This window comes from Zeus faber (assembly GCF_960531495.2).
Source record: "Zeus faber genome assembly, chromosome: 11".
Lineage (NCBI taxonomy): Eukaryota > Metazoa > Chordata > Actinopteri > Zeiformes > Zeidae > Zeus > Zeus faber.
This window is the reverse complement of record NC_137205.1, coordinates 5,726,630-5,798,718: the sequence shown is the minus strand read 5'-3', so window position 1 is coordinate 5,798,718 and position 72,089 is coordinate 5,726,630. Positions and strand designations below refer to the sequence as shown.

Here is a 72,089-nt window from a genome sequence, read left to right as displayed (position 1 = left end):
TGGTGTAACAGGAGCCCAGCATCAGTCTGAGCATCAGGCCTCTGGGTGGGTTGTCTAAGAAGGCGTGCAGTAAACATCCATCTCAAGAAGACGGGGCACTATACTAAACAGTGGTAGGCAGGACGGGTGGATGTGTGTACACGGTGTGTTATGAGTCCTGGGGCCAAATTGAAAGAGAGGGTTAACCAAAGCGATGAAGAGATTCAGACTCACATTTACACAGAGAAACCATGTATACAGCGACTGACAGACAGACACACACATGTTTGCAGATGTTGGTGGTAGGACAGACCCCCTAGTCTGGCCACATATGGCTGCAATTGACCAGTGAGGGTAGGTGGATGGATGGCGGTCCACCAACCGATGGTATAATTATCTGACCAGCCTCTTCATGTCGTCTTAAATAGCTGCCTTGTTTGCACTAAAAATAAACTGTCGTTTCAGTTTGTTGACCTTTGAACCACCTGACACCTGACCTCCGGGGGTGTAAGCACAAGGGTCGGCCATCTTGGAAAACGGCGCTAAAAATAGAGACAGGCTTCTCACCCTTGAACCTGAGCAAAATGAAGTTTGTTTCTGCTTCTTTTATTTGTGAGATATTTAAAAAGCAAAGACCTGTTATTAGAAAATTCATGAAGGAGTACTTCTAAAAGTGTGGTAGTCATGGTAACTAGCAAGGCTTGGTTGCTAAAATGACTTACAAATATACAGTATATAAAAAAAAAGCTTCTCCCATTGTATTTCAAAAATAAAGGTAAGCTCATAGTTTTAAGCTCATAGCACTTTTTTTTTTTTTTCATTTTGAATACTGGACACATCCATGACCAGTCCAGTGCATGTATTTTCACATTTGCCTCAAAGCAACACTCTTTATACTGGTTCATGCAGTAAACCAGGGACAAAATCAACAGTTACTAACTAACTATTAATGACCAACAAAGGCAAGAAAAATTGTGTGCTTTATCCATTAAATTGGAAAATCTGTACGATTATTTTTGTGGAAAAAATCCCACCCACCATATGTATATGTATGTTGTATGTATCTGCTCTGTCTACATGCTGTTTTACCATTTTTGGTGGCGGGGTTTGCCTATTCCGCAAGAATGTATATTCTTGCATATGTAAAAAATTAACAAATAAATTGATTCAAAGAAGGCTTCGCCTACTTCTGAGAAAATAGAACCTTAAAACAAAAGGCTTCATGGATTGGCACTTAAAATATTCCTCATCCCCACCGAAACTATACTTTAGCTTGCAGACGTCATCATGCATTATGTTAAAGCTTTGGGTGACAGTGTTGTTTTCTACAGCATCTGGGGATACCCTCCTTTCCACTGGTAACTTTTACTGTCTTTTCTAGAAAATATGCCTTTTGCTGATCAATTGATTTTCTTTTCTTTGTCATTCGAGCTGGTAGGGATATTTTTTCAGTTACTTTTGTGCATGTTCATCCATATCGACTGTTCACCTACCACAACCAACTGCTGGTTTATGAAATTCACCACAACTGCTTTTTACTTATTAAGCTAAGCTTAGGCACTTATTGTGCCTAAGTCCAATGATAATAACATGTGTGCTCTGTGTCGAACTACTTTCACTACCTTTATTCTCCGTGGTTGGTGTCTCTCTGTCAACCCAAGTCATCACCTGCTCACTCTCAACACACACACACACACACATACAAGCACACACACACACACACACACACACACACACACACACACACACACACACACACACACGCAAAGAAAAACAACACAGACACATTGAACAGGGAGTTAATGACCCTGACCTTTAATTGTGGTAGCCTGTGGCGTTCACCTGCAGCCTCTGCTGCACACACACACACACACACACACACACACACACACACACACACACACACACACACACGCACACGCACACAAAAGCACACACTTGACACACACACAGACTTTTCATTCATATTTCACTTTTAAAATTTTTTTCCACAAAATCTAACCAAACCAAATCCTTTTAAAACTGGTGACAGCAATAACAAATATATTTTTAACATTATTATAGGCTACGAGGTAAATATCGATGAATTTTACGAGACATTTGCGTGAGCTAGAAAAGCTGAGACCAGGACAGAAAAGCCTCTCTCTTTTTAAGTTATTTATATGGTCAAAAAACGTTGAAAAGTTGGTCGTTTAGAGAGATTTGGATATTGAGAGAAGAGAAGGACTTGGGACTGGTCCCTTTAAAATGATGATTTGCCGTTTTAGCCATTTTTCGTCATGATTGGTCTGACTTTTTTTGCTTTCTCTGATAATTGACAAGGAAAAGACAAGAACAGTTGTTGTAGAGTAACACACACACACACACAGACACACACACACACACACTTGGACATACAGACCTTTAAAAACACAATAGGCAAGTGCACATGTGTACATGCCTTTACAGACTCAAAAAACACACATGCAGGGGAAGTAGAGTAACTATAGGAAGCTATGGTGACAATCCATTTCCTCTTTGAACAATTACCATACATCCAAATTCGTACAGAACAGAACCCCCGCCCCCATTACAACCCCGCCTGGAATGACATTTGGAAACAGTTGAAAAGTGGATCTGTGGGAGGCTGTTGTTGTTGGTAGCTTTCGGCGGCGGTGAAACCGGGGGCCATTAACACATGCTGCTCCCCTCTCCACCCCCGTCCTCCCCCTCCTCCTCCAGCACCTGTGCTCTTCTGGGAGAAGGTCTGCCACCTATCTGCACTTTGCTCTTAAATTGAATTGAAGCTTTTGACATCCGCGCCGTGCAACGACCCCCCCCTCCTTGAAAGGAACATTCCGGGTTAATGGCGTCTTGATTAAGGATGCTGTTTGAGGTAAAAACATGTGCCGAATTATATGAGGCGGAGCTAGTTCTGTCAGACAACTTGACGGCACCACATGCTTCCGTGGCCTTAATGGGCCAATCAATTTAAGCAGCCAATTTCTCCTCTTCTACCTGCTTTCCTGCTGCGTTGCTGCGCTCCCTCCACCTCCCCTGCATCCACCTGTTGGCTCTACTTTTCTATCCAATGGGGATATTCAAGCTCATCACTCCTATATTTCTAGCTCATTAAATATGCCTATGTTTGCTGTACACCTCGCAGAGAGCGATGAGCAGCGCCCAGATGGCAACCTCAGAACTGCCTTTACAGTATTCCCCTTTAGTACAATGATGATGATGACGATGACGTTTAGTGTTTATCGTTTTTCGCATACGTTTACACCTAAACGGCAACACACACATAAACAAACACTCACACACACTCACGCAGACACACACACACACACACACACACACACACACACACACACACACACACACACACACACAAACACACACACACACACACACACTGGTTTTATCGCAAGTTTCATGTTGGAATCAAGGGGCATATCCAGCAGTGGGTGTCAACAATCTCTCAAGCCCGTGTCCATAGTTGCCAGGTCTGTGGGTTTCCTGTGGAATTGGGCAACGTTTAAAGTGTTGAAGCGGGTTGTTGTTTTTCTTTGTCCAGGTTTGGTGGATGGCTGGGTTTGTCATGGAGACCAGGCAATCCCGCCTGTGTTCACCTTCATTGTGGTGGTATTGCTGCTGAACAAGCACAGGCATGTCCCAGAGAGCCACAACGAGAGGAACGTGTTGAAGAACGACGGCGAAGGCCCACAGCGATGGCCTCCTCCGACTGTGATGCTGCCCCACTTGCACCTGCACCTGTACCTGTACCTGCTACGACTAATGGAGACACCGCTGCCAGATTGTACCACATAGTAGGGCGACACAAAGCGGGGGGGGCTCCTTTAAGTGAGCGATGGGAGCCGCCTCCCGTCTGAGAACTGCTTTATTTTTTTCTTTCTTTTTTTTGTAAATCAATTCAAGACAGAATAATAGGATGATCCTATAATTTATTTTGTATTTGTGAAATACGATCCAGAAACGTCTCACTATGGTAATAACATTGAAAGCTAGGCGTGGTGAGACCTTCGTATGTTGCGCTGGTCGCCCACATTCTTTCCTTGGAGCGCAAATTTAAATCGTGGAATAATTACATTTACATTTAGTCATTTAGCAGACGCTTTTATCCAAAGCGACTTACAAGGGAGAATAACATTCAGCTACATTGCGACAGAGATTGGTGTAACAACAACATTCGTGTAACAATAAATACTGCAAGGTGGTGCTATTGTAGGTTAGGACAGGAGGTACTCACTGAAGAGCTGGGTCTTAATTACATGTAATAGCATGCGAATAAATGCATGACGAATAACCAATAACATTTTTGAACAGAGAATAAATACTTTTTGTTTCACATTATATCATACAAATTCAATTGATACATACTGTATGTGTCTGTATAGAGTTGTGTAATTATATATTAACCATACTATTTCATTAGTAGTGTGTTCTTTTTGTTGTACAACTCAGATAGCCATTCTTTAACCATCACTATGACGAAAAATGTTGCTATACATTGTTTAGGTTTTTATACCAAACATAATGTAAAATTATGGTATTCTGGGATTTCTAATGTTTAGTGTAATTACGTTGAACAATATAAGTGATGTATGTGCACACATACCAATCATAGGTCAAAACATTACTAAATTTGGCTGAAGTATAAAAGTTGTACTAAATGAAGAGTCATTTGGCAGCTGAAAGAGCCCATCACAAGCGGAGACAGCGGCCGCGAATTGGCGAAGGCGCAGGCGGAGATGAGTGAACAACACAACACTTTGTGTGGCCCAAATGGTCAATTACCGTAATACCTGGCATAAACGTTCTCGTGTAAAAAACTTTTTACATGATACCTGAAAGTGGGGGGAAAAAAATCCCACTGTCCTCCCTATTCTGCCGCCCATGGATGGCCCAACACCCGTGGCAATGTTTAAAACAAATGTTTTCGGTTGGAACACTGCTTTGGAGCAGCACTGAATCTTGCTCTTTATTCTGCTAAATAAATATCTTGAAAAAAAAAAGGACATAAAAAATAAAATAAAATAAAAAAATAATAAAAATGTTTTCTTATGTCAGAGTTAAAGATGAATCTTACTGAATGAAAAAAATATTGAATATTGAAATATTGGCTTTCACTTTTACTAGAGAAGACTTTTAGTAAGGTATCTCTACTTTTACTCAAGTCTCGCTTTCGAGTACTTTTTTCACCACTGACTGTCGCAAACAGCCTGCAATTTACTGTTTATGCCTACAAAGACTATGCACAGCCTACGCAGCATGGTGTCATACAGAACACTTACTGTATGTACACTACATGGCTTGTCACCAGATGGTGCCAAGCACAACATTGTCTTGAAAGTGGGAAACTCATGTCGTCGTCCATCTTCCGCATCCTTCAAATCAAAAGCAAGTTTGTTTTGTGCTGTAGTCACGTAGTCACAGCGCAGAAAATACAGAGACAAACAATTACAATGTTAGTTTGCAAACGGATATATTGATGCAGCTGCAGGAGATCATCTACGCCATGCGTATGCGACAGTTGTTATAATTTCCGTAGATATAAGGACCTGCACTCTTGTCCACGCACTATTTCCCAATAGAGGATTTTGATTTGTTTGAGTTTCTCCGATTTTTTTCTTGCTGCTCTCTTCATTCATTCATTTAAGCTCTCATACGTTGGATGTAAACATAAAACACATACATGACTGGATGTAACGTCACTGCATGCGATGAGAAAACGATCATCAAACACTTAGGTCATTCAGCCCTCCCTCCAGTGTACACATTCAATGTGGTTTATGACACCCGGGCCGAAAATCAAGGATTGGGAACACTTTGCACCACTCTACGCCAAACTGTACACAGTGGAAATGCCACGTTAACCCCTACCAACCTGGCTGAGAACGGTTCAGCTTGACTGTGGAAAAACGCCCTAAGTTTAGAGGGGAGGCCTGACCCCAGCATTGTGGCTGTAGTTTTGTGTTTTTCCCACTTCTGTAGGCTGGACTGCACTGAGCTCAGAGGTACTGTTGATGTTCTGTGCTTTCAGATGGTCTTGTACCATTCCCCACATCCATGCTTCTCTATAATTATATCCCGGACTTGTATTGGATGCTTTTTGGTCTTCATTTTGGTTTATCTCGAGGAAAAATCTCTCCATTACTGTTACATTATACACAGATATGTTAAAGAATGTAGAATGCTTTCCTTCTTTGAGAATAATTGCAAAGGTAATATAATAAAGTTGGTCCAATTAAGAACAACTACAATTTTTATTTTCATTCTTTATTTTAACAATATTAGCTATTTACTTTTTACTTTGTAGTTAATTCTTGAAATATTATGGAAATCAAATTTTCATTGGACATATTATAATGTAATTATATATATATATATATATATATATATACACACACACACACACACAGAGTTAACTACATTACACACTTAGTGGGTATCAGTATCAGCACGCCACATCATATCAGAAGTAAAATAAGGTCACAGCAAGATCTCATCAAACTCTGCACTATAGTTCTGGTCTACTGACTCTATGGCCAGGAGCAACGCGCATGAGTGCGTGCGTGCGTGGGCGTGCATCTGTGTGTGTGTGTGTGTGTGTGTGTTTCGTATTATTCTGTCTGGGTGGTCAGCGAATAGATTAGACAGCCCACATGCACACAACAATCAGTTAATGAAGCCCGGTAGCCAAAAGGCTGATAGTGTTTATTTTGACGCCGATGCATTGGACGTAGCCGGATCCGGATTTCGAACTGCAGAGGAGAGGACGGACGGGAAGGTCTGGAAATCATAACAAAGTGGGAATTTTTCCATCTACGAGGAATTCAACTTTGCATGTATTTGTGCGTGAAGGTCATTGATAAAAAATTTGAGATGGGGACCTTTATATTCTCACAAAATGTGTCGTTAAACTGATTTAATTGCGCAAAATAACGAGATAGTAAAATAAAGGTGTTGGGTAAGTGTTATATGGAACAAAATTAGGGTCAAATGTATTGTAGCTGTGTACCTACCTGCATGTGTAAAAAAACATTTTGGATGAATACATTTAAATGTGTGGATGTGTATAATTTTGAATGTGTAAAAAACATCTGAACAAATGGATTTAATTGTTTTAGATTTACACAAAGGTTTGCAGTTACAACAAAAGCCTTGCAGTTACTCATCAGGTTTGCAGTTACACATCTATCTGTTTGTGGGTGAAAAAAGTTCACAATTGTATGTGTAAAGTTTGCAGCTACAAATCAAATCTTCGAGTACAAATCAAACAGACAGGAGCTCGACCCCAATGACTTTGCATTGGTTTGTGGCTAACTAGCCCACCTACTCTATCAACATCATCATTGTTAAATAATAGGGCGAGGGTTCCAAATCAGAACTATCCCTTTAAATTAACTCTTATTTGTGCTCTTATTTCTTAATTTACTTTTTCAAGCATCTGCAGAGACTTGCAAAAACCTGATAAAGTTTTGGATGGGTTGGAAGCTGCCCGCCAGCAATCTCAAAATGGGTGTCGTGCAGCCGGATCTTCCACGATCCCAAACATGCTTCCTGTGTCTCCGGCTGCCTGGCCACTTCTTCACATTACCAGGAGTCTGATGATGCCCTCCAAATTTGCATTGGCATCAATGAAACGGGATTTGGAATTATTTAATTCAGTCAGACAGACAGAACCACAGACAGGAGTGATTGCAAATTTCAAAATTCATCAAAGTTCACCAAAGTTTATGAAAGTTAAAGTTTTTACTTTTAATGTTTTAATTGTTTCTTAAAGTTAAACACAAGTGGCAATTAAGCATTTTTGTATCAAGGCAAAAATTACTTGGAACACACATGTCATGAAGACGGAGCAATGTAAATCCTAATTTCTGGGGAGCAGAATAACAATTTCTTTCCAACTTATTAAAAGTAACCAATTATGGGGAGGGAGAGGGGAGCTGCCGGTTGCACCTTTTTATAAATTTTTGCAGTTTAACATTCTATCTGTGGGCAGGACAACACAGGTCAAAAGGAATATTCTACTAATTTGTTTGTAGAAGACAGGGAAACTTAAGGTTTTGGATGTACATGGTCAAGACAAGTTTATATAGCCAATTTATATAGCCCTTAATCACAATACAGTCTTAAGGGCTTCATAAACCCACATTTGACATAGAAATCAACAGCATCCCTTAGTCTGAACATTCCGGGCAAGGAAACACTCCCAGAAAATCCTTTGGGGAACAAAGCAAGAAACCTTGAGAAGGGGCCACAGAAGGAGAAATCCCCTTCAAGGATGATCAGGCTGCAGTGGATACCAAGTGGGCAACCGGCCTGGCGGACAGGACTGTGGCATGCCGCTTCCCCGCCTGTCTGGGCTTCCCTCTACTCCCCTTCTCCCCTCTTACCTAGAGATAGCGGGGGAGCTTGGTGCCTAGGTAGCTTACAGATATTTAGAACAACCCTGTTATGTACCAGTGCTAAGGGGTGAAGGCAGGTCGAGAGGCAAGTTAACAGGACGGGTGAGGTTAACCAAATACAAGATTGTAAAAATGAGTCTTAAGTCTTGATTTAAACAAAACAACAGAAGAGTTCCAGAGTACTGGGACCTGGAGAGAGAATGCTTTGGAAGTGTGTGGTGCAAGGTGGCCAATATAGGGGTAATACTGTCAAACTTTCTAGTCCTTGTCAAGATTCTTACCGCAGCATTTTGTATTAACTGGAAGCGTTTAATACTAGACATCCGAAAGCCAGAGAGCAACAGATTACAGTAATCTAAGCGGGAACTTACAAAGACATGTACTTGGTCCGTGCATTACACATGGATAGAATGGACTGTATCTTAACAATATCGCAAAGATGAAAAAACGCAATTCTGGAAAAGTTCTTGATATGCAGTTGAAAAGAGAGAGTGGGGACAAATACAACTTCTAAATTCTTTGCTGAGTTACTTTGGGTAATAGTGCAGTTTTTAAAGTTCAGTGGCAACATATAGAAGCTAAACAGTAAAGGACTCCGGCGGACAAAGGGGCATGGTCAAGCACCAGCTGTGGATGACAGCACGGTTCCCTTTCCATGTGACCAAGCTGCCACGAATCGGCCCAATCAGCGTCCGCCGCCGTTTGGTCCTACTTGAGGCAGGGAATTTTCTTAATGTTTGTCTGTCTTGCAGAAGGGATTGGCGCACGGACTCGTCAGCAACCCAGCAGCGGAACGCCCTTCCCTGTGCCCGAGATGGTTATTATCCACCTCATTATTATAATAATCATAATTTCGTTATTTATTCTTGTGACCAGCATACCTTATTGTTTTAAGTGACAATAAAGACTCTTGCCATGTTGGTGCACCACGGCCAGAAAGACGTCTACCTCCGCAAACTCTTACCTGTGAGGTGAGACCCCCACAAGTGGCGCCTGAACGGGGGGCAGGGCGCCGAGTGAAAGGGGCCCCGGAGCCGATCCGCTGGCTGCAGAAACGCCTAGTGTACCTGGAGGAGGAGTGGGACTACCTCCGCTGCCAGCTGGGGCGCGTCCTCGCCAGTGTGAGGACCCACACTGATTCACCAGGTCTGCAGCCCATTGTGGTGCCTCGGAGGAGAATGTCCGGGGGGGCGCTAAATCCGACCCCAGGACCCATGCGGGACTCACCGGGTCCACAGCCCGTCCCGATGCCCTGGAGGACAAGGTCTAGGGGGGTTACAAGCTACAAGGGGGTAGACATCAGGCTTTGCTGGACTTGGACTGTTCGCAGACCTTGGTCCAGCAACGCCTGGTTCGACCTAGGGCTTTGGTGGAGGCTTCACAGGTGAAGGTTCGTTGTGTGCATGGGGGTATTCCCACGTATCCGATGGTCCGGCTCGAAATTCGTTACAAGGGAAAAAAGCATAGGGTACAGGTTGCGGTTAGTTCCCGCCTGTCGCACTTCCTGATTTTCGTCACAGATTAGAGTTTGACGCGTTGATGAGAGAGCTTGGGGTAGTGCATTCACGTTCGGTAAGGAAATGTGAGTGTTGTGTGGCGCACGGTGACGCAGAGGGGTTGGTGGCGGGCACAACAGGTGCAGGGGTGGCGGGATCCCAAGTAGGATCTCCCCTGGTCCTTTTAACCTTCCTTATCGACGATTTTCCGCTGGAGCAGTCGCCAAGTGGGGCCTTTGAGGGGGTAGTTAAAACCGATGGCGTAGTGATGCGCCCAGATGCCAACACCAGTCCTGTTAGCTTGCCTCTCACACTGGCTTAGCACTGGTACATGATGTCTGAATATTAGCACATTGTGTTCTACCCCCCCCCCCCCCTCCCGCCCCCCCCCCGCCCTTTTTTTTTCCTCTGAGAGGGGTAGCTTATATGGAATAATAAAGTTATTCATTTCTATCCTATATCCCATCTCCAGGAGAGCTTGGGGAATTGGATTTGGCCTTCTTCTGGCTATTGTCACCGCTAGACAGGAAGACAGGCTGGGTCTTGCCTTCTCTGGTTCCCCTCCCTTCACTTTTGGGCTTCCAATACATTTTCACACAGCCACACGGAGGAACGCTCCTGCGCACACACGCACACAAACGCGCACACACGCACACACACGCACACACACGCACACACACGCCCACACACACACACACGTAAACTGATCGATCGCCATGACAACAAAAGGGTTCAGAACATTGTCTCTGTGTGTGTTGACTGTACAACTGTAAACTGTGAATGAGCCTGTTCTTAAGTGCCTGTATATATGTTACACACACACGCGCACACACACATAAACTGATCGATCGCCATGACAACAAAAGAGTTCCGAACATTGTCTGTGTGTGTTCAATGTACAACTGTAAACTGTCAACGATTCAAGATTCAAGATTTAGAGGTTTATTCGTCACACACATATACATACTTTCACACATATATGCAGTGAAATGTAATGCAGTGAATTGTAATAAAACGATCCTGTTCTTAAGTGCCTGTCTGTATGTTCACACACACACACACACACACACACACACACACACACACACACACACACACACACACACACACACACCAGACATTTAAATCTCAAACCTTGTTACCCACCCTCAAACCCACCACTCAACCACTCGCTTGCTCATTCTCCATGTTCACTAATTACTAATTACCAGTTACTAATTACACACAAGCAACACCTCTCACTGCCTACCTACGCACCAACATTTATTACGGTGCATATTACGGTGGTGACAATTTGCACTCAATTCAGTTTGTTTCAATGCAGTCATTGGGACCTGTACATTTTCTCTTGGAACGAACAGAATTCAATGACCTCGATGACTTCTCGTAGGCTTCCACTTTGGTAAACTTTGAACTTTAGCAAATTTGTGACATCAGCCAACAGAAACACTGCTTTGGTTCATGGCTGAGTCAAAACCTCTGAAGGGTTGATGCGTTGGAGAAACCAAAAAAGAGGTAGCCATCATTTTAGCTGCGTCACTTCACTACTCTGGAGCCTTCACACTTATACCCCTTTCCCAGTGCACCAAAAACCCGGTAACACAATTCCGGGTCAAATGACCCTGCAACAGACACAGGTTTTAATCGGCTCCACCCTTCGATTGGCTGTGATGTGAACATGACACCCGGGTCGACCGGCTAATTTTGGCCACTCTACCTGGGGAATGCGACGCGCGTTGGAGTTCCGGACGTTGGCGCATAAATCGACTGTGTGTCAATTGATGATTTCATATCCCAATTACAATCCAAAATCAAAAAATCTAAAAATCTGAATCTATTTTTTTCCTGCATCGGGGGCCACGAAATGTTGTGAGTGTGGGGATTGCCCAGCGGAAAACCCCCACACCCCTCACTGAGCTCGGAGCCACTCAGCCACCGCCTCAAGCCGGTCTCCGAACCGGAGGAGCGACTCTGCACCCCGCCACCGAAGGACCAGTATCCATGCCGACTCTACCGGTATCCATGCCGGTATCCTTGCTGCCGGTGCGCCATGCTGCTGAGCGCTGCTTCTACTGCAGTATTGGATCATTCAGGAGCTATCCGATTCTTTTGAAAGGCTCAAAGTACATTTTTCCCAAATTTAACAGTTTTACGATGTTGTTTGTTTAAGTTGCTGACTCCTGTACTGTTTTGTTCCCAAATACACTGGAACCATGACATGCCCCTTTTCCGGCATGTTTGTGGCGTAGAGTGTGAAACACTGGAAAGAAAAGAAAAAAACATTATTTCTCCTGCCAATGGGAAAGGTTTCAATCACCTTAAATTTGTGGGTTTACCTGGGTTTATAAAACCTAGATAAACCCGCCAATTATGGTGTTAAATAAACACACTAACACATTCTCCTGCAAACGTACTTACTAGCGATGCAAGACCCACGATTCATTCGTCGTGAATGACTCTTTTGAATGATTCGGGAGTCGGGAGTGACTCTGGTGAAAGAGTCAATTCACAACTCAGAGCCAAACCAACTCTTCTGACTCGTTTCACTGACTGAATCACGCTCGAACGAAGAGTCCGAAAATTGAACAAATCTTTTTGCTGATGTCACTCGTGAAGAGGCGGATCTCCAAAAAGAGCAAAACTTTTCACCATGGTTACTTACTAGTTTATGGGCCTTTAATCAATACCAAGAACCCAAAGAACTGATCAGATGGTCCCCGTTTCATCTTTCCCGACACCGTAGTGTCATAACGAAATGAATGCTGGGATGTGTGGGGCAAAGAAAGCCAAGTCACCTATGGCATTGTAGCATAACATGTAGTACGCCAAATTTTTCATGTGGACGTTTTTAGTGTGTCCGAAACGATAATATGCATAATTTGACTAACCAACTGAGAAACAAAGTAGTTTACTTTGTTTATTTAAGGGGGGGTTATTTAGGGGGTTGGTGGTCTTATTTCTAGCTACTCAACTCTCGTTCAACTGTAGCCAGCCTGACAAATGACGGCAATTATGTGCTTTCTCATTAATGTAATTTAGAATTCAGACCATCCACAAAGGGTATTCATCAAGTATGTGTGTGTGTGTGTGTGTGTGTGTGCGTGTGTGTGTGTGTGTGTGTGTGTGTGTGTGTGTGTGTGTGTGTGTGTGTGTGTGTGTGTGTGTGTGTGTGTGTGTGTGTGTGTGTAAAGATGGGAAAAATGTACACAGTGCACAGTAAAGACAGGAAGCAAAGGTAAGAAAGATGTGTAAAAAAATCACAAGTAGTGGAAATGGAGCAACACGGTTGAAGAGAAAGCAAGGGAGTGAGAAAGAGAGAGAGCGAGAGCGAGAGAGAGAGAGAGAGAGAGAGAGAGAGAACTTATAAAAGAACACCATCATCTGTCTAAGTCTTTGGTCTGTTTCTTTTGGCCTGATGTGTGTTACATGAGTGGAGTGGGAACACAGGAGGCAAGTGTGTGTGTGTGTGTGTGTGTGTGTGTGTGTGTGTGTGTGTGTGTGTGTGTGTGTGTGTGTGTAGGGGGGGGGGGGATGGGAAATCAGTCAGTTTGTACAGACACACACTAAGTGCTGGAAGCTGAGCAGATGGTTTATTTATTCTGCCTTTTTCTCCACAAAAGGTAGCTTTATTATTATTATTATTATTATTATTATTATTATTATTATTATTATTATTATTATTATTATTATGCATTATAATCCAAATAAGACATTTGCTTATATTAGATATTAAATATTTAAGTGAGTTAAATTGAATTGAATTGAATTGAATTGAATTGAATTGAATTGAATTGAATTGAATTGAATTGAATTGAAATTAAAATTGTGAATCTAAATGAATGATTTTAAATGGTTTCTGGTCATGTAATTTCAATTTTTTTTTATCAGTTTATCAGTTTGCCTTTTGTTGTCAATAACCATGAGAGACACCGACCATTCAAAAATGACTTTTCCTGCCCCATCTCCTGGTCCGGGGTTACACGACAGAAACGTAAACTTATTATCGTGACAAGCAAGAAGGTGACGGAGTACAACAGCGGGGAAGACGCTTGGCAGGGCTTCACGCCCAGTAGGGTGCCACCCTGAACAACACCTGAACGATCCCACATCAAAGTCACAGCGATGAGTGTAACAGCGCCTCGTTCTGATGTGCAGCTCAATTGTGTCGCATGAACAACAGAAACCAATAGAAAAGAAGAAACTTTCCGTCTGACAGGGAGTGTAATTTACGCACTTCTACTTTGTACATTTGAAAGCACTAAACACCGCGGAATGTCCACCTTCTCATCGCCTCCTCGCAGCCAATTAGTCAGAATCATGCCGAACAGCACAGGAACACCTACCGCTTCCATTGCACTAATATTGGCCTGGAGGAGGAAAGGGCGTGGGAGCTTTATGTACACACTGCGTGCTACAGAAATGCTTTGGAACGTGTTCTGGTCAAGCATGGGTCTGGTTTTAGACGGGGATGGTCCTGTCCGTCCACCCGCTCACCCTTGAGTCCAGCGCTTGTTCTGCATCTTTATGCCCTGTGACGAGGTTGGGGGTCATTTCGAACGTTTTCGAAACGTTTCCGCAAAAACTGTCCTCCTTCTTTGGGGTTTCAGGGAATGCAACTTGGTCACTGTTCATTCACCATCATCTTTTGTGTTCCATTCACTTCAAGGATGTTTTGGGGAGTCTTAAGTCTTAATGGGGTTTTTTTTATAATTTTGCTGAGTCAACGTCGCACTTCAAATTTCTACAACGAAATGTGTTCAACCTGAAAAGCTGAATGGAATAGAATGAATTCTAGTTTACTCCTTCTTGTTGTGTCAGAGCCAAGGCTGCTTCTAGTGTTTTGGCCCTATGCAAAATATTGTTTGGGGGCCCCTATTTTGCGAGACTATGGCAGGGCGGGGGGGGATTCAAAACCATCTCAGGTGATCGGGGCATGGATTTAACATTTAAATACATCATCTGGTGCACTTTAAGAGGAAAGGAGGCTATATCCGTGAAAAACTCGTAACGTCGTTTTTCTCTCAAATTCAAATCAAACATCTTAAGTTGACCCCAGCAATTTAAACCTACAGAAACTGATAATAAATGGGAAGCACTGGGGCTCACCAACATCAAGACACTCCTGAATGCTTAAAAGATTTTCAGAGTCTGCATCACAACATCTCCCAAATCCGCATAAATGAGACGGATGCTGCATTTTCCTTCAAATGTTTACTTCAAATGTTAGGACCAAATATTTCAGGAATCAAAACTAAGGCAAACAAATTAGGCCACCACACAAAATAAGAGGGCGCTTGGCTACCAAGAGGTCATTTTAATATAAAAAATAAAAATAAATTAAAAAAGGCTGTAACGGCCCCCTGGTGGCTTCAGGGGCACAATGCAACTGCATAGTCCACATACATGCCCTGGTCAGAGCAGATGTTCTCCATCTTTTATTACTAGATATTACAATTAGCAACCTGCCAATTGTAACATATCATTGTGACATAAGAGCTACAATTATCAATACATTGTACATCAGTAATGATTTTATTAGGGGTTGTTTCTCCGCGGGGTTCGGTGTTTAAAAACGTTGCTGTACTTTATGGAGGCAGAACCCCACTACATCCATCTTCGTTAGTATGTCGCTAAAATTTGATAAAATCACATGCTACACTTCTCCATATTAAAGGATTATGGGATTTACAGTCACTGTGTCCTTTACCCCAGCCTTGCCTTAGATCAACAAGGTACGGCTTAAGTCAGTATAACTGGTGAACAGCCATTCATCATCAGCGAATATCACATTCAATAGACCCAAGCTACCTGTGGAGAAGCTAGCTGGCGATGCGGTGTTCATGGGTGGAGGCTCCTGTATACTTCATGCTAGATCAAATTGGTGGACCCGCCATGCCAATATGGCAGTTTGTGACTAAAAAGAATGCCGGTGAAGTGAATAGCCAATCGCCGTGTTTGAGGATACCTCTGTCAGAAATAGTTGAAACTCAATGGCCGCGTAGTAAATTATTTTCCTACATTTTTTCCTACTCTTTCCATTTTTCTCAAAACTGTGGACACCCGAAGAAAGCCTTCCATTATCGCCACCGTCACCAACCACCTTTGTTTTGGTTTCCTTTCCGTTACACGGCGTCGTTTCCCTTTCTCCCTCTCGTCCCCTCCCAGCTCGACCGAGCGCAAACCCATGGGCTCCTCCTTCTGGCGTGGAGCCGTTCGCACTGCGTACGCTGGCCTCTGGGCGCAACGCCTCCGATACCTGCAGTCGCACAGTTGTTCGTTTTCGATTTCGTGGGTGAAGTATACTGGAACCTTAACGCTGAACAGCAACTACATCTGACCTCTTAATCGATGTCTTTCCCACACTCGCGGCACCGTGGCCACTGTGAAAAAGGCTCCAAACAGACAGAATTCCACTTATCCAGACGCACCGCATCTGGCCCCAGCCGTGTCAGCTGTGCACCGGGCAATTAAGATATACATTAACATTATGGTTTCTCCCCAGACATCGTTTTTTTTTCTTCTTCTTTTTCCCTTCCCCAACTGTGAGTTTAATTGAGATGATAAATACCCGCAGTTCAACCAGAGGGTAAGTGGACCCTCTGAGCGCACAGCTGGCAAAGCGACTTGCTCACTTGTTCTTTCCTTCTTTCTTTCCTTCTTTCTTTCTTTCTTTCATTCTTTCTTTCTCTCTCCCTGGAATAGAGGGGGCTGATTAAACCGGCACTGGCAGTCATGACCTTACTGCCCATTCAGAACTGCTGTCATTTCTGAACTTGGCCGACTTCTTTCACATGAGGACAAACAGCGGATGAACAAACTTCAAAGCAAGAACATAAACTGCTCACATCAAAGCCAGGTTTGTGATGACAAATTCAGCTCTTTTTGGAGATTCGGCTCTTTACGCGCGACCCGCTGACAAAAATTTGTTCGATTTTCCCCACTCTTCGTCCGTTGGATTTAGTTAGTGCAACGAGCCAGAAGAGTTGATCCGGCTCAGAGTTGTGAAGAGAACTTTCACAAGCATCATTTCATTCTGTCAAAAGTATCTATTTAGGTGGAATGCAAAGTGTAAATCAGTCACGTTCAACGTGAATTATGCCAAATGCCTTCACATTTCTGACATTAATTTGACCCTCGCGATTAGAGGATTCGCTGCAGGGCTTGGGGCGCATTCCTGGCTCTCGACTAAGGGCTCTCGGCTCTTGTCATTCAAGAGCCAAGAATCGGGTGAACGTCTGTGTTCCTGGCTGTGAACAAACAACTCCATTGCGTGAGTGACCCCTGAGTAACTCAAAAGATTTGTTCGCTACAAATGAATCGTTCACAAGTCTTGCATCACTAGGCAAGGATTGAGTGTGCTCAGGGTATTGTAGGATTCCTCTGGTAAAGGCTCAAACCACTCGAAGGAGGGATCCTCCAGCGCCAACGCGGCTGGATGGCCCGGGCTCCATTTCAAGGATGAATATCACTGTAGAGAGTTCAGGGCGAATACGGCGGCGAAATTTCCATCCGTTTGAATGCAGTTGCGGATTCCGAGTAGTGAAGTGAAGACACACCATCGCCTAGAGTTATACATTGGGGAACTTTTGGGGGAATGTGAGGCGCTGAGTGATGGCTAAGGGCTCAGTTACACGCGTCGTTTGAATGCAACGTTTGTGATCGGATACACCAGATCCCATCACAGACCTGGCATCCTGACATGAGCGCCAGCTCTGTGGCTGGATCTGGGATGGGATCTCATGTTCCCGCGTAGTATTAAAATGACTCAGCTAAGCCTCTGTCAGGCTAATTAATGTTCCCCAGTCAGCTGATGCACTCCACTCTTTGCGTGGTTGTTACATCCGATTTCCAAAAGGTTGAGGCTGTGGAAGGATTTGACGAGAGAGGGTGGCATGGAGGGTGGGGCGTGGTTTGCTGACGTAGCCAAGTAATCTGCCCTGTCCACATTGTGGCCGGATGGCTCTCCACACTTTCTATGAAATCCGATCACAATGCGAGCCAGGCCACCTCGGGGTGTGGTCCGGCTGATCGGAGGTCAGATGATGCCAGATCCAATCTGGCACCGTCCAGACCTGACAGGAAACTATTGAGACGTCAGACATTTTCACATTGCTTGTGGAGCAGTCGGTGGTAGCGGCATGTATTTGTTATTTTTCAACCTTATTTATATTTTTAATTTTACCGTCAATTCCAGACTGTATTACACAGAGATGGACAGAGTTCTGACCGTGGTTGTTTTAGTAAGAGGACAGCCAGGGAGAATTCATGCTTGCAATAAATGTAGAGGCACTGAAAAAGGACATGACTCCACGATAGGATAACTTAGATATGCTCTGGGAATTGCTTTCCAAATCAAATGACAAGAATGAACAAAAATATGAGTTTGCTTCCGGTAACCCAACACAGTGGCTACAATAATTGAGAAACAGACATAGGTCATAGGTTAGACATGTTCATTTTAATTCAAAATATACCCACAGCTTGACCAAACGAGTGTGGAGTCTTGGAGCTAGTAATCAATTATAGTGAAGTGAAATTGAATGAAGCGGAACCATACTGGTGTAAAACCGGAAGTGATGGAATTTGTTTTTATTCAGTGTTGTAATAGGAGAATATACTGTACGCACTGGAGTTTTACAAGCGATTACTAATTTACAATTGTATTAAGTAACTTTGCAACTTTCATCTTACCTTTGAAGACTGTTTTGCACAATCAGCTCTGCCTTACTTGTTCAGTCTCAATTTATTTTCCCTGTCATTGACACACACCATCTTGCCTTCACTTGCTGTCTGTCTCTCTCTCTCTCTCTCTCTCTCTCACCCACACATCCATATCAGAGTCACTCTCACGCTGACACACACGCCCTCTCTCAGACACAGACACACACCAGCACACGCTCGAAGGTAACACGTGAGAGGGTTGACGCCGCACTGTCTGCAGCATGTCGAGGAGCATTGTTATTAACTGTGCTGTGAATAAAAAGAAGGCAGAGGAGATGGGGCACATCCCTTCTCTCTCTCTCTCTCTCTCCTTCTCTCTCTCTCTCTCTCTCTCTCTCTCTCTCTCTCTCTCTCTCTCTCTCTCTCTCTCTCTCTCTGCTGCTATGGGGCCGCAGGGCCCGGCCCAGGCTTACAGCTTTGTTCTGCGCTCCATAATGGCACGCCATAATTACAGCCTTAACAAGGGGGGGGGGGGGCTCATCGTCTCCCCTCTTCTCTTCTCCTCACCTAGTAACAGAAGGTAAACAAATGGCACACACCTTTCGCCGTCCCTCTTTGTCATAGTTCCACTGGTTTTCTGTTTTCTTATAAACAGTTTGAAAAATAAACAAAACATATAATAATAATAATAATAATAATAATAATAATAATAAATAAACAAATACAATTGAGTCGGAAAAATATTATCATAATATCATATCATATCATATTGTGTCGTATAATCAATAAAATAAAATAAAAGTAAATAAATAAATAGATAGACAAACAAATAAACAAATAAATAAATAAATAGATCAATAAAAAAATAAATGTCTTATCCGGGTCAGTTAATGTAAAACAACGACATGTTTCAGTTTCCTCTCGAACAACACTTATTCATATGTCAGTACTTTATCTAAATATGAAATGTAATTTTGAGATGCTGTGACAGAACTTTGGATATAGACAACTGCCCATTCAAATATATGGCGTTATCAAGATGGATCAGATGCAGTTACTTAAACTCGCGAGTAAAATCGGTAGTGGTCAAAGTCAAAATAATTTTATGCCTGACATGGAATGATTGGAACAATATTTGACTTCTGTTTCCATTTTCTCTTTGTCACATCTGTCACCATCAGTTCTAGGTTGTTTTGTGTCAGATTGCAAAATTGGCCTTTTGGGTCTTCCCTTCAAAGGTAAAAGGTTGCGTATGTTTTCTGTCTGGTAACTTACCACCACAATCATGCGGGTGACTGATTGACTAATCGTGTTGCGCAATATGCCTGGTTGGGTAGTCTATCAATATTACCATCTCCACCATTTAATGGTTTTGAGCCGGGGAATTCAACTTATTGGAGTTGTAGCAAAAAACGACTAGGTTCTCCTGAAATTCCTCACGATTTTCACTAATGAGCTCAATCAAGTTGAAATTTCTTGGTTGTGGAAACTGTTGGGGGCAAGAAAGAAAGAAAGCATGAAAGCAAGTAAGAAAGAAAGAAGATATACGTACCTTTCAGGATGGAAACCCATGCCAGTGGAATGGTTGACCTTTAGGAAAACGACGACTTGGCACCGCTCGACGCTAAATGATAGCGTTAGTGCACGGAGAGGGCGTGGTCGGTGGGGGCGTGGCTTGTGGGGCGTGGTCGGTGGATGGAGGAATGCTGGCTCCAGATGAAAGCACTTGGGGCTGGGAGGAATAAGAAACTATGGACGCATCTCTCTCGGTATAATAACCCAACGGCAGGAGATTAGAGGCAACTGCTCTGCTGTGAATCTGTCAAAGTCTCTCTCTCTCTCTCTCTCTCTCTCTCCCTCTCTCACCCCCCTCTCTCTATGTGGAAATAAACGATTTCCCAATACATCGATGACAAACACAAACAATCAAAAATACTTTTTTAATATTACAATTATGAAGAGTTTAACCATATGAAAAGCAACAGGCCTAATATTTACTGTAAATGTCAATATGGATTGTAATGGTAATTGTGATAATACATAATAATACAGAGGGACAATACATTTCTCTTTGCATTGACATACCACGTTTGATAATATTCAATCACCAATTTTGGTAGTGATTGGTGATCTCTTTTTTCTTAAGGATGTTTTCATTAGTTTGTCAAATTCACCACCCGGTTTAGAATGCACGGTCCATCAATATAACATTTAAAAAGTCGAATGTTTGTGTACCGGGGGACATTAAACTGCTGTAATAATAACTGCTAAATAAAATATAGACACGTATTTAATCAGTAACACCGGGCATTTTGGCCCGTGCTGGATATAAAAAAAATATAGCCTATATCTTATAAAATAGGCTCGAATTGTATGGCCCATTTTTAAACATATATTAGAAACACACACTATGACTAGACAATAAGACACATTTTTGTAATAGACATGTTCACTCACTGTTTAATTGTAACAATAACGATTTGTCACGTTCAATATTTCATAATATGTCATGAGACAATTTGCACAAGATACATTTTTTTATGTATGTCTGTTTCTTTAGAGTTTCGCAGAGTTTCTTCTGCGATTTAATGCATCTTATCAAATAATAGACCAATACGGTGTATTTGGAGTGAAATCGCGGGATGAAGGTCGTTGGTCCATATTAAGAGCGTCACACATAAGAATAAATCCAGTATTTGTAGTGTGTATGTGTGAGAAACGTAAAATTCCATTGTATCCCTAAACTGCTGTGTGTACAGTTCTTGGGACAAATATAGGGCATAGTCTGGGCCCCTCCAAGACATCAGTGCTTTGAATTGTTTCAAATTATTTGTTGTGTGTATCTTTCGGAGTTATGTGTCTCTGACCACTGATCCGAACGCTTTGTAGTGGACTTAATGTTGCCTGATCCCTTTTTAGTGGAGTTGATTTGGAACAACCTGATTGTATTTACACGGACCGAAGCGAAAGAAACCGAATCTGAATTCACGCGGTTAGAGCGCTACTCTACATCGGAGCCTCCGCGTATACATTCGTACTGGACGGGTGTGACGGTGTGACGGTGGGCCAGACTGGGAGAGTGGAGAGGGTGGGAGAGTCTTTTTCCAAAGAGAAGGAAAATGAAACGTTCGAGGGATTTAATTTCATGAGTGAGAAAACACCTCCGAGGTCTAAGGTCTGTGTGGATTTGGTCGTGGCAGAGCCAAGAGACGAACTCGTCGTTGTGATGAACTTGAATATTGTGTGTTTTTTTGCCTTCATGGAGACCCTGGAGTGAGTGACACGGTAAACCAGTGCACCCAGTGGGCGGCTCCCCCACTCAGTGCCAAGTTGCGTTTGCGCGAAGTTCCTTTAGGCACAGCGCGCCGTGGACTGGAGGAGAACAGGATCACTCCAGGATCACTCCTCTTTGTTTGCAGGCTCTCTTCCCTGCTGAAAAGTTTTATTATATATAATATATATGTATATATGTATATTTATACATATATATATATATATACATATATATCTATATATATAGATATATATATAAGAGTGGCTGTGGTCGTAAAACCAAACGGTTAGACAATATTGGGTGTTTTTCTTTTTTACGCGCGGACTCCCGGTTCGACTGAGCCAAACGTCTGGATACAATGCGTCGGTTCTGTCTCTAGAGGACCCCAGGGCACCATGGACCCCTGACCCAATGATGACGATGAGCTCCATGTCGGACAGCCTGGTCGCGGCCGACCCTTCCAAGTCGGCGTTCCTGGAGTTCGGCGGGCACGGCTATCCGGGCCACCCAGCGCACCAGCAGCAACCCTCTCCCGGTTTGGCGCATAGCCACTACCCGGTCCACGGTGTGCACGCAATGGGGCCGCAGCACCACGACACCCACCACTACCCCACCGGGGCCCCTTCGTACGGCCGCCCGCTGGGATACCCCTACCACAGCACCGTGAGCGCGCATCACCCCGGCACCTATCTACCTTACCAGCAAGGTAGTCACGGCGGCGCGCTTGGGCAAACCAGGCTGGAGAGCACGGGTAAGGGTGTGTGTTGTGTGAATGGGAGTAGCTGTTTGTGGAATATGATTATTTTTTTAAATATATCATCTCTAATTGTGGTCTTTCCTTTTATGCACTGACTCCTGAAGCCCCAGGCAGACTAAACAATGTAGATTTAAGTCTCTGAATGGATCCCCCTTGAGCTTCGATTTTCTGTTAGTTCTAACAATTTGATTATTGGATTATTCCTGGCCCGTCATTCATTCAGTCATTCGATTTTTTTTTGTACACACAAGACTCATCAATAACTGTGGATGTAAAAATAAAGCCCTCCCTCTTCTACAAATGACACTATATGTATTGAAACTATTTATGTATTTGGATTCTTTTTAATGCATTCATATTTGTTTATCATTGGGCAGCGACAGCATGCGCATATGACTTCACTTTTAAAAACCATGCAACCGTTGCAACCATTGCAACCATCACCCTACACCGATCCTGCGGTCTCCCGCAAGCGCACGGCCGGGTCCAAACATGCAATCTCAAAACCATATTTTTCCTGTCGTCTGCGCGCCCGCTTTACTGCTGTCGGTGTTCCATCGTTTTGCATTAGTTGTCTATGGAAGAAAAAATGTAAGAACATGCTCGTATCCTTGGTTAACTCAATAATCAATCAAGAATTGGATTAAATCTAATTGAATTGGTTCATTATTTAATCCATCAAGGATTAAACGAGCATATATATCCTTTTTTGTATTTTTTTCCCCCCCTTTCAATTATTGTGCAATTAAGAGACGAATTGGTTTTTCTTTCCACCCTCGCGCCCACAAAACCATTCGACAAGGCCTTTCTCGCTGCAACGTCGGTCGAGATACGGGGGTAGGGGTGGATACTTTTTCACACGCTGGTCACAGCAGTGCAGGGCCCACAGACACCCTGAAATAGATGAAAAAACATACTCATTCTCCATCCTACAGGGACACAGTTTTGATTATATTGATTTAATTACAATTATAATAGTTACATTATATGACGTTGTATTATTAATAGTACTAGCAGTAGTAGTAGCAGGAGTGGTAGCAGTAGTAGTAGTAGGAGTAGTAGTAGTAGTAGTAGGAGTAGTCGCCGTCGTAGTAATAGTATCTTTCATTAATTATAAATGATATTGTAGTGTCTTTCATTATCAATGTCCTGGTTCTTGGTTTTAATTCGCCCCGTCCTACTCCCTTTCCTGATATATAGGAAACATTATTATGCCGCTAAGGCCGTATCTCCATGTCAGATGTCGGCATGGAGCGGTTTGGTGGAGGGTCTGGTGGTCTAAACGTCTTGGGGGGTTCCTGGCCCGTCCACAGCTGTTCCCTCATGCCACGGAGGGCTATGAACTAATGTCATAACACAGATCTGGATGGATGGTCACATCGCAGTTGTTTCAGATATGAAGCTCCTGCTCAGCGGAGGGACAGGACAGTCCGGGGTCTGGACCGACCCCGTCTCACATACAAAAAAAAGAAGAACATTTTAAAAAGAAAATTCACATTAGATCACATTTGGGTGATTTTTACATGAGATAAGGAAGAATAAAAAATGTAAAAAATAAGAACATATACCAATAAAACGAATAAATAAACAATACATCATCAAAAACATTAAAACAATAGATTGATTTCTCATTTTTTTCGCTGAATTGTTTAGTCGTTATTTTTAAGCCAATTGTTCATTGTATATTGACATTTATTTAATTTCAAACTTGAAATCATTTTGCATAGGGACTTTTTTTTACATTTTCCATTGTTATTCCTTTATTGCGGTCGCCTATTTGTTCGACACGTGCAGATCAGAATCAGAATAAAGTGTCGAATCTAATGTTATGTAGTTTAATGACAACAAAAAAGGTCATGTGTGGATGTTCGGGTATCACGCTAGTGGGCCTATTTATCGTAGTGAAGGTTGGAAATGGATTGTATTGAATTGGATTGAATTGAATTTCATAAAACCCAGATCTCAATTTAACCTCCGTCGCCTCACCCCGTCTCCGCATGTCCTCCAAGAACACGACAAGTCCTCCTCGGCGGTGGTGGAGAACGGGGAGGTCCGGCTCAACGGGAAGGGGAAGAAGATCCGCAAGCCCCGGACCATCTACTCCAGCCTGCAGCTCCAGGCGCTCAACCAGCGCTTCCAGCAGACTCAGTACCTGGCCCTGCCCGAGAGGGCCGACCTGGCGGCCAAGCTGGGCCTGACGCAGACGCAGGTAGGGCTGGGGGTTCATAAGAATCTCTTAATTTTTTTTCCCATCTTTTTGTTTGTTTTGTTGCTTTCGTGTTGCTCCCCACCTGCCCCATGTGTTTATGGGAGCGTGGCTCTCCCGCCGCACTCTGATTGCTTTGTTTCATGTGGCGTGTAATGAAAGCTTGGCCACCGTTTTCTGGGAGCGCGAACACGTATTTCTATAATGTCATTTCTTTTCACGCAGCATTTGCCATGTAAATGTTATTTAAGAAAGAGGGGGGGAAAAAAAAAAGAGAAAGTCGTCAGGTCAAGTTGTGTGTGATGCGCAGCATCTCCCGTGTGTGGGTCCCGCGAAAGGAAAGCTGTTTTAACATTGAATCCATAGCACTTCTGAAAAGCTACTAGTATTTGTATTTTAGTTACTAGTCGCTATTACAACAGTGACTAGTAACTATTGTAGTGTTACTCGTCAACTATATATTAGGTACTAATACTTAGTCATTAGATACTAGTAACTATTTAAATTGTTACTAATAACTATTGCAATGTTACTTGTAACAATTTGGACAATTTTGTCATTGAATCATACGAGGCTCTGTGTTTCAGATATATAGTATTTGCCTCGGAGTAGTATCTATCCGTATTGTACCTAGTATCTATTTTTTTTATTTTACTAAGTCACTATTAATAATCAGTGACTAGTGCCCTTTCTTGCTGTTACTACAATGTATCCGTCAAGGGAAATTACTAGAAAAAAAAACAGCTTAGGATGCACTAGTTAGCAGTGAATAAATACTAGTATTACAATTTTTAGAGACTCGTCAAATTGAAATAGGTACTAGTAACAATGGGAATAGATACTCGTCAGTTGCAAATATTTTATATCTCAAACACGGAGCCCCATGGGATTCAATGACAAAACTGTCCAAATTGTTACAAGTACCATTTCAATGGTTACTTGTAAAAATTGGAATAGTTACTAGCATCTAATGAATAAGTACTGTTGTTAAAGTATGGATAACATGTTATAAGCTATGAACGTGTGTTGTGTTCCACTTGATGGCAGAAATGATTCAACTGCACCAGAATAGTGAGAGATTGATTTACAGGAAATGTCTAGATAGTGACAAAGGAAACAATTATTTACTGGGTTGTCCATTCCATTTGTTAATTTGGAACAAATCAAAGCACCAACAGAGCCTATATCTGTGTGTGTGTGTGTGTGTGCGTGTGTGTGTGTGTGTGTGTGTGTGTGTTTGTGTGTGTGTGTGTGTTTGTGTGTGTTTGTGTGTTTTCCCTGCCACCAAGAAAGGATCCCTAACAATATGTAGTTTACAATATGTGTGTGTGTGTCAGAGATTTAAAAAAAAGACCTCATTGTGAAACGGGCTAAATTCCCCACCAGTGAAAGATTGCACAGCAGATGTTTCAATTCTCTGGTTCTTTTTTTCATGACGAACACTCATAAAAATAATGTGTTGGAGAGTCGTGTTGCTCCAATTAAAGGGGCTCTTGTGATTTCATGCCACGTGCTTCATGGTGATATTTACAATGTCACTCCGGTGTCCCCTCTACTTCCTTTCATACCATTCCATGTCACTAATAAGAGCCAGTTATAGTGTGAACTGGAGGTGTCCATTGCCAAGGACATATTGCAGCCACAAAGAGATAATATATCCAGTGTCGCTGAGATATTATATTTCAAACGGTCAATCATCACCATGCACTCTACGCCATAGAATTGACTCCACCATACATTGACTATTTAAAGACTTTCCTACCTAATCACTCACACTTTTCTTAATGTGTGTGTGTGAGCGTGTGAGTGTGTGTGTGTGTGTGTGTGTGTGTGTGTGTGTGTGTGTGTGTGTGTGTGTGTGTGTGTGTGTGTGTGTGTGTGTGTGTGCGAGCCTAAATCCCCCGTTGTACACACAACCACAGCTATGTTTGCAGAGGGAATTAGAGATCATTGAGACGTCCCCTTTGTTAGTAAAACGGAAGGTGGATGAATAGTTATTGGTGAGGTGTGTGTGGAGGATCCTATTTTGACTAAAGCTTTATTAGGATGAATCCACATGAATAGAGAAACCTAAAGCCAAAAAACCTATCGATTGGAAGCCCGTGTTTGTCGTTAAAGGTCGCTAGACCGAACGTTAAACGGGCGTCTCTTAACGTCTCGGATTAGAACATTAGTTATTCCCATTGCGATATACTCCCTTTAACTGGCTGTGCCTTGTTGAGGCATTTTATCCGTATTTTTTTCTGGTGTTAGCGTAAGTGCCTACGGTTGATTTCATGTGAGCACCCGACCGACGCGCCTCGTGGTTTGGAAAGCGCGGTCCACTCGAGTCCCAGTCAGCTGTGGTCGGGCTTCAAGGGGCCGCTCTGGCCTGCGTGTGTGCAAGGACTCATACATACTTAGGCTATTCCCTTATGAGTTACATGGGTGACAGCAAGCACAGACACCCCCCCCCCCCTACCCCCCACCCACACACACACACACACACACACACACACACACACACACTTACAAACACGCCCACACACGCACACGCACACACGCACACGCAGAAACACAATTCAATTCAGTTCATTAGCATTATTGGCATGACAAGACATGTACTGTACAGGATACAACACTATTTCACGTCACATATAATACATCAAATAAAATAGAGACAATAATGAAATATATAAATAAATTAATAAATAATAATAACACGAATGGTGGCAAGAACAACAACAATGATAATCTGAAGGAAAATACCTGATGAAAAAGACAATATTCAAGATTGGAAAATGAATCGAACTAATTGATTAATCAACCAACTCATAAACAAATAATAAATAAATAAATAAATAAATAAATATACACACACACTAAGTACACTACACACACACTACACTGACTAAGTATTAGTACCTAATATATATTTGACGAGTAACACTACAATAGTTACTAGTCACTGTTGTAATAGCGCACACACACTCCTGAAGTCCCCAAAGGTCCCTCAGCCATCTCTTTACTCCCATAATATCTGCCTCATCAAGGCCCCATCTCGGCTGATCCTCTGTCAGACCCCGCTGCTGGAAATATGAAACCAATAATTACAGAAAGAAAGTCTCTTTACCCGGGCCGCATTAACTTAATGTGCTGTTGACGGACTCCTGGGCTCATAAACCGAGCTTGACATGTTCACTTTGGTTTCCATTTTTGAGCTAACCCTGTGGTGCACCACTTGAGGTAATTATCACGCCCAACCACCCACCTACACACCCACCCACCCCATTCTTGTCGTGTTGCCATTGAGCTGTTATTTCATCGGCATTGTCATTTTAAAGTGGATTATGATGACCCGTGTTTTGTTGAAATTTGTTGATTTGTTTGATAGATAGATAGATAGATAGATAGATAGATAGATAGATAGATAGATAGATAGATAGATAGATAGATAGATAGATAGATAGATAGATAGATAGATAGATAGATAGATAGATAGATAGATAGATAGATAGATAGATAGATAGATAGATAGATAGATAGATAGATAGATAGATAGATAGATAGATAGATAGATAGATAGATAGATAGATAGATAGATAGATAGATAGATAGATAGATAAGTAGATGGATAGATAGTAGATAGGCAGGCAGGCAGACAGACAGACAGACATACTGATAGTTAGATAGAGGGACAGACAGACAGACAGAGAGACAGACAGACAGACAGACAGACAGACAGACAGACAGATAGACAGATAGATAGATAGATAGATAGATAGATAGATAGATAGATAGATAGATAGATAGATAGATAGATAGATAGATAGATAGATAGATAGATAGATAGATAGATAGATAGATAGATAGATAGATAGATAGATAGATAGATAGATAGATAAGTAGATGGATAGATAGTAGATAGGCAGGCAGGCAGACAGACAGACAGACATACTGATAGTTAGATAGAGGGACAGACAGACAGACAGAGAGACAGACAGACAGACAGACAGACAGACAGACAGATAGACAGATAGATAGATAGATAGATAGATAGATAGATAGATAGATAGATAGATAGATAGATAGAGATAGATAGATAGATAGATAGATAGATAGATAGATAGATAGATAGATAGATAGATAGATAGATAGATAGATAGATAGATAGATAGATAGATAGATAGATAGATAGATAGATAGATAGATAGATAGATAGATAGATAGATAGATAGATAGATAGATAGATCATAATATAATCACTTTTAACTAACTAATAATTGCTAAATAACAAATTATACTTTTGGCAATTGTGCATCGCCTCCTTCTGCCAATTGAGCATTGCCTTTGATTGAGATTATGGAGCATTTTCCCACATATTCCACCATGCATTATTTATAGCAGTTTAAAATTGTCCTTTTTGTGGATTTGATTTTATTTTATTCCAACTGACGTTAAACTGGTTCATTTGGGTGAAAGACTTGAAATAAAAATAGTTAATTTTGCACATCATCGCCTTCTGCCAATACACGGAGCACGCCTTTAATTGACATAATGGAGCATTTTCCCCACATATTGATCAATTATAGCTCAAATTAGACTTTTTGTGGAGATTCTTTTAAGGGTGGGTGTAACAATACGTCCAAACCACATCAACAATCTTAAAAAAATGTTATTATTGCGATTGTTCTTTTATTACTTTATACTGTTACTCCAAGGTCAAATCTGCCCAGCAACTAGTCCTCGGGGTATAATTTATTTTACAGCACCGTAAAAAGAAATATGTCTAAATCCAACGGATTATTCGCTGACTGTGTATAATTATTTGTGATTCATAAGGTTCTACAAAACCAGACTTGGTTCCCGACGGGCATATACATGTCATTTGACGCTCAATTTGCAGGATAGAAACGCCAGGCCAACAATCTGTAACCTCAGATAAAAATGGGCACAATCATAGTGGATTGCATCTTTATTGAAACTATACATTTATTAATAAATATATATATATATCTATATATATCTATATATATATATATATAGATGATATATATAGATATGATATTAAGATATGATAAATATTGTTTGTAAATATTTACAAACAATATTTATCATATCTAAATAATTGCCAACTATTCTATTGTATTCTATTCAATTGCATACGCAAACTGAATTACTGAATTGGCCCTTTTTTGATTGTTCACCACATTTTTCCCACAGACAGTTTAATTTTTTTTAAATATTTAATTGTTAATATTTAGATATGATAAATGTTCTTTGTAAATATTGAAAATAAACAAAAATATATATTTGTAATTTCGAAATATAATCACCTAAATATTGAAATCGACTATTCAACTAATCAACCATCTATTATTTGCACTCAAATTGCTGTCGTAATTTACTGAACTGACCCTTTTTTATTGAATTTAAAAAAACCATCTTGTTTTTCATAGTTTGATGATACACAACTGGTGTGAAAGTGAAAGTGAAGGTGAAAGTGAAAGTGGAGTTGTTCTGACATTTCTTATTCAAGGAACATGAATCAGAGTTTTGAAATGACCCCTGTATGCCCTGTTCTCCAGGTGAAGATATGGTTCCAGAACAAGCGCTCCAAATACAAGAAGATCATTAAGAACGGGCCCTGCGGACCAGAGGGAGAGCATCTCCACCAGCCGGCCTCGGCCTCGCCGTGCTCCCCGGGGATGTGGGACATTTCTCTGGCCGGGAAGGGACCGGTGCACCCCGGGGGCTATATGAACAATTTTGGACACTGGTACCCGGGCCCCCACCAGGACTCGGGGCCAAGGACTCAGATGATGTAGCCAGGGGACTCCTGCGGGACGACAGAAACAAAGGATTCAGGACTATTTTTTTACCCCGCCCCCCCCATCCCCACCCACACACACACACACACACACACACACACACACACACACACACACACACACTCCTCTGGATTTAAATGTAGAATTATTTTTCGTCTAAAGCGTATCCAAATGTTTTTTTTTATTTGTATTTTTTCCTGGTCGAAGAGCTATAATGAGACATTTCCTTCAATGCCCGGAGTTTACAACGTGTTGTTATAGGTCAGCCCTCTGTTTACTAGAATTTACTCAAGATCCTGAAAAAGAAATTAAAACATTTGCTCGGGGTCACAATGTTGTAGCTTTTTTTTTAATTTTAATTTTTTTTTATAATAGGGCGCCACTGATAAGTATCACATGGCTTATTAGATAGGCCCACGAAAATACAATGAGTGCCTAATAAACAAAAACACTATATGAATACATGAATAAACCAACAGGTAGATAAGAAAATAAACCAAATAGACAAAGACATACACATAAACGAAAAAAATAAACAAACAATTAAATTCAATTAAATGCACATATGAATAAGCTATTAAAACAGTTAAATACATAAATTAATAACACAATTTAAAAAATAAAACATAGATAAACAAAGAAAAGGAACAAACAAAATATAAATAAGCGAGCACCTAAGTAAGTAAGTAAATATATTTTAAATTAAAGAGAAATATATCAATACATCATGAATATATATATATTTAACGAATAAAAAAATAAAAATAAAAATAAAATACCAGCTAGCTAAATAAGCCAATGCTTCCTTGACCGGACTTTTATTTATGTCGAAATCAGTTGAAACAAAAAAAATGGAGAAGGAGAATTTAGTCACAAGGCCCCGCGACCTCTTCACCCTCCGAACAGTTGGAAGAACTGAAGGAGTCTCGTCAATGGTTTCACATAACGACCACCAAGCCAGTTATACAGGTCATTTGGAGCACAGCGTCTTGAATAAAGCTTTCACTCCGACGGTGCAATCATCTGTCATTTTCAGTCTCTTTGTCATTTCATATTCAAGGAACCGTTGTACTGGTTGTAAAGTAGAGCTGAGCTAAGGGAATCCAACAATACACTGTTTTATAAAACGATCATGCACAACTAGAGGCAGAATGGCAATTGTACAATTCACAGGGAAAACAACCGTCAAACGTCAAAAAGACTGTGAATATATGTATGAATGAAACAATGATCGTATATATCTATATTTCTGTTTCATAACGAGATAATAGAGAGTTTATCTATAGTTGTAAAGCCCCTGTCAGCGTGTTTTTTTTAGCGAGCCCTGCAGTGCATCTCTTATAGGGAGATTATTATCGTTATTGTAAGGAGAAGGAGAATCTAAAAAGGCATTAAAAGTAGCAAGGGGAAAAAATAAATACATGAATAAAGTAAAAAAAGGCCAGGAAAATATGGATGTTTGTAAAAAAACTGAAATAATAATAATAATTAAAAAACAAAAATAATAATAATAATAATAATAATAATAATAATAAAAACACGAACAAAAAGATTACTCCTGATATTTTCTTGAAATTCGTCTCTCCATTGTTTGCAGACACTTAAATCCTTAAAATAACGGAACATTGATTCAGAATTTAAAAAAAAACAGTATTATAAAAGATGAGGGTAATATCTGACGCACATTGTGAAGAGCTCTGTCTGTAGTAATATGTTTTTTGTACTTTCACCCTGCTGATAGAAACACACGTATGTGATGCCATCTTGTGGACAAATTGAATTGAAGTTTCATTTTGCAGTTCAGTAAATACTTACAGATGCACATAACTCTACCGTGTCAGTTGATATTTGGGTATGAAGTAAAGAGCACATTTGCATAACATTAAACATGCGGTTGCTCCCATGCAAAAGTTTCTTCAATCTCAATTTAACCAAACCTCAAAGGATCACATTAAATGAAAGGATCATTGTCTGCATATTTACTGAAACGTAACTTTTCAAGTTGCTTTTCAACAGAAACATTGTGATGTGATTGTGGGGTGTTCTGAGAACGAGCTCTCCTTATTCGTTCAAGTTTGTGTAAAAAGATCTGAATGGGGGGTGACAGCGAATTAGCAATATTTTAGGGTAAAAGGGGGTAACGCTCAAAACAATAGTGTAAAAAAAAAAATCAAGTAGCAGTAATAGAAGGGGATTAAACAACCTGACGCCATAAAGTGATGAATTTTAGCAAATAAATATCATAATTTTACACTTTAAAATCAATGTCATTAAGCTACTAATGACATATCTAATTCAGTATACAGTGAATGAATAGTTCAGAGTATTCTAAAGTCAATACCGGAAAATTTTAAAACAAGCTGGTGTGTAGTGACTGAAAATTGGACAAGAATTCACTCCCAAAATATGTTTACTGTGCAGTGCTGCGCTCCTTACTCAAATGATGTCATTTGCTACACATAACTCTTTTCAAAAGTAATGTTAATACTTTACTTATTACTCCCTGCCAACAGTAGTTTGTTACACTTACTCACTTACACTACAAATTACACTTCTCCGTTACACCCCACAAAATTCGTAATCGCTTACTTTCTCCTCAAAATTCAGACTTTGCATGTGTGCCTCTGTCAGGGTAATTCACGGCCCCTCCCCTAAACTGTGTCTCAAATCAGCAGCAGAACTGCTTTACGGCAGTCTTTGCTACGTCACGGTGCGGTGCTTTACGTTATCTGCACATGGGCGGTGCTTCGGGAAATGACTATCGTCTGTTACAGCGCCAAACGACATAAGGTGAGTGAGGGTTGACAGTTGAGCCGAACCTCAGCAGCTTTTTGTTTGCCAAACGGCTTTTAGTACTTGTAGAAGACATGGGTAGCGTCAATACTACTTAGCTTGCCTTTTAGTACAAGGCAAAAATGACATCCGTTTTTTTTTTTTACAGTAAAAGCGAGTAGCACCTTTTACTACCTTTTTAGGCAACTTCTGTTTTTTTGCGATTCCGACCATCCGATCCCTATCCGAGGTATGTCATGTATTGGGGTACATTTTACAGATACGAATCCGATTACGACCATCATGTGATTGGCCCACCCCAAGTATTAAAAGGGGACCTATTGTGTTTCTATTTACACAAGTTCATATAGGTCTCTGAGGTCTTTTTTTGCTGAAAATACCACTCAGGTTATGCATTCTACCCATTCCAACATACCTTTATACCATCCTGCTCCAAGACGGCTGTTTTTGTAGGGTGGAGCCGCCCAGCTGAGGCATCGAATTCTGTGAGCCAATGGCGTTTCCCTTGAATTTACTCTGTAACTTTCACTGATTTCACCTTATCAGTCCACCAAAACGCAAAAAACGGAACAAATTTGAGGAGAGAAATAAGCAATCCAGTTGCTAAATCTTTACTAAGATTCAATCTACTTTACAAGGCCAAATTTAAAAGTTTGTTCCGACATACGTTGCCGTGCTCCAAGGGAGAACAACTGTGCCACACCAAGGACTCTCAGACATGGAGATTTTTTTTAGAAACAAATAGCAGAATTATTTTTGAATTATTTTTAAATACTTACATTTCCATCGTCTACAGTTTCTTCACTGACAGTTGGTATTAATCCCATTCTTTTCAAAGATTTGTTTGTTGAGTTTCTCAGATGGTGGGCAGTTCTAATTAGAATGAAACCCTCAGTGACGTCGATCAGGGCAGCAAAGCTGAACGGCTTGTTTCAGGAGACGTCTTCTGTATTAGAACGCTCACAAAAAATTGATTTTGTTGTATTTTTCCACAGTTTGTGTATTAGTAGGCTCATCAGAGAACAAAATGTATGTGTACAAGTACTGAAAACGTGAGTTTTCCATGATAGGTCCCCTTTAATTTCTTATTTATGTGAACAAAATTGACTGGCCAATTTAAGGAGCTGCGGTCTCTGTAGGATAGATCCATCATGTTCCCAGAATAGCATCTTTAGAAAAGTATAATTTCAAAAAATAACTCACTACTTACAAGTTATTTTGGGGTGGGGATGGGAGGTGTAACTGTTAATTTCTTACTTAAATTAAATTTTATTAGTGATTCGTTACACTACTTGTTACTGGAGAAAGTAATTATATTACTGTAACGCGTTACTGCCCAACACTTTTACTGTGGCATTAAACAAAAAAGTTTTACATCTCTGGAAGAGGATTAGGGCCACATGGGAAACAATATTGCTATCGGAAAAAATATATTGAGAGAGATTAATATTAATATATGAGATTAATCTCAGCATTCTGACTTTATTCTCAGAAATATTTTTTTCCCTTGACCCTTATTTTCAGTATATTCAAAAATATATAAAAAATAATATATAAAATATTTTGAAAAGATAATTTTTGATTATAAACTGATATTTTTCCTACTGGAAGCTACAGAAAGTAGTCACCACTGTGGAAGCCGCCCACACTTGAGTTCATTTTACAAAATTCAAGATTCAATATTCAAGAGGTTTATTTGTCACATACATATACATACGTTCATACATATATGCAGTGAAATGTCTTTGCAACGCACCCGGAGATTATGCACAATAGTTACTAAACCAAATATAATAGCGAACCTAATTCCTACCTAGTTTACTAACTGAAACTAACTTATTCCTAAAACGTAATGCAGTTAGTGAAGAGAATAATATAAATAAAATAAAATTAAAATAAAAGACTCAAAAAGATAATACAGAGTGGGGGTACAAAATAGAAGTGAAGGGAATATAGTTATGTATATAGGATGGGCTATTTGTATATACAGAAATAGGGAGTAAAGTGAAGAAATAAAAAACATTAAAAATAAAATAAATGCAAAATAAGGAACAGCAGTAGTTCAGTTACAGTAACTAACTCAGGGTTCTGTGTTTGATTTCACAATTTGCAATGAATTAATGTGGAAGTGGGAAATGGCATAGGAGCATACTATTCAGTATGACAGATTAGTATGCAAACGTTTTTTACTATGTCGGAAACCATAGTAGGCGATAGTCGGACGATGTACGACATCAGGTGAACTATTGCAGAACTGAGGGCAACCTTTTTGCGTTGAAAGGAAGTGGCCACCCCCTGCCATGAGATTATGCAGCACTAAAATGTTACTGCGAAAACAGTCATTTAGACTAAGACAAGATGTTTATCCATATCAGTAGTACTTGTGTTGTTATAAACTTCATTGATGACCTCTTTTACAGTCTGTGTTCTGGCCCACGCTGAAGTTCTTCTAAAGCTGGGGGCCGCCTACGACACTCCCAAGGTATTCTTTCTCTGCCTAAAATACATAGAATGCATTCGGTTGGTGACTTGAATAATTCAAATAAACCCGGATATGATTCTTTTTTCCGACAAAGCTATTATGATATCAAGAAACAAGCAGGTTCTGTCCTTCCCCCAGAATAAGGGCCTCGGCAGGTCGAGGCCCTTCGGCTCTGAGGACGGGGCAGCCTTTCTGACTTGGGCCTAATGTTGAGTTGTTCACCTGTGCGTTGGGGAAAATCCTCGTTTCCTCACTTTCTCTGAGGTTCAGTTTTTGCCGCCTGTTTGACGGAGACAACTAGAACACACTGGGAGCAGATTAACTGTCCGAATCCAAGGTCTCTTTTGGATCTGGAGTGTCCTGTATTCATTCTAACCCTGTGAACTCTGGAAAATGGGGAGAAGGTGTTTGTTGCCCGTCCCCAAGCTCCTTGCCAGGGCTTTGCAACTGCTGCCATATGATAGAGCACTGGCACCAAACCTGTCAGTAGTGCCATACAGGCTGAGAGAGTGGTGACTATAAGGAGAAAACCCCATTGGAGACACACCACAGCTGTGGCTAAAGAGCCCCACAGAGGGCGGTGAAGTACACATTGAAGCTCTTTACCCACAGCCTAAAATTGGCAATTGCTTCGCTGTTGATTTCTTCTGGTTCTTCTGATTTCTTCTTTCGGTATTTCGTTGTTCCGGTCAGATGACTTAATGTGCGAAAGTCACATGTGACATTTCACATTTAACTATGTGCTACACATAGGCTTTACATGTCATGTACAATTTGTATTTCACACATGGTGTATCAGAAAAAGCTTGGGACAGAATCTGTTTAAATACTATTACTATACTACACTACTACTATACAAATGCTGTTTAAATAATTTGCTTATAGTAGCCAAGTCTAGTAGTCAGCTTACAGTGTTCATTTTGGGTCTTTGGGTTACAACATTACAACATTACAACATATGGAAAAACATTTTAAAACTACAGTAATTCAACTTTTTATTTCACTTTACTCCCTTGATAATTTGCATTGTGGTAACCCCCTGCGCAGTGGCAGTGCTACGCTGGGGCTTGCCGGTGCTATAGCCCTGTCAGGATTTTGCATAGCACCAGCGCTATACAAATTACAAGCAGGTGAAGAGCAGAAGTATAAATCCATAATGGAGGGGAGCGAGCTCCACTGCGTGTCCCTGTTTCCTGTTTCTCCAAACAAAACAAATAAAAGCAGTGTGTTTTTATTTTAGATTTATTTATCATCCTTAGTTCCCTAAATGAACAAAACAAAAAAGCCCTGTGTGTCCCGTGTCAGGCCCCACAGAGCCATTGATACCATTAGATGAGAAATAAAGAAAAAGAAAAAAAACATTTGGTTATAATAATAATCTGCTTATAGTGATCAGTTTGACAGACATGATCGCTAGAGGAGAGGTTTCCACTGTGTATATATATAATTCATTTTTATTGGCTCATGCATTAAAAAAATAACAATAACCATGGGACTTACAAGCAGGATGTGCTAGTCGTGCAGACCCATAAAGGAGAGGTTAAAACCACTTACTTTACCCAGCGAGACAAAGAGGGGAGACACTGAGAGGGAAAGACAAACTGACAGGAAAGAGATGGAGGAGAGGAAGGGAGGAGAGAGGAGAGCGAGAAAGAGAGAGAGAGATGGGTAGAGTGAGAGAAAGAGATGGAGCAAGGGAGAAGGAAAACACATTAATGAAAACAAGTCCTGAACAGCAGGGGGCGGGGCTTTATATTTCCCTGTTAAACCAGGCCTCCCCTGCCCCACACACACACACACACACACACACACACACACACACACACACACACACACACGCACACACACACACACACACACACACACACACACAGAGCTATGAGTGCAAATGAGATATTGCAGAAACGTGTCTGTTTCCATGTATTTACATCCATTAAAGTGTGTGTGTGCGTGTGTGTGGGAAAGTGTACATTCTTTGGCCATTTTGCAGTGGGTGTGTGTAGCTGCAGCCTAAGGCGGGGAAGGGAAGTAACGTCAACCCCCGATCTGTCATGACACCATTACAAACTTTTCTTCCGCCAGCGAGCACCACCTCCACCACCGCCACCCTCGCCCCGCTTCCTCCTCCTCCCTCCAGAATGGGAATTGATATCATCTCGTCTCCCCTTACCCAACCCCTCCAGGTCTCCCAACGAAGCCAGGTAGAGCCCCAAAGAGCTGCCGTAGCCTGAACAGCGTGTATAAGACATATACACTGATCAACCACAACATTAAAACCACCACTAATTACCACTAATATTGTGTAGCTCCGCCTCATGCCGCCAAACCAGCTCTGACCTGTTGAGGCATGGACTCCACAAGACTTCTGAAGGTGTCCTGTGGTGTCTGGCACATGGATCGGGCTTGTTGTTCCAGCACATCCCACAGATGCTCGATCAGATCGGATCCTAACCCCGGCCATCCACATGATGTAGAAGAAAACCTGACTCATCAGACCAGGCCACCTCCTTCCATTGCTCCAGGGTCCAGTTCTGACGCTCACATGCCCATTGTAGGGGCTTGCAGCGGTGGCCAGGGGTCAACATGGGCACTCTGACCTGATCTTGGTAAGATAGACAGAAAGTGAGAGTAATTTTCAGTGTACTCAAGTAAATGTTTCCAGATGCGTGTGTTTGTACCTGTGTAGACTGATGCAACGTGCTGAAACAGGTGGTATTGATTTGATTAAAGGTAAATTCTGTGTCAAAACCATAGGCCTATGTATGGCAAGTGACTAATTTCCCCACGGGGATCAATTAAGTGGTTCAAAACTCTAAATACAGGCAAATGGTACTTCTCTTGACATGTGTTTGGGTGTGTAGTGTAGGTTATTTAATTGATTGGGGAAAATGTGACATCAAATTGTTTTTGCTAACCTGAACAGACCTGCCAACCTGCCGTGGCGTTTGAGTTACCGCAGCGAAATGACTCCCTCAGTTATTCACACCGTAGCCGTCTCGTAACCAGGATAATCACATTGTATGTGAGCTACTACGGCTAACTATATACAGTATACAAATTCATATCATTAGGTTATATCCCTTGAAATGCATCATCTCGTAAAGTTACCCAACATGTTTACTAACTAGAGGTGCACCGATTGCAATTTTCTTGGCCGATTCCGATTTTTTTTTTAATATGGCTATTCCGATTTTGGCATAATAAAACATTGACTATTAATTGAATAATACATTGTCGTACGATCATTTTGAGTTTATATCCGTGATCGGAGAAATCAAATTTTCTCATAATTTGCTCTCATTGGGTATATCTGCTGTACGTCAATGACTAATACATCATGTGATCTGATCACGCTCTCGTGATAGGACAGCTACACAGTTTCCATTATCCAGTAATTACCGTTTTTTGACCGGGAAAATCTGTTGAAGTCCAACATATTTAAATCTCTCCGGTCATAATGCCCGGTGAAAATAATTCCCTCTTAGCACAGTCTTAATTTGTGCTGGGCGATAAAACGATAACGATAATCATCACAATATTTATTTCCTCTTGGTCTAAATAAAATAGACTCGGCAAGTTGCAACAGAAAGCCAATAAGTTTGGAACCATCTACAACTGACCTTTCACCTCTAACCAATCACGTTAGTCGACAGAGAAATTTTATTATTTATTTAGACCTACTTGCCATATTTATTTTCTTTTTTGATTGAATCAAAATTGTATTTGAGTAAAATGTTAATTAAAGCAGCTGCACTTGTTGCTTATTGATGACGAACAGAGATTATTTGATTTAAAATCGTAATACAGTATGCGTAATATTTATTTTTTTATTTTTTTAAACGCAGTTAACTGACGGGACAAATTTTATTTTGAATATTCAATAAAATAATATATTATAAATCGACATGCCTTCATGATTTCATTCATTCTATAGCCTGCCTATAAGGCTATACCACTGAATCCAATGGAACGACTTGTTTTACTGAGTGACTCGTCCACAACCGAGTTCTGGACAGAAAAAAGAGTCAAACCTTTCATGATGATCAGAGCTTGTGTACCAGGGACAACCAGAGCAGACGCTCCGCTGCACTGACCGTGGTAAATATGCGGTCTGCACAATTTTGGAACATTGTCAGGTGGTAGGATATTTGTGAGCCGATACCTTCTTTCTTTCGCTCTCTTTTTTGAGCGGCAACTACGTTACATTACGTTCGTTCGTCGAGCGCAGTATCGGGCGTGTACATTTGACCGGTATAGAATCAGAAAATATATCTGATCAGCCGGTCACCAGCCATGGCCAATCAAGCTGAAAACCGGCCGATCGATCGGTGCATCTCTTTTTCCAACTCCTTATAAGTTTAAATTACGGTCACATTTGTGATTATTACTCCCCTACTTCCCATATTACCTCAGCAATGCAGTGTCTGTGGATAATAAAGCACTGCGCTGGTCAGTGGACTGCCTGTCAGTGGATGTTGAGTGAGTGAGAAGGAGGGGATACAGAACCACAGGACGTAGCATCCGATCCAATCCGAGGGATGCAATTTAAATAACCAATAAATGTATGCTTTTGTATTGATTGATTTATTGTTTTCCGTAATTAAATTAAAATTATAAATACATATATATTGCGCAGGTTTTAGCTAGCATTTGGTACCTGCATATTTGGATCAAGAGTTGCGTGGTTGGTACACAAAATGTGTGCAAGTTGGCAGGTCTGCCTTCATAGCGATGGAAATGGTACAATATGAGTTACTTTTTTTATGACGGTAGCGGTGAACACTCTTAACGCGAAGCCTTCTTAGCCGTCACGGTAGCTCTGCGCTGGGTCTCTGGACCCCTGGCCCTTTTCTTGACCTCTGGAGGCCCTGTGGGAGCTTGTTGGGCAGGGTTACAGGCTCTGTGTGGAGAAAAAACAGCCTAATACCCAGTAGCTCAAAAGGTAGAGCAGGTCGTCTAGTGATTGGAATGTGATCTCGTTTAGTGATTTACATTATATATTGTATAATAAACAACAATCCCCTTAGACTGAAGCTCAATAACATCCACTACACAAAATCATAATCATGCAACATAGGACTAATTGCATGTACTTTGACCAACAGAAGTTAATATGCCTACATATTCTAGTCTCTGACTCATCTGCACCCATACTGATTTATATTTGTTGCTCTATCCCCCAATCCATTGACACCACATCATTAATGAAATTATATGAATGTTAATAAATAGAAAGAATTGTCTCCATCATAATTTCCCAAATTTTTTGTATATTTCTTCCCGTATTTTGCCCACTGACTGGGTTTCCTGACGGGGAGGCGGGCGCCGGCCTCTCATGCGTGTTTGTGTTTGTGGGCTTGTCCCATGTCCATGTGCGTACGTGCCGATCTCGAGTACGTTTAGTAGGAATAGTGTTTAAATAAATAATTTCATTTAAAATATGCATTTTTATTTATAGATATTATTCATGTAATTTGCATGCAAAATAGGTCTACCCAACTAGTGGACGAAAAAATTCAAGCAATGGCAACACTTCAAAAGTAGCCCAATTCCACGGGAAAACCGCAGACCTGGCAACACTGATGTCGGGTGAGAAACAGAGGATGGATGAGGAGGAGAACCTCTCCTTCAGAGGGAGCCACCGGAGAAACCTATTACACAGTGTTGCAAGGTCCGCAGCTTTCCCGTGGAATTGGGCTACTTTTGAAATGTTACCGCAGTTTGAATTTGTTGGGTAGACCTATTTTGCATGCAAATTACTTGAATAATATCTATAAATAAAAAGAATAAAGATGGGGCTGGGGATGATGAACAGGAACAGAACGATGCGTAATGGGGACATGTATTTCGTGAGTGTCTCCCTAAAACCCAAGGTCTAAAGTTAAAAGCCGTTTTAATGTAGTTCTAAATCGGTTCTGAACAGGCATACATTTAAAAAGAAATCACACCCACTTTTATTTTGTCGATTCCCTAGATGAACGTGCGCTTTACTCAATTCTCAATAGTTGCTCCGTCCTGGGTGATCTTTGTACAATGACGTTATTTCCATTTTTCACGGACATGAATAACAGCTGCACACAGTTAGCAGTGGTGAAAACTGTTATTGTTTTGTTCTTTTTGTTTTAAACCTGTGGCCGTCTCCTTAACAGGTTCCTGCAAGTCCCAGTTTGCCCTCTGTCTCTTTCTCGTCACATTCTTCCGTGAGGTACAACACGGGGAGGCGAAAACCTAAAGACATTTACCAACAACAAACATTGGAAGTGTACCAGGGCACCAGTGTCTCAAAGGTGATAGATAAACAGACAGACAGACAATAATGGAAAATATTAAATGGCAATATGCAATAAACTAAAATTAACTAGAAGAAAATTGGAAATATACAATAAACCAAAAATTGGGAATAAAAATGAACTAAACAATAAACAAACAATGGACCGTAAGCAATATATTATAACCTAATGATAAATATATAATAACCTAATGATAAATACATATAACCGAATGATAATATATTATAACCTAATATAAATATATAATATTCTCATGATAAACAATATATTAGAACCGAATGATAAACAATAAACAGAAACCTATAAATAAACAAAAAGCAATAAAATAACCCTAAAAATAGAAAGGAGAAAGAAATACAGCAAACCCAAATATCAACTAAAACTAAAAACTAAACTAAAAAAATGTACCCATCTCTATTTCTTTTCCTCCCTCCCCCTCTGCCTTCCTCCCTCTCACCTATTCCCTCCAACCCCCCTTCCCCTACACCCAGTAACTCCTCCCTCTCCCTTCTTTACACTCTGTCATCTTCTGCCGGTGTGTTATTAGGATCGAAAGACTCCAGAATGTCTGCCGAGCGGTTACCTCCCATAGCCTCTCCACACGCAATGTGTGCGTGTGTGTGTGTGTTTGAAAGAGAGAGAGGGAGATGACTCACTCCCTTAGAAAGCTGTTGTGTATGCTGCATGTGCATAGCCTTATATTACGCATTCAACCAACGTGTGTGTGTGTGTGTCAGTCAAATAGAAAACACCAGCATTATAATTTCAAATCCAATTACATTTTTATTATCTGACTATAAAAGGAGGAATCTCTGACGACAACCATCCGATCTACTTCACACTTGGTGGGTGTATCGCTGGGGACCCAAGGACGTGCTGTGTGGAACTTTGTGCAATTTGGACATGCGACACGTGCAATATTAATAATCAACACACGCCCACTCAGCTCTGTGTAGGGCTTCAGGGCTCTGCGGTGCTCTGCGACTGGTCAAAGAGTGGCGGCCAGCAGGGTTGGTGGATCAAGCAGGCTTCACATTCTTGCTGAAGATGAAATGTCTTAGAAAGTCTTGAATTTTTGAATGGGTATGCACTAGTTCACTCAAATGTTACATTTATTTTCTTGACAAAAAAAAAAAAAAAAAGTATAAAATAAATAAATAAAAAGACTCTTGAGGCACCTAGGAGTGTATTATGGGGTTAAGGTTAGAGAGATGTTTGAGAAAAAATAAAATGAAAAATCACTGCCTGGACCAAAATTATATTCATCATATCATGTACAGTCAATGCCTTTTTTACCTGTAGCATAACTTATAATAGACCTGAGATCAAAACATATACATATATATATACACACATATACACACACACACACACACATATATATATATATATATATATATACATATATATACATACATATATATACATATATATATATACACACATTTACACACATATATGCGTAAACATTTGTTGATATTTCCATCGATGGTAATAAGGCAAAACTGTGTACAGATGGATTCACTTTACATGACTTGAATAGATGTTTTCCATTAAAAAAAAAGGGGGTCAATGCAGAGGTCATTCTTAAAAGAGAAAAAAGGATATAACACACCACTCAAACTAAGACCGCTTTCTCCCACAATAAGCGATGAAAAGTTTGACTCTTATGGAAGATTCGGCTCTTCACGAGTGACTCCATAAAAAGGATTCATTTCATTTCCCCACTCTTCAATGGTGTGGTTCGGAAGAGTCGCTCTGAATTGTAAATGGAATTCTCAGGCCGATGCTACACACGTGACTCCTGACGCCCAACCGCCTGGACTCTCGGATCCTGTTCGAGAGTCGCTTCGGGTGCCATTGTCTCGGCTTGGGGCACAGGTGTCACTCGTGACCCAGGGCCCTTGGGTCTTTTTGTTTGAGATTCGAGTCTCAATTCTGCCTGTGGCCGGGAACAAATGAACAACCCTTATTGCCAGAGTGACTCATGATTCACCATTCACAAACTAATCGTTTGCGAGTCCTGCACCACTATCTCAAAACAGGACAGCTGAATAAAGAGTCGCTCGGCACAGCGTGATCCTTTTTGGGTTGAGTGTCACAGGAGCAGTGAGGCTGTACTCGTGTTTCTCCAATAAATGTAGCTTTACCGTCGATAGAGGAGAGCAGAGCTGGAAGAGAGATGAATAAAGAGGGAGGGGAAAAAAAAGGCAGAAGCTTTCAAATAAGCACAGTTTCCGTTTGTGTTGAGTACTTAATCCCCTTGGCATGGAGGCCCGCGGGTCCATTAAACCGGTGGTCTCGTTGTCGCCGTGACCAGAAGTGGGATTCTGTAATTGTTGCTACAGATGCTACAGCGTGGCTCGCGTCAACCACGATGCTCCGCTCTGCTTAGTTTCAAGCTTCACGTCCTGAGTCCCAAAGATTGCGTTGGTTCTATGAAGATGGGCAGTCGAGATATGGTTCTTTTTTAGCTTTTAAAAAGGCCAGGTTCAGCATATTCCACTTCCCGCTCAAGATTTCTCCTTTGATTCTCGCGTGTTGATTAAAAAGCTGACTCGCTCTCTCGACTTGTTCCTCTAAAGGATGTGGGACTCAGGCGCAAAGACTTTAGCGCGTGTGCTGAAATAGTTAAGTACTGTTTTAACAAGGTTTAACAAAGTTATTAGTCGAAAATGTATCGAGGCGACTGTGGAATTTGATGTATTGCGGGTGTCATAGAAGAGTGTTCCCCCAACCTCTTTTCTGCCACAGCAACACTTTTTACAAGGAAATAATCCCAGGGCACACTGCTTTCCTGTTCACCAGTAAAAATGTCAAACACATAGAACTGTGCTTATTATTGTGGCCTACCAGTAGTGATGCAAGACTCGCGAACGATTCGTACGCAGGGGTCGGGAGCCGCTCTGGCAAAAGAGTGAATCTTCGACTCACTGGAAGTCCTCCCTCGCTCACCATGCATTCAACCGACTGAATTGAATGAATAAATAGCCGAACAACAACGAACGACTCATTTGACTGAGTGTCAAGAAGCGAATCTCAAAAATAGAAAAGAAATAAGAGTCACTCATCATCACGAGGCGTATTCGTCACTTTTAATGTGAAACTTGTTCTGATACCAGCTCTGAACGCCAGCTCAGAGCTCAGAGCGAGAACACCAGCTCTGCGTTCAGAGCTGGAACAAATTGATAAATGTGATGAATTATTGCAGCCCTGTAATTTTGATCTTGCAACACAAAGCCTAATCTCCATTATTTATCTTTGTTAAGTGGGATATGCCGTGAACATTTTTCGCGGCACACCTCGCAAGCTCTCAGGGCCACGACGCTGGTTGTAAAACACTGGCATAGAGGAACGTTAAATAGTCGTTTAAAAAAAACAAAGAAATACGTGGCCCCCGGCAGGTGCTGTCCTCTACGGATCAGGAGAAATAAATAGGCTTCTCAGAGTTCTCTGCTGGCTTGTTTTTGACAGTCAGTACACGGCTCCCATGTTCTGAGCGGGAGTCGGCGTGGAAGCGGGTGCGTGGAGAGCCTGGCCTGACTGCGTGAGGCCTAAATGTAAGCCCTGCTGCTGGTACCAGTTCTGGTGGGTGTACGGCCCCATGTAAGCCGACGACGAACTGACGGGCGGCTGGTAAGCACTCTGCCCTCCGCCGGTGAGCTCGGGAACTCCGGGGTCTTTGTTGCTGCCGTTGTCGACCCCAGCGACTCCGGTGTCGCCGTTGCTTTTATTCTCCCAGACGGCCGGTGATGACGGCGGCGAATTACAAGCCATGGAATCACTGGCGTCCGGGCTGTGGTCGATGGGGACGTCTCCGAGCGGAAACTCTCCGTTTTTGTAGAGTTTCTTGAACTTGGAGCGGCGGTTCTGGAACCAGATTTTCACCTGGAAGGGAAGATATTTAATTATTTTCACCTCAACCGGGACCTTTAGCCACGACTTGGGTTTACAATATTACGCGACATGAGCTTCAAAGCAGCTGGCAACTGAAATGAAATGTTCAATTAACTGTTAGTGTGAGTAGGTGACATTTAGATACACATATGAACACTTTTACACAGATGAAGATATTTTAATCATACATCAGGCTGAAGGCATTTCCATCCTCGTCCAGTGAAAATACTGGTGCCCTGCCACATTATTCTATTTGCCAAAAACACAGAAAATGAGCTTGTAAACGGATTGCTGATTCCAGAACTGACTAGTTTGATGTTTGAGAGGGAGATTTGACAGGATTTTAACAGTAGTTTATGTGTTGGTTTAATGTTTTTACCCTAGAGATTTTGGTACGATTTTGGTAAATGTGCCTGAATTAACCTTTTAGTATAAGTAAATCCATCGGTCACTTATAGACCTTTGTCGCTTTTTTATGTTGTGTTGATTAAAAAAGAAGAAAACACAAAGAACACCAAATAAAAAATAAATAGGCTTAATTTAAAAAGGCTTCTAATTTTACTTAATTTCTTTCTAGCAATGTGTGAAATATATATTTTTTATAATAAGCTGAAAAAATGCTTCTAAAAATGTATTGTGAATTGTGAAAACTCTTTGATGAAATTGAATCCGAGATGGTGTCAAAGCCAGCAATTGGTATATCAAAATATAAATGCACTGCAATTTCTTTACAAATCAGAGTTGTTTTCTTAAACATTTCAGGTTTATTATTTATATATTATCAGTGCTTTGAATTCTGAGATAAGCGCTTTATAAATAATGCATTATTATGTCACTAAACTATATATTGTTAGAGATCCTTTCTTGGTGGCAGGGGAAACACGCACACACACACACGCGCACACACACACACACACACACACAAAATGAATAACATTGCTCATCTGGTTCCAATGGCACCTGTCAAGGGGTGGGATATATTAGGCAGTAAGTGAACAGTCAGTTCTTGAAGTTGATGTGTTGGAAGCAGGAAAAATGGACAAGCGTAAAGATCTGAGCAACTTTGACAAGGACCAAATTGTGATGGCTAGACGACTGGGTCAGAGCTTCTCCAAAATGGCAGGTTTTGTGGGTGTTCCTGGTATGCAGTGGTTAGTACCTTCCAAAAGTGTTCACAGGAAGGACAACCGGTGAACCGGGGACAGGGTCATGGGAGCCCATGGACTCATTGATGTGCGTGGGGAGTGAAGAAGAGCTACTGTAGCACAAATTGTTGAAAAAGTTAATGCTGCTATGATAGAAAGGTGTCAGAACACACAATGCATCACAGCTTGCTGTGCATGGGGCTGCGTGGCTGCAGACAGGTCAGAGTGGCCATGTTGACCCCTGTCCACTGCTGAAAGCGCCTGCAATTGGCACGTGAGCATCAGAACTGGACCATGGAGCAATGGAAGGAGGTGGCCTGGTCTGATGAATCAGGTTTTCTTCTACATCATGTGGATGGCCGGGGTTTGGGTCCGATCTGATCGAGCATCTGCGGGATGTTCTGGATCAACAAGCCCGATCCGTGGGGGCCCCACCTCACAACTAACAGGACTTAAAGGATCTGCTGCTAACGTCTTGGTGCCAGATACCACAGGACACCTTCAGAGGTCTTGTGGAGTCCATGCCTCCACGGGTCAGAGCTGTTTTGGCTGCAGGAGGTGGAGCTGCACAATATTAGTGGTTATTAGAGTTTGTTTTAATCTACATTAAAGTCCCAGATCACAAATTTGTCAATAAGAAAAAGCAGGGGTCAGGCCGAGCATCAGGTGAGTTCGATAAAGTTTGTTTCATTACTCATCGGCAAGTCTCCATTCAGAAAGCCACATTCAGAGTTCAATCCTGTTGGCGCAGAGTTTGCCCCCCCCCCCCCCCCCCCACACAATACACACAATAATGTGATTTCCACCTTTTTACAGAGAAAAGAAAATACTGTATTTAAGTGGTAAGTTATAGACGGTGTATTTTAAGTTTTAAGGTGAGAAATGGCTAGAAATAGGTACATGGTAAAAAAGGAAAAAAATGCTTATGTTTAGGGAGGAGCTTAGATACTGAAGTTTAGGCAAGAAATAGTTATGTTTAAGTAAAAGGCTGGAAATTGTTCCATTTATGTTTAAGGAAAGAATCTGTTTGTTTGGGTAGATTGTTAAATATAGGTATGGGGTTGGTGTGGTTACGGGTAAAGGGATATGGGATATGGGAGGTGAATTCAGTGTTTCCCCCAACCTTTTTTCCGCCACGGCACATTTCTTACGAAATAATCCCACAGAATACTGCTATGCTGTTAACAACTATGAAAAAGCCCAGAAACTTACTATGGCGTCCTAATAGTAAGTCAGGCAAGAGAAAAAAAAAGTGATTCGAATTAACTCTTGTTCAAGACAAAGGCAAAAAAAGTTCTAGGCATTTGGCGTAAATCATATTGAACGTGACTGATTTACACATTCCACCAAAAATACATTATTTTGACAGAATGAATTGATTCTTGGGAGAATTCCATTCACAACCCAGAACCAACCAACTTTTCTGCCTCGTTATACAAACCGAATCAAACAAACAAAAGATGGACCCTTCACTGAGTGACTCGTCAATTGCTGAATGTGAACGAAAAGAGTGGAACCTCCCACCTCTACGAATAGTCGTAAGTTTCAGTGTGAAACTTGAATTCTGATAAACACAAGAGCTGCTACTCAAGCTGGAACCGCTGAATTTGATGAATTGGGAGCGATCTTGATCTTGATCTTGCGACACACTGGTTAATTTTTTGGAGTGGAACTTGAATAATTCTCGCGTCACACCTGGCACAGTGGATGAAAAACACTGGGCTAATTGATCAGTGATTGGTTCATAGTAATGTTGTTCCAGGAACACCATGAGGAATGTTGATCCAGGAAAACATTCATCTCACCTAAATCACACTGTGCTGTGGCTTTTCATCCTGTTCCTATATTATTATTATTATTGTTATTTATTTATTCTTACCTGTGTTTGTGTGAGGCCCAGCTGCGCTGCTAGTTCAGCCCGTTCCGGAAGCGCCAGGTACTGCGCTGTCTGAAAACGCCTCTGCAGGGCGGCGAGCTGGTAGCTGGAATAAATGGTGCGGGGCTTCCTGATTTTCTTTGGCTTCCCGTTGACCATCCGAACCTCCACTTCCGGTTCTTCTTTCACTGAACAATTCGAGAGATTTCATTTTTCGTTAAGTAAGAGAGGGGCTATTCTGTAGGTTGGACCAACGCATTGCATTTCCAGGACTTAAAGGGACAGGTTTGCCATTTTTCAACCCAGGCCTTATTGAAATGTTCGTACACTGTAAATGTTTCTGTCGGATTATAAGGGTTCAGCACAACCTCACTGAACAACTCACTATTAAGAATCTTGCCACTCCGCTGCAGCTTCTCACTGTACTTCAACGCAGTGATAACGCAACTGGACCAATTTTTAAGCCTTCAAAACATTCAATCTCCTTTTTTGCGGGAAGCTGAGAATATTGTCAGACAGGGTTTTTCTATGTTGCATTGTTTATCGAATCCGCGAAGCTGTATCTAGAATACGACACTCCAGTATGCTCAAATAATATGTAAAAAAGTAGTACATCTGGACGTAGCACATCTGGACGTACTACATCGGGTGTACTGGCGAAGCATATCCCACAATGCATTGTGCGGTCAAGGTTTCTATCGATCTGCAACGTCCTGAAAGGCTATATGGCAATGGAGAATGTCTGAGAAGCTATCGTTCTTTTTAACTGACGTACTTAAAAAATGCACCGGATGATAGTACACAGCATTCCAGAATCTGAGAGAGACATGAAACAGGAAGTTGCCCCCCCACCCCACCCACAGTGATGGGTTTCACAAATGCTTTGGATTTACTGCGGCATTTGCAAAAAGTAGTTCTGTATAAAATGTGATATTACTGTTGTACCTGGGGAGACCGATAGCAAATCTATGCCTTAAAAAGAAAAGTGTATCATTGTTGTATGTTTCCTTGTACACACTCCAATGTGAAACTTTGAGGTCTATAGGCGGAGGCAGCAGGAACAGAAATAGATGTGGTTCCCGCAAAGTCCGGAGTTTCAAAGAAATTCCGACTGGGCTCTAAAACTTATAATTTCGGTCTGTGTGCGTCTCCCACAAACGTTAGGAGAGATTTATAGGTCCTTTTCATGTAACCCGTAGACTTGGTTTATATATCTTTCGTTTTGTCATCGGTAAGTTATCATAATATTTTCCTTCTTTTTTTTGCGTTGTAGTGTTTGGAGTTCCAGTGAGTCAAAGATCAGGCTGCTTGACATGTTGTGACACCCGCTGTGCGTGTCCCGGTCCATGGCCTCGGGGCCACTTTCATGACTACTGGGAGTCAACTCACAACTGGAATGTCAAAACCTGTTACCAGCTCTTCAGGTTTTTTTTCTTTTCCTTTTTATAGAGACACCCCTCTAAAGCAAGAAAGACCCATGCTAAACCTGTATGAAAATGCCAGACAAACGCCATGGCCAAAAGAGGGGGATTGACATCTGAAGGGTCTAAAAGTATTTCGGTTTTCCTGGGCTGTCTGGTTCAGTCGTGGGATTGTTACAAGGTGAGGAGAATGGGGAATAAGAGAAAACCTCAAATAAATTGGGGGGAAAAAAAGATGTTAAGATGTTGTATCACGGCCGAGTTATGTTTAGTCTTAATGGAAAAAAGCTGGGGGAGTGAGTACACCTTGAGACTTGTGGGATATGGACGAGCTGTCTCTCTGCGAGCCGGACTACACTCTCAGCTTAAAAGTAAAGTCTTCTTTCTTTTCACCGTTTATAAAGTGTTTTTCCCCCTGAATCTTACACGGTCGTGCCTTTCCTCGCATTTACTTTCAGGAGGAAACCACAGCGGACTCCAGCAGCTTTTGGTGAAATCTTTTCTGATCAATAGGAAAAGCCCTAATGTCTAATGTGACCCCCCCCCCACCAACACACAACGTGCAAGGCTTTTCCCCCACGACGTCAACGGGGTTATTGATTTTTAATTTCAGACATTTAAGAAGCAATAGAGGATGAACATATACAAAGAAAATAAATAAAATAAGAAAAACATAAGAAATTAAATGTAAAAAAAAAATGAAAGAACTTGCAGCAAATTCTTCACAAAATCTTAAAATAAAATACAAATAAAAAAATAACCAAACATGTCCGAAAGGGACAAGAAGTAAACATTTATTTTCTCCTATTTAAGGATGCAGTGAAAGGATAAAGGGGAAATTCCCAATGTATCGAAGACATACACAAGCAAAATATAATTTAAAAAAAAAAATAAGTAAGGCAAGCACGTTTAAAACTGACCCATGTCCTGGAAGCCCAGCGGAGACGGCGCGTCCCGGGCGAAGTGACCCTTCTGGCGGTAGGGTGCGTGGGGGTAGTAGGGGTACTCAGTTTTGGGGACGGGATACCCGCCGGCTGGACCCACGCTGTAGTGGTGATAGGTGTAGGGGCTCACGGCGGCTTGACCCGAGAAAGAGTGCTGCGCCGCGGGGTAGAAGTCCTGCTGTTGGCCGTGGTAGAAGCCCGCGTCCGTGGAGGACGATTCGGGGAGAGTCGGAGAGTCCTTGGCGACGGCCGGGAGCGCGTTCCCCGCCAGGTCCGAGGAGCCGACGCCTGTCTTCTTCACCTCGAAGACTGACGGGTGTCCGTTCATGTTGCAAATCTCCCTCTTTTATCTTTCGCAGAGTTAACAATTCATTCGGGTTGGAACACACAAATGCAAAACAATATTAAAAGTCTATGTGAGCTGGAGTAGCCGAGTCCCTTGACGAAGCAGCTCGATGCTCCTCCTGCGGTAGTGGCACCCAACCCAACCCAGCGGGGAGCCTGGGACTCCCAAATTACAGGGCGCGGAGCGAAGGGGTGGACGCCGCTCTCTCATTGGCTCTTATTGGCGCCCTGCCCCCCCCCCCCACCCCTCCCCACCCCAGGCCCAGACAGCCCTGACTGTCGCCTGTCTGGCTGCCCTCTTCCCCCGCAAAAACCTCCACCCAACCTGTCCTCCTCCTCCTCCTCCGCCTGCAGCTAAGCCAGACTGTTTTAAAACTCTGCAGAGGCGGTTCTAAATCGGTACGCGGAAAATCACATACATAGGAAGTTTGAAAGTTGCATGTATGTGATCTACTTTGTATTGTATATAAAAAATGTATTGCTTTCCAAAACCCAGTTCAGATTGTTGGAGGCCCCACGGACGGTAAAGATGGTGGGCGTCCAGTGTACTGGATGGTACACTGTTGGCGAGTTATGGTATATTCCTTTGTTGGGAACAAATCTGGGAGTCTGGGAAAAATCTGACCTCCTACTTGGGAAAAGTGCAATGGAAACGGCCATTTCACTGGGAATTTTGGGGCAGACGGCTCGGGGCCCTGAGTTACCAAATCTGATGTCACAGCAACATGGCAGCACACCGTAACAGTGAACGTATTATGCTGTGCGTGTTTTTATTTGGAAACGAGTCCAACTTGGATCTAAATCACTCAGCTCGGAATTACTGATTCTCGTCTCCGTATAAGACAACAGAGTTCTGACACTACGGCTACTAAAAACAAAGGTAACATACAGTAAGTGGCGTTCAAACACGACAGATGGTAGGAGTTGAGGAGTTCTAGAGACCCAGACGTGCGCCGTTTTGTATTTTACATAGTAATCAAACCAACACAGAAGTCGCATCACACCACCCAACGGCCCACAAGAGTTCCCTTTATCAGCTTAAATGTAAACTGGCATTAAAATAAAAAAGAAAAAGCAAAAAATAAAGCAATGTGTAATTGTGTTGTGATGAGGTTTGTTTACACTGGCCTCAAGCCCTCCCCATTCAAATGCAGATAGAGGCCCAAATGCAGTTGCAGTTCTGTGTTGTTAGCAGTTTGCCGGAGCCATTCAAAACAGGTTTTCAATCTTTACATGTGCTAACAGCCCAGCCCCAAGGCTTTGGCCTTTCACAATTTTGACCAGTCAAACGGTCACAAAATCAAGGACACGACAATGGAAATATTTGACAGGCAATTAGTAGATATGGTAAGAAGTAGCTCAAAACACATAACGCCGTAGATTATTTTTTGAGGATGTCCCTCTCAAATTAAAGTTCTAATGAACCCCTTGATACATATGCAAATGAGCCACGAATGGATGTTATGCTAAAGCATAACATGCTGTTTTAAGTGTCCATCCATTGGACAAAAAAGGTACTCAATGGCAGAAGATGTTAAGTCATCGCAAAGGAAACCACAGTTTTTGCATCAAGACGATAGGATGGGAAACAAGTATTTTCCTTCAGTACAATCAAAGTGTAATTACAAACTAAATTTAAGGTGAGACGTGATCAAGGTCTGATAATGAAAATTGAAAGGAGGTATTGCCACCTTCTGGAGCGTATAATGGAGCCGATCACCAAATTATTGGTTTAAGAAGTTCCCGGTTTAGTTGAGATATGCTGTACTAGGCACCATCCAAAACATTTACACAAATAGCTGGGAGGGGGTTAGTCTAGCCCTCTATTATCTCCTCAAGGTGTGTCAACCAGACCCCCCTTCACCCACCGGTCCATTCTCTCACACTTAACAGGCCACAGATAACAGGACCAGCTTTCAGCCTTTTAAACACATTTTATATCACGTAAACAGATGCTTTCACGAGCCGGCTTAAAGCTTTTGTGAGGAAGGTTTCATATTAAAGAATAATTCTGCATAACAAATTAGCCAGAAAGGAATACCACATAGGAGTTTCCCACCATCATACTGGCTTACACTCTAAATCTTCACCATAGAGCTATTCGCCAAGGCGCAGTCTGTTGGTAAAACCACTGACTCCCTTTTGCGTTTCACGAGCCGCTTTATCGTCAAGTTGCAGACGAGACCAACATGGGACTTGACCATTTAGGTGTTTATTCAAGAAGGCCGGATGAAACAAAAGCATTCTGGTGAGTTGCATTGGTGAGGAACTGCAGTCAATTCAGTTGAGTAAAGCGTGGTAAAATTAAATAAAAACACCACTGCAGTAGTGTGTCAAAATCACAAAACTTCCAACTTTCATTTTTTTATTAGCATTTGTATTTATGTATAATATGATCATCCCACCATTGCTTGCAAAAGTAATCCCCCCCCCCCCCCCAACACATAGCTTGGTTCTTCTCCAGCAAACCCTGTGTATTCGTTAAACATAGCGTATTCATAATGTGTCTGTTCGAATTGCGCCCCCTCCTGTACCAAGAGCATCAAAAGCACTTTGTGTGACTGGCCACGCTCTTTCAGTAGGGGAGGGGCAGGGGTGTTTTCCTTTTTTTTTTTTTTTTACTTTAATTAAAAAAAGAAAATAGAAAGAAAATGAATGGGGGAGGAGGGTTTGGGAAGTACATCAGGCCTCAGATGGACAGGCAGTTGGCAACATTATTTACAAACAGGAAGTGGAGGTGTGTGGCATTGTGCACAGGCGTTTTCGAAATGAACACCCTGGCATAGTGAGAAGTGTCCTTTCCGTCTCATGGTTTCAATCCTGTATCCCAGAATGCTTTGCGGTTTCATTTCTTTTGGTCAAACAAGCAAAGTAGTTTGACTCTACAAAGTGAGTGTGTGTGTGTGTGTGTGTGTGTGTGTGTGTGTGTGTGTGTGTGTGTATGTGTGTATGTGAGGGGGGGCCCCGGGGTAAGGAACCGGCTTTTCCCCACCAAACTGTTCTTCAGGTGAGCCGGTTATCTCCGGACGGGCAGAATGATGGGAGGTGGGAAAAAACAAATGCGCAAGGTTTCAGAGGCGCTCAACGAACAGAACGCAACCGAAGAGAACCGTTAAAGAGTCCCAGAGAGCGCAGATCACCTCCGAGGACAGCCCTACGTCCAGTTCTGTGCGTGCGTGAGTGTGTTTAAACCATAGACATTTGTAGTATCAGATCTTTCTTAAATGTTGACTTTTCTTACAAGATTCCCTGATGGCAAGCGCAGAGAGAAACAAGATAAGACACACAAAAAAAGCAGTAGACGAGGAGGAAGAAGAAGAAGGTTGGGAGGAGGAGGAGGCCGCCCGGTTTAAATAGAAACCAGTGGTGAGGGGGGATGAGAGGGGCCCCCCTTTTGTTTCTTCAATTCTCCCACCTCCTCCCCTCTTCCTGCTCCGGATTCAGAAGGGCGAGCCATGGACAAGGTCGCCGACAGGGCACCTGGGTACGAGGGACTTGAGATCTGCACTCTCTGAGGGGAAGGATACGAGGCGGAGAGAAAGAGGAGATGCGTTGGTAGCAAGCTCTGGTACGAACAACACAATTAACAAACAACATTTATAACATCACATGCAGCTGCCAATGGTTTGCTCAGGATGTGTCAAAAGCATGTTACTGGGCAAGAGGGATGCTCTCACTATGATTTCAGTCTTTGAAAAGCAGCGAATAACAGAGTTATGGAGAGCTGCAACAACCTGTATATATACAGTTAAAGGGACAGCGATTTCCTCTCCTGTGAGAAGGGATTAGGGTTCTACTTGACTGAATTTTGTCAGTCTAATCTGATTCGCTTGTTCATTGAGAATATTCGACAATTCGGCGGGCAGGGCCGACTCTTCCTATAGACGAGATAGGTAGCCGCCTAAGGTGCCATCCCAGAGAGCGGAGCGCAGAGAGAGAGCGATTAGGGCACATTTTGCGCACCTCTCCCCCCCTCCAACAGCACCGACAATGCGCGCTAGCGATGCCCACGACAGCAATGGGATGGGATCGGCACGCCAAAACAGTGTGTTTTTATTATAGATGTACCTTATTTGATTACGTCTGCTTGTGGAACGAAACAAGTGTGTATGGAATGGTATGAAACAAAACTGTGCGTAATGGGGACACTTTCCCTGCGACTCTCTTCCTGATCCCACCCTCCATGCATTATGTGCATAAAATAATCTTAAAAAGTCGTGCCCCGTCCCCACACTGTTTTTAGTTGTTTTATTTGGGGGAACTGTGCACGACATGGCATGGATGAACAGAAATGGGCCCCAGGGCTAAATTATTCGCGGTGTGTATGTTACCGGTAGTGTTAATTTTCTATTTACTTGGGCTATACAACCCGTTTCTAACTTGCAAAAAGATTCAGTTATTCGTAAAAGAAGCATTTTTGCCATTATCAGGAGAGAAATCTCTCCTCTCTCCCACTCCATCACTGGAGATATGCACGAGGCGGGTGGGGCTGCCTCCCTCTGCCTGGCTTGCAGATTGCGCCCTGATCACCCTGTCTCCATACTTAATGCACAGAAAATAAAGCGGTGTTAATTCTGCAACTTAATTTGTTTTAGTTTTTGCTCTTAAAAAAAAAAAAAAAAAAGAAATAAGGAGTTGTGCATCGTTCCTCCATGCCCCGTCCCCACAGTTTTTAGTTGTTTTATTGGGAGAAGCGGGGCACCGCTCTCCACAATCAGGGCTTACAGAAAGCTGTGTCTGTGTCTGAACGATTCCCACATATAAAAATATATGATTACCCTTATTTATAATTCCTCATTGAAATGTTATCCATCTGCATTTTCGTAAGCTATCTGACTGACAAAAACAAAACAAAACAAAACAGATTGCTCGACTTGAATAATCTCAGTCGACTGATGGTTCTTCGACCGATTATTAGACTCGTTGACTTTCAGGGAGCAGCCGACAATATAGTTTGGAATTTTATTTTATATATTGTGTTTCTTGCTCTGTCTTATTTCTAATGGACAGATAGACAGACAATACATGACCAATATGCATCTGAGACCTTTCTTTATTTGCCGCTCTCCCTACATTGATGATGTGGTGGTGTGTGTGGGTGGGTACTGACCTATGTGAGCTTCTTGGCCTTGTTGTACAGAGAGTCCACAACTTTGCTCATGTTCTGAATGGTTTCCAGGGCGGCTCCATACGTCTTGTCCACCAGCGGCTCGTCAAAGATGATCAGTACCCCTTCGCCTTGGTCTAGTATTCCTGATGGGAGAGACGAGGTCATGCTGTGACGTCAACCACATAATCATATCCACATTGTTCCTAACGTTCTTCCTTTTTGGGAGGGTGGGGACGGGGGCAAAGCTCAAGCAACTGTAGGCTGCAGAAAAATTCCATCAAGGGGCAACAGGGAGCCAGATTTTCTCGACACATTTGACAAGAGAAATGATTTTGTGCTTTACAGAAGGCTAGTCAACAGACGATGCGCTAAGTTCAGATAAGCATGGCACCGAATTCTACTCTGTGCCTACCGTGAAACTTCTCGTCCAAAATCATCTGGGACAGCTTCCTCTCCACGTCTCCCTGAGGGTCAAAGAAAGAGTCAGATCTCACATTCTTCATCCGAAACTTCAGCCGATATCAGTTTAATACGGTCAAACAAACAATCACTAAGTCCTACCTCGCTGAGTTTGATTAGTGAGGAAATGTGTGCCATCTGGAGAGAGAGAGAGAAAGACTGAGTAGAGAAGTTCTCTGTTCAGTCCATATTAAATCCTCCTATTTGAGAAGATACGTTGGCGGTAGCGTAACAAAGTGCAGGCAGCTCACCTGGACCCTGGAGAAAGGCTCAATGACCCTGATGAGGTTCTGCTCCAGCAGGTTGTCGTAGAGCTTGGTCAGATGGGTGCTGATGATGGGGTCTTCCCTCAGCTCTGCCTTGTACTCTGTTAGCGCCTAGAGGGGGAGGGGTTCACGTTAAGGTTAAACAGGAGTAGGCAGCTCGTCTGTTTAAAACGCAATTCCCATACAAATCGTCTTTATGACGCAAGCACAAGTTTGATCAATGTGACACTCAACATTTGTTTTTGAAAGCCACTCGCTATGTAATGTTTTGACGTTCTCCGTCTTTCAGATGTTACAGCGACTGCTACAGCTGTAACTTTCTTCTTGATATTTGTACAACGCAAGGCACTTCCTGTGCCGCGGTATCATTTCAACCCTAATGATATGAATTAATTATTTGTTTGCTTACAAATGGTTCAATGTGTGCAGAGCCATAAACACCACACTACACAGTTTTTTCAAAACTCAAGTTCAACTGAAGTTTAAAACTGGGGGAGCTTAAAACAGCTATGTAGCGTCAGGTAGTGAGCCTCTGCTGCCGCTCACCTTTTCAAAGTCTGCTAGTGATCTGTTTTTGCTGGCCTGTGCCACGCATTTCAGAGAGTCTGTCTGTGGAGGAACAGAGGAGGGACATTGTCAAGATGTGCGTGGACAGTATGATAATATATATATATAAATCTCAGGCAGCACGTAGAGGTCACGGAAGGGAACGAGTGGTACCTGTCTGCCGGCGTACCGCAGTGCTAGCTTGCCGCTGGTCAGGGCCTGGACATCCTCTGGCCTGTGGAGGGTGAAGGGACCATCAGCTCTGCATCACAGTTTACCATTGCCTGTTTCCAAATTTGGGCATATCTTTCCTACATGAAGGCATTTGGCACCCGATACACTGATTGTGGAGCAACTTTGGGTCTCTGGTCTATTAGGCGAAAATGTGTTTACCTACAATTAAAAATATCCTCTCAATCATCTCCCAACATGAAGACCGTGAAGCAGTTCAACACTAAGTCACTGAGTGTGTGTGTGCGTCTTACGCCTTGAGCATGATCTTGCAGAGCAGCATATATTTGAGGGCGGTGATAGCTCTGGGGCTGTCGATGGAGTCATAGCCCTCGAAGGCCTCGTAGAAGTAGGAGTACGCCGTCTTCCAGTCCTTCTCCTCTGCTGCGTGGATAATCCCTGTAAATAAACACATACACACTTGGTGGCAGGATGATGCAGAGACAACAAAAGCAATCCATAAATCCAAAAAGACAGTATGGTTCTCATGTACGTAAGAGAGCAGAAGGTGTGTTTCATAACCACGCTTGAGTCAGATGACAAACGGAAGCTGCGGGGGACAGTAAGTCTCACTTCAACTGTGTGATGGCTCACAGACCCCACGCTGCAGACACCCAAGTTCACTGTATATTATCGGACACTTTGGATTCCTCGAGGACACACCGCATTCTGCACGCTGGGATCGTACTGGCCACAACATCCATTGTCAAGGCAGAGACATTTATGCAATACCGCCGCATTCTGTGATAACTTTCCAAAATGCAATAAATTTAACCTTTAGTATGTAACAAGACCTGCATTTTGTAACAACCTATTACATATTGCAGTGTCTATTACAAAGTGACATTTTATCAAGTACTTAAGTGTGACAACTGATATAAATTAAGACTAATTTTGGTATGTTATTATATAATGCATTAAATTATTATATGTTCATCATAAAATGTTCTATCACCGCAATATGCTAAAACAACCGCATTATGTAATATGTTGTAAAATGCCACAAAGAAAATATGTGTTGTGCTTAAGATGTGCATTCAAAAGGTAGCCAGTTATAACAATGTAGGTGTTATTATGTAATAAAAGTCAAACGTATTACATTTTGACAAGGTCTTACAAAATTCAGTTTTATCAATCTAGTTTCAACAACAAGGCAAAAACTGATGACTTCCGCATCGTTTTATATTATTTAGGCATACATCCTGAGGTTTCAACTTTAATACCTGACTGCATGTCCAGTGCAGCCTGCAGCTTGGGGGGGCAATAGATAGCATTGGCTGTGGTCCGGGCGGAGGTGAGGGCGGCCCGTGCCTTGGGCAGGTTGCTCAGGGCGTGGTAGGTCTTGCTCTCCAGCAGCTGCACCTCCACCAGCAGCGCTTTGTCGTCCATTTTCTTCAGCTCCTGCAGCAGCTGGGTGCCTGGAGGAAGAGGGCGGTAGGAAGTTAAGAGGGAATCACATCATCCTTGGTCCAAAAACTCAGATGTTTCGGGGTCGCGGGGACTGACCAAGCTGCAGAGCTTCCTGGTAGCGCTTCGTGTCAAAATACAGTGAGATGAGGCGACCCTGGGGGAGACGGGAGAGCGAGAGTTATAATAGGAAACCAACTTCAAATCTGTAACAGGACAGCGTTTGGGGTTAAATGCCTTGCTCGAAGGCACCTATTATTATTTCACCAGAAGCACCGCTCCTTTTTAGGGATGCACCGATCGTGAATTTCTGGGACGATACTGGATACTGATGTTTAAAAATAACAATTTGGCTGATAGCCGATGCCAATATTTCTTTTGTTTGTTCATTTCGTTTTTGTTGTTATTTATTCCCCCTTTTATGTCAGGGAAACAGAGAAATCTTGAATATAAAAAAACAGAACTGTAAAGTCTAGCCCTTCATCACACTATCTTTGAATGAGCACAAATTCAATCATACAAATTATTTAGGCACACATCCTGAGGTTTCGGATGTAAGAGGGGGGCTAACATCTGAAACGCTGGGTGGGGCTTCTGATCGGTTGCGGTGGGGCGGGCCTCGCCTTTGCGGAGCCTGGGTGGGGCTGGTGATCCCGCCGGATCACCTTCGAAGCGGGCAGTTTGAGTAGGGTGTCGGTCTGTCGGCACGGGGCCTGGATCTGCGCCTGCGGTCCGTGCCTGGCGTCCGCGGACCAGGTTCTGTGCCTGCAGCTGCATCTTGTGCCTGCACTTGGGGGTGGGTTGTATGTGTGCGCCTCAGGGGTGGGGGGTCTCCTCATGCTCCCCAGAACTAGATAATGCTCCTCTGGGCCAGGCGTGGAGGTTGCTCCGCGGGCCTCCGGCTTTCCTGGGGGCCCGGGGTTCTTCTGTGGTTGCAGGGCGGGGTGCTCAGAGCTTTCCTGCAGCCATGGGGTGTCTAGGCAGCTGCGGAGCTTGGGGGGGGCTTTGGGGCCCTTTCCGCCGCTTGGAGGCGCCATGACATAATACGGGCCTTATACACCAGAACCAATTGGGATAGTTCCTGGACACTCACTGGTGGACACCCTACATACACACACAAGCACACACACACATACAGGCGGTCCCATCACACACACAAGCACACACCACCACACCTGCTTCAAATGCACCCCAGCACCCTCCTGGTTGCATTACTCTCCTTTCCTTCCTCATTTACTGCCATAACTATGACAGGAAGAGGCCACGTGCCAAACTGTTGTTCCAGTTTTCCTGGACCTGATTAACTCTGTTTTTAAATACATGTTGTCGTCCAATGTTTATCTTTCTGTGTAAATGTTGTTTAGTTCTTTGTTTAATTGTCTCACCCGTGGTGAATCTCCCCCTCTTGGAGTAGTGATCAGTTGTTTATAGACCCAAACATGCTAAAATAGTTCTCTAAAGAGGGGGATTGGCGGGGAAAAGAGAAAAAAAAAAAAAAAAAAAAAAAAAAAAAAAGATACAAATGTATGAAACAAACATTAACACAAACCTTTCACATGACAATTTCTGTGAAAAATAACTGTTTCAAAAGCCTTTCAGCCTGCTATACAGCTACATAGTCAATGAGAATAATTTTTCAGTACTTACATCCTTACACCTACTGAAAATTTTAGGAGCACCAGCACAAAATTTAGGAGCGCCACTAAAATCGACATGCAACGCAACACATTCATATTTTTTCCATCTTAACTGTATTACTGATAAATGCTTCTGTTACAAATATACAATTTACAGAAATAACAATATTCTGTTTTATTTTAAAAGAAAAAGTCAGAATTTGGAAGTAGTGCTTTAACAGTAAAATACATTAAGTTCAATGGTGCTTTTTTTTTTTTTTTTTCTAAACCTGTAAACATGGGGTATGTGGTCAGTAGATTACTGGCACAAAAACAACCATGGTGAGAAACTCACAGACCTGCCAACCTAGGGAAAATATTTTGAGTACCACAAGAGTAACAGGGAGTCTCCGTGGCGTTTGAGTTACTGCAGCTTAATGACTCCATCAGTTATTCACACCGTAGCCGTCTTGTAACCAGGATAATCACATTGTATGTGAGCTACTACGGCTAACTATATACAGTATACAAATTCACATCATTAGAATATACCCCTTGAAATGAATCATCTCGTAAAGTTACCCAACATGTTTACCAACTACAGATGCACGGATTGCAATTTTCTTGGCTGATTCAGATAAAAAAATAAAACAAAAAATCTGACCTGTCGATTCTGTCATAATAAAACATTACCTATACCCATATAAATAACTTAAACATTGTCGTCCGATAATATTGAGTTCATATCTGTGATCAGAGAAATACAAAATTCTAATAATTTGGTCTCATTTGGTATATCTGCTGTATGTCAATGACAAATACATCACATGATCTGATCACACTCATGTGATTGGACAGCTGCACATACGGACTACTGCTTAAATTTTCAGTTACCACAATAGTGAGATTGCTGATTTTGACACTGTTTATTATTGTCCATTATTCACTATGGAATATTAATAGAACGTGAAACTGTCCCTGAGTTCCAATTTAATGGGACTGTGTGGTTTGAGCAGCCACACCTGACCTGGGTCTAGATAATTGGCGACCCAGGATCAGAGTGGCTGCATACCTGTTGCTTGTTCTAACAAGCAACAGGTAAAACCCCCATCCCCTCACTTACTAAGGATAGGAGCCCTAGTCAGACATCTCTATCTGCTCCTGGGGTAATTCCAACTAGCCCTCTCTCTACAATAAACTGGTGTCTACAACCCTCTGTGTCGGAGGTCCTTGAACATGCCGCTTGGGTGGCGCGTGGTAGGCGAAACTGCCACAGGGACTGTCACCAAGTTTCAGTATAATGCAACCTGTAACTAATAATAACCTGTAACTCCCACTGAGTTTTACAGCTGTAAAACACAACATATAACTGACATGAAAATGTCCAGTCTTAACTTCAAATAACAGTCTCTTTCACTTTCAAGTGCAAATAAACATTTATATTATATTTATATGGTACTTGCCATTCCAAAATTAGTTGCAATCATTGCAAAAAAAAGTTTCTACTCTCGTTCACTGGAACTCACGGTGCATTAAAACAACTGAATCCAATGGAACGACTTATTTTACAGAGTGACTCGATCAGAACCGAGTCTCAAAAAAAAGAAAAAAGTCAAACTTTTCATCACGATCAGAGCTTGTGTACTAGGGACAACCAGAGCAGACGCTCCGCTGCACTGACCGTGATAAATACACAGTCTGCACAATTTTGGAATATTGTCAGGCGATAGGAAATTTATCCAATAAAGAGCAGATATTTAATTTTTTGAGCGTCAACTACGCAACTATGTTACATTATGTTCTTATCGGGTTTGAGTATCGGAGCATTCTTACGAGGACATGAGCACAGTATCGAGCATGTAAATTTATCAGGCATAGAATTGGAAAATATATCTGATCGGCCGATCACCAGCCATGGCCAATCAAGCTGAAAACCGGCCGATCGATCGGTGCATCTCTATTATCAACTCTTTATAAGTTAACATTATGGTCACATTTGTGATTATTACTTCCCATATTACCTCAGCAATGCAGTGTCTGTGGATAATAAAGCACTGCGCTGGTCAGTTGACTGCCTGTCAGTGGATGTTGAGTGAGTGAGAAGGAGGGGATACAGAACCACAGGACGTAGCATTTGGTCCAATCTGAGAGAAGTAGTTTAAATAACCAATAAATATACGCAAATATTTTGTATTGATTGAATTATTGTTTTCCGTAATTAAATTACAAATATATATTTTTTTTATTTATTTTTATATAGTTTCAGCTGGCATTTGGTACCTGCGTATTTGGATCAAGAATTGAGTGGCGGAGAGGGAGAAATTGGGGAGCAATTTGCGCAGCTGTCTCCGTAGGTACCAACTATTTACGCGCCAGCGATGGGGTGTCCGTGATGGGCGTGCCACAACAGTGTGATTTTACTCTTTAATCTCCCTAAGGAACGAAACAAGACCCGTGCATAATGGGGACACTCTCCCATCCCAATCCCATTCTTGGCATCTGGGGGATTTACCTGAGAAAGACACTGATGCACCGTGATTCTTGTGAGTATTGTGATTTTGTTAGGTTCTGAAACAGAATATTACAATTTCTGCATGAGGTTCAATTTTTAGGCATGTAATTATAGAAACAATGACAAGGGTCATGCTTGGCTTTTGTCACCTTTGTGAACTTTGAAAAGCCACGTTTGAGTAGCTGTGACTGTCTGACGTCAACTCAAGCCACCATTTTCTGACCAGACAAGCAGAAGAAATTGCAGCAGAGCTTGCTATTGGTTTGGAAGTTGTGGTGTTTATGATAAAATTCGCATAACCGTAAATACTATAGTATTAAAATTCAGTACTTATGATTCATAAATGACATCATATTCACAACATTTGAAACCCAATCTGAGGTATGGTTCAGCGAGAGACCCCTGTGATTCCCGTCTGCTTCAAGCATTAAGAAGGGACACTTGCTTTCAGAAGACCAAATAAATCACCCCATTGGACTGCATTGAAGCTTGCTGAAATGCAACTCTGTTAATAATGCTGTTATCTGTAGAAAATTAGGTCCATGTGACATTTGACTTCATGCAAAACAATGTTTCATTGGGATATCAATGACCAGAAGAGGAAAAACAAATTGTGTGTCACCTCCAGTGCCTGTCTGAGGAAGGTCCTCTTCTCTGCTTTGGCCCACTCTATGCACTCCAGACAGAGCTCTACTTCCTGGCCCGTGGCAGCCTCCATGTCCAGGAAGAGGTCCAGCAGGGAGCGCACCAGCCGGGCCGCCTTTGCCTTGGAGATGGAATTGAGGAAGGGCCGGACATACTTTAGCAGACCCCCCAGCTCTGGTAGGTGTGGGAGAAGGGAGCAATGGAGGGGTTAGAAACACTGGGAACGCTGGGTGGGAAAACAGCATTTCACTGCATATCGCAAAACACAGATGTCAATATTAACTTTGTCAACAATGTTAAAAATTTTCCCCCAATTTGGAATATAAAAATATATTGCGCAGAACTCAGTAAAACTTTTTTTGCAAAGAGTTTGACAAATATTTTATTGTGTGTATATTTCTCATATATATGTGGGGAGAATTCCCATATAACTGAATGAATCAATAAATATGCACCTAATAACATTTACATTTATTTACATTAATTTGTATTGGCAAATATAATCAATTTCACTTGATATTGAGCCAAAACTGGGAGGAGAAACAAACACTGACTGGGACGCACAGAAAAATGCAGAGGGAGTGGGAGACAGGAGACAGGATTTAGTTCCGATCTAAGGTCTTGAGCTGTTTTTCTCCTCTCTCCTCCTCTCCCGTGATAAGTGAAATGTGACTACACACACTGTGCTGCGACTCTGCTGTGCATGCAAGGAGCAGCCACTTTCAGTTTTGTAGCGTCTCACTAAGTATTCATAACGCGCTTAGTATTTTACAAATTCGCTTTTTTTATTTGATGAACATCGGTGCTGATACACAAAAATGAACTAAATGGGTTTTATTTCCATAAGAAAAAAAATCCAAACAGTGGGTACAGTGGGCAAGTACTGTAATCGGTGTATGCCCAAACACTGGATAAAACTGGTAACCGCGGCAACCCTAATAAATTTTATTTTACATGTACATTTTATTTTCCACTTTTCAATGCATATATTGCTGAAATAAAAGTCAGAAAGACTAACTAACATGTGGTGTGTATTGTTTTTGGAAATATAACTCACAATATACAGTCTGTATAAGTGAAGATTAAACTTTCCCTATGGTCTAGTGTAAAACAAGTAAACAAAAATCGCAATAAATCGCAATAAGTCTTTTCCACTTAAACCCACACTCTATGAAAAGAAAACAGCATTTTAGGAGCAATTGTAATTAATCGGGTCGCTTCGGGTGCAGAAAATATCCGATGCTCTCTAGAGCGGGTTCTGTAATTTCTCCGGGACATTTTCCCAGTCCAAAGTTCAGGACCCGTAAAAAGCTGTGGTCAAAAGCTTGATGTGTTACGTTGCCATGGATACCTGCAGCCTGTCCCGTCTTGGCCAGCAGCCCTCCGAGCTCCAGGATGCTCTGCTCTTTGACGCGCACCGCCTCCTCATCGCTCTCCTGGATGTCTCGCTTGACTGAAACGGGAGAGGAAAACAAACAGCAACTGGGTGAAACCATCGCCAGCGTGGTCACAGAAAAGCATCCAAGCATCCCAACCACACTCACGTTACTTCTCCCTCAAAGAGTAAGAGTTTGTGTGGAGGAATGGCTGGCGGCCAACTAAGTATTTTGACATGTTCAATTTGTCAGACCAAATACAGGGCAAACCGGTTCCGCCAGCACGGCTACCATTCAAAAGAAATATGAATGACAGTATTGCAAGCTCGCGCTCAATACTGTCACACGAGTTCCGCTAAATGAATGAGCCGTTCGGCTAACGTTAGCTTAGCCAGCTAGCCGGCACGTAGCTAACCTGCTTGCTGCTGACTCACTGTGCGAGAAAGGGGCGCTGGGGCCGGCGCTAGGCTAACGAGCTAACTTAGCCAGCGGCTAACTGCTAAATCAAGGAGCTGAAATGCGGGCGAACACTGGGGCGGACACGTTTGAATGTCTGCGTTTCGGTGTCGTCGTGTTGGTGAGAGCGGTGGCCTCGCTTACCGATTGAATGCAAAATGTCAATAGAGGCGTTCCGGTCTGTTCCGAGGAGAGACTGTGCTCTCTGAAACTCAGCCACCGCCGCGGCTGCCATCTTTCCTCTGCCTGGGCTCCCCCGGCTGCGCCTTCCGGTTACGACGTCCGCTCGGTTGTTCCGCACGCGCGCGCCAATGTCGCCGTCTCCTGTCGTTTCAAAGCAAAGCGTCATTTAACCCTTTGTGTCTGGAGACTGGCTCCAACCATTATCCTGTTGAGGTTAAAACATGTCACATTATGTGACTCTCCAATATTTTTTTCATATACATTTGTGTTTGTATATTCGTCTTATGTCTGTTTTTTAGGTGTACTGGCAGCACGGCACACTTACTATCTACTACTTACCATTTATTACTTGCTATTTATTAGTAATAATAATAAACACCTAATAATTATAATTATTTGACAATAACAACCCTAATAATATTTTTTCTCCCAGGCATTTTGCCATCTGAAAGTGCCTAGCGCACAGAAACTGTCGAACTCACAGACACAAATGAAGCGCCGTTGGATTCGGGGCAGTCCAGACATTTAGTGGTCTAACTTTGATCCACATTGATCTATATTTGGAGCAGGAGTTTGTGGAAAAAAAAACAAAAAAACTTTTTCTGAAGGACACAGAGCCAACTTACCGGAAGTAGCCAAACAAAGGGATGGCGGAGCAGGGCGGGTTGCGGTGGTGGAGCGTGGTGCTTTGTGACATCATCCAATTTGTTATATATGTGGAAGTTGTGGCTCTGGCGGGCTTACGCCTGGGGCGAGGTGCACTGTGCCCTCAGTCTAATCTCCATTGGTGTGTATTGGTTGCTTTGCGCAGGATCCGCGCAGTGTCTTGACGACAGACAGCAGAAGCTGATGCTGCGTTTCATGGGAACTCAGAAAATTGTAGCTTGGGTTGGTAGGAAGTAATGCTGTGTTTCACAAGAACTTGGAAAACTGTACTTGGTCACAGAATCGTCACTGCGTCATCATTATGCGACATGGCACGCAAGGGAATATAAGACACAAACTCCCGAAATGCAAGCAGTTTATTAATAGTCCGAGCAGAGAGGATTGGTCGGTTGCTCCACACAGGCTTTGTGTCAGGTCAAGATGAGAGACAGCAGGAACTAACGCTGCGTTCCCTGGGAACTCTGAAAATTGTAATTTGTGTGGGTAGGAAGTAATGTTTCTCTGTTTCTCGGGATCTCGGAAAAATGTAATTTGTGATTAAGGCAACTAACCTGGACCCCGTGCATTGCTGCCTGCAGCTATATTTATTATTAGGGGTCTAGCCAGCAGGACCACTAATAATTATTATTAATTTATTATTATTAATCTTCTTGGCATTTTTCGGGCTAAAAGTATCTGAAACACAGCAACCACAGTATGCACAGTCTCGTTGGAACTGGGACGTCTTGTAGGTCGAGTTTGATCAACATCGATATACTGTACATTTGCAGCAGAAATTTGTGAAAAACAGTTTCAAATTTACCAGAAGTAGAAGAAAAACGGCCTGATTTGATTAGTTTGAGGGGCGGGGCGTTTACAGGAAACTCTGAAAACTGTAACTCATGCTTCGTTTCACAAGACCATGAAAACTATAATCGGTCACAGAAGGCATTTTTGCACAACAGGAAGTTCTAAGAACCTTTGGAGAAACTGTCCCTTTTTTTGTGTCCGCACTGCATTATCCAGAAACGAACTAAATTGTTAAAACACCTTTCTTGAGGGACATTTAAACTAAACGACATTTACAAACATTCAGTGACGTAAGTGTACGGTGATTGGTCGAACACATGAGCCAATGAAGCACCGGTAACAAACATATTTAAAAACGTTTTTAAAAGATTAAGAATAACCGTCAAAAATAAGATATTTATACACAATTTATTTTCAAAAGATTAAATCTAATAAAATACAGCATCCCTCCGCCCAGATCGCCAACTTCGGAAACCTGTAATGCTGCCTATATTTTTTGGGGGTCCACCCTGTAGGGATCCGAACAACTATTGTAATTTTTAAGATTTTTATTATTCTCAGAATTTTTCGGGCTAAAAGTGTCCAGAACAGGACGACTGCTAGAGCTATGGACACTGTTGAGGTGTCGTTAGAAACGGTGCGTCACAGACATGTCGTGGTTCAAGTTTAATCCAAATTGATCCACATACGGAGCAGAAAAGTAAAAAACTGATGAAATTTGACTGAAAGTAGCCGAACCTTCGTGCTTCACCGACACACCAATGCTTGAAAACGTCAGGATCGGGTAATGGAACGAGATGAGTTTTAGAATAAGACTTTTTGACATCCAATTTGCTATAAATGTGCAGGTTGTGGTTCTGAATGTTCATTCACGTTGAGTGCGGTGCATGGTGTAGACTCCATCGCTCTTTAGTGGTTAGAGGTTACAAACTAGGCGTCTGTGTATGTGTTTATGTACCGTCTTACCTGGTTGATGTCTGCAGGGCTGTTCGATTGATATTTTATCTCTTTGGTCTTTTTGTAAATTAAGACATTGTATTGTGATATAACCCTGTGTTAGATGCAGCGTTGTCGTCCACCTTACTGTGTGATTCGCAAAAGTCATAAAATACAAAATCGTCAAGTGCATGATGAGTTTCATATTCTCGGACCGAATCAGAAAAATTGTATCCTGAAAATTGTAAATATCCTGTTTCATGGAATAGTAACCCATCGAAAAACCTAAACACAAAAAAACATTAATCCACAGAAACTTGTGACGAGTTAAGTCCATTCAACCGTGGAAATGAATGATGCGTTCATGTACTAGGAGCGCGTTGCAGAAAGACGCCAACCCTTCAAAATGTCATACGTCATTTACACAACTAAAATTGTCCCTGTGTATTGCTGCCTGCAGCTATATTTATTATTATTAATAATAGCAATGATTTTAACTATTTATTGTTGAATGTTGGGGGAACATTTATATACGGTTTAAATTCTGTACATTTGGAAGTCAAATATAAACAAAAACCTCATGTTCTATCAGTGATGAATCTGCACAAAAACCCATTCCGTTAAAAAAAAAAATTACAATAAAAAGCTCATATCATATATTATAAATATTGACACTAGCACTCACATCATATGAGAGAGATGTAACTACAGGTTTGAGATTCCAAACCTGATTTTTCCCACTTAACATCAACAATGTAGGAATAGCCCACGGTAAAAGCAAAAGTAGTTAATTAATTCAGAGAAAATATACTGTCATCAAAACCAATTTGCAACGAAATCCATTTTGGTTTTTTTTAAACACACACACACACACACACACACACACACACACACACACACACACACACACACACACACACACACACACACACACACACACACACACACACACACACACACACACACACACACACACACTATAGCCTATGCAGGCTATAATGTATGCAGAAATGCAGATGTAGAAAAATGAATGCAACATGTGTAAACAATGTCTCTGGATGCAATTGGATAGATCTACAACCAATCAGAGCAATGAAACATGTGACGTAGTACTGAGCAATTCAGTTGGGAAATTAAACTTTTATCGAATCCTGTCAGAAGAACAGCAAACACATCTTTCTCATCAACAAAAGCTTTTTAGAGAAAATATACCGTCTAGTTCATTTAAATCTGTCATGATAGTGGATTCCACATCAGCGGCAGCCATCATGGTAAGGTGCCTCAACGGCAGCCATCATGGTAAGGTGCCTCAACGGCAATAGCGGATTCAACAGAACCTTCCATGTCAGCCTCAACCATCTTGGTAAGGTGCACCAACGGTTCTCTGCATCAGCATCGTATCAAAGCCGCCCCATATTAGATGAAGGGTTGCAATTGGGAAATCTGTTTGAATGGCCAGACTTATTCTGCCGAGCAAATTAAATATGCACTCGCAGAATAGTCCGGTTCCCAGGCTGTGTTTGCTGTACTTCCGACAGGATTTGGTAAAAGCTTTATTTACGAACTCGCTGAACACTACCCCACACATTTTGTTGCTTTGATTGGTTGTAGGTTGGTAGGTTGTTGTCAAGTTCCGCATCTCTTACGAACTCCACCTCCTCACATACAAATCCCTTCACGCACTCGCCCCCCAATACCTGTCCGACCTCCTCCACCAGCACACTCCATCCCGGAACTTGCGGTCCTCAAACATGGGTCTGCTGTCCATCCCCCGTACCAGATTACGAACTTTCGGGGACAGAGCTTTCAGCGTAGCAGCCACAACCCTCTAGAACTCTCTCCCTCCCGTAATGTGGAACACCCCGACCCTGGACACTTTCAAAACAACCCTCAAGACCCACCTTTTAACCATGGCCTTTCCCCATTAGTTAGTTAGTTTAGCTATTCATTTGTTTTTGGTTTGTTCCTCTCTCCCTAAATCTGCCCCCCCCCCTCTTGCCCCTCTCCTGTAAAGCGACCTTGGGCTTTTTTGAAAGGTGCTATACAAATTTAAGTTATTATTATTATTAGGTCTATCCCAGTGCGTCCACAGATATTTTAAATAAACAAGAGATTCCAGACTAATACGCATTTGCAAATTGGTCTGGCAACGCTAGGCTAGATGACTGTGGGAAATAACCGAGATAAGTGTGAATAAATATAAAAAATGTTTTTATAGGAATTAATGAAGTATATTAATTAAAAACCTACCGTCTCAACGGGAAGTTGGTGAAATATATAGAGCAAGATTATTTTTTTAAGCAACTTCATTATACTTTCCAATTTAAAACAACTTCATGATCATGCCAAGCTCATTTTAATACAGTGAAGCTAGTGCAACACTTATCGTCAGCAACTAACTTAAATAAAAACAAAGGGTAAAAACTAACAATATATTAAAATAATCTTTATTGCACAAAGGAAAAGAAAGACATCTAAAACATCTGCTTTCACCAGCCAGCTTCACAAAACGATGGACAGGTAGTCACAAGCCTAAAAAAAAAATAAAAATAAAAAAATAAAGTTTTTAAAAATCAGCAAATGAAGTCTATTAACTAGAAATATGCTTTGGCCATTTTTTTTTAATGCCAGCATCTGCATCCGACACACAAATCATAAATATATGAATTTGAGTAACAAAGTCAGAATTGTTTATTTCCGGGGTAATTTGTTCTGGTGAGGTTACACTACAGATGATTAGCATTAGAAAAAGAAAAACCCTCAGATCAAAATAAAGAGAATTAAAAAAATTAATAATAATAATATAAAATAAAAATAAAAAGTCAAATATATACAAACAGCCAAAAATAAAGAATAAAAAAGTACAAAACAGTATATAGTAAATACCGGTAGTCAGAAACCATGAGAGACGATAAGAAATTATTTTAATTAGGCATGCGGCGATCACAATTTTACGTTAAGCACGGGCGCAAACGCGTGGAGGGAGACAGGTCCCGACCTAGACCTGATCTAAGGTCTTTTAGGGCCTTCTTTCACTTCTCTCCTCCTCCTGATAAGTGAAATGTGACTCCACAGATTGTGCTGCGACGCTGCTGTGTGCGCAC

At 41.9% G+C, this 72,089-nt stretch overlaps 4 protein-coding genes across 4 annotated transcripts in view; 1 reads left to right on the top strand and 3 right to left on the bottom strand.

The window, feature by feature from the left end:
- Nucleotides 1–22,232: 22,232 nt before the first annotated feature.
- Nucleotides 22,233–30,591, top strand: LOC307236778 (homeobox protein Dlx4a-like; the record flags this gene model as incomplete). Its single annotated transcript, XM_080009300.1, has 3 exons — nucleotides 22,233–22,572; nucleotides 24,588–24,787; nucleotides 30,352–30,591. The coding sequence occupies 3 exons, from the start codon at nucleotides 22,233–22,235 to the stop codon at nucleotides 30,589–30,591; spliced, it is 780 nt and encodes a 259-aa protein (XP_079865426.1).
- A 14,806-nt stretch (nucleotides 30,592–45,397) lies between these two features.
- On the bottom strand, nucleotides 45,398–51,770 carry LOC307236937 (homeobox protein Dlx3b-like; the record flags this gene model as incomplete). The annotated part of the gene is made up of 3 exons (XM_080009532.1): nucleotides 45,398–46,047; nucleotides 49,081–49,265; nucleotides 51,419–51,770. 3 exons carry the CDS (start codon nucleotides 51,768–51,770, stop codon nucleotides 45,634–45,636), a joined length of 951 nt encoding a protein of 316 aa, XP_079865658.1. The 3' UTR covers nucleotides 45,398–45,633.
- Nucleotides 51,771–53,983: 2,213 nt separating this feature from the next.
- Nucleotides 53,984–66,657, bottom strand: LOC307236386 (26S proteasome non-ATPase regulatory subunit 11A). The gene is made up of 13 exons (XM_080008789.1): nucleotides 66,556–66,657; nucleotides 65,931–66,032; nucleotides 64,557–64,753; nucleotides 59,906–59,963; nucleotides 59,623–59,817; nucleotides 58,654–58,798; nucleotides 58,343–58,403; nucleotides 58,169–58,231; nucleotides 57,608–57,733; nucleotides 57,459–57,494; nucleotides 57,310–57,361; nucleotides 56,898–57,040; nucleotides 53,984–55,298 (listed from the first exon to the last, which is right to left on the bottom strand). The coding sequence occupies exons 1-12, from the start codon at nucleotides 66,644–66,646 to the stop codon at nucleotides 56,898–56,900; spliced, it is 1,269 nt and encodes a 422-aa protein (XP_079864915.1). The 5' UTR covers nucleotides 66,647–66,657; the 3' UTR covers nucleotides 53,984–55,298.
- Nucleotides 66,658–71,416: 4,759 nt separating this feature from the next.
- Nucleotides 71,417–72,089, bottom strand: part of rpain (RPA interacting protein) — a 5,856-nt gene continuing 5,183 nt past the window's right edge. The window contains exon 7 of the mRNA XM_080009779.1: nucleotides 71,417–71,517. Coding sequence (XP_079865905.1) covers nucleotides 71,488–71,517 — 30 coding nt within the window. The 3' untranslated portion in view covers nucleotides 71,417–71,487. The remainder of the gene's footprint in view (nucleotides 71,518–72,089) is intronic.

Excerpts from the sequence above, each read along its gene's own strand:
- LOC307236386 (XM_080008789.1), bottom strand. The coding sequence starts at position 66,646 with ATGGCAGCCGCGGCGGTGGCTGAGTTTCAGAGAGCACAGTCTCTCCTC. Across the intron at positions 59,964-64,556 it reads TCCTCAGACAGGCACTGGAG|GGTCGCCTCATCTCACTGTA; the intron begins GTGACACACAAT and ends CGTCTCCCCCAG. Across the intron at positions 58,232-58,342 it reads TGCGGTACGCCGGCAGACAG|ACAGACTCTCTGAAATGCGT; the intron begins GTACCACTCGTT and ends GTTCCTCCACAG.